This window comes from Aethalodelphis obliquidens, unplaced genomic scaffold (genome assembly GCF_003676395.1).
Source record: "Aethalodelphis obliquidens isolate GAN/ISIS:26980383/991018 unplaced genomic scaffold, ASM367639v1 scaffold18, whole genome shotgun sequence".
Lineage (NCBI taxonomy): Eukaryota > Metazoa > Chordata > Mammalia > Artiodactyla > Delphinidae > Aethalodelphis > Aethalodelphis obliquidens.
Window position 1 is genome coordinate 14,320,531 of NW_020837962.1, and position 71,272 is coordinate 14,391,802.

General features: G+C 51.2%; 1 protein-coding gene across 1 annotated transcript; it reads left to right on the plus strand.

Moving 5' to 3' along the window:
- Positions 1–16,369: 16,369 nt before the first annotated feature.
- On the plus strand, positions 16,370–59,633 carry BANF2 (BANF family member 2). Its single transcript, XM_027118377.1, has 3 exons — positions 16,370–16,495; positions 24,536–24,626; positions 59,554–59,633. The coding sequence occupies exons 1-3, from the start codon at positions 16,370–16,372 to the stop codon at positions 59,631–59,633; spliced, it is 297 nt and encodes a 98-aa protein (XP_026974178.1).
- Positions 59,634–71,272: the final 11,639 nt, after the last annotated feature.

Below are 71,272 nucleotides of genomic sequence, written 5' to 3' on the forward strand. Positions count from 1 at the left end.
TGAGCAGAGTGGGGTGTGTGTACCTAACCCTTGAGAGCAGAGTCAGCGCCAAGCGTGGCTTGGTGGACTTTGGCCATCAGCACTCAAGGCCACCCAGAGGGAAGGGACTGGAGTCCACACCTTGGCATTTTGGGCCGGGTTTGCACACACAGGAAGTCAAGCCTTCACCAGTAGGTGCTTTGACAGTTGAAAGTCCCAGTGGGGACTGAAGAGGAGATGCTGGGACTGTCTGGCCACTGAGTGGGAGATGGGAGCAGAGGCGGGAACAGTGGTTACCTGCTTCTAGATACACTTCGTGGGGAAGGTCAAACCACATCCCCAGGAAACCCTGTCTGAGGTTGAAGATGAGAACCACTCTCGTAAGAGTTGAGAGTGGCAGCAGAGGTTCCTAATCTGGGGCGCTGGTCCACAACCCCCAAAAACAGATGTCAAATTTTATTTATATGTGCAGGTGGGGCGTTTTTCTGGAAGGAGAGTCTATAGCAGGAGAGGCAAACTGGTGGCGTGGCTTGGTTTTGTTGGGTCCACACTGTGTTTCAGGTATTTGAATTTTTGCCCAACATTTAAAAATTGGGAACTTGCATATAAAACTCAAAACTTTTGTGGGGCTTCCCTGGTGGTGCAGTGGTTAAGACTCTGCGCTCCCAATGCAGGAGAGCCCAGGTTCGATCCCTGGTCAGGGAACTAGATCCCACATGCACACCACAACTAAGAGTTCGCATGCCACAACTAAGGAGCACATGTGCCACAACTAAGGAGCTGGTGAACTGCAACTAAGGAGCCCACCTGCCGCAACTAAGGAGCCCACCTGCTGCAACTAAGGAGCCCACCTGCTGCAACTAACACCTGGCACGACCAAAGGAATAAATTAATTTTTTAAAAAAGTTAAAAAATAAAAAATGTTGGTGTCTCTCGAAATAACTCACAAGATCTGGCCACCTGGGACCCACACCCCTGAGAGGGGCTACCTCATTAAGGTGGGGTGTGGGCCCCCAGACGGCCACATCCGCACCACCTGTGGCTTCCTTGATGAATCCCAAATGCTAGTCCACACTAACCATTGCCCTTGCACTGTTTTTCCTCATGGATTTATTTTGTTCACTTGCCTGAATCCTCTGGCTTTTGCGTTTGTAACCCCTAATCTGAACTTTGAACAGAGGCTCAAAATGGTGTGTTCTCAACAAAGGCCATTGAAACTGAGATCCCTTCCAGCCTAAACTCTTCCCTAACAATCCAGGGTGGAGACTGATGCTCAGTAGGGGCAGATCACAGCCCTGCCAACGCCAGGGAATGCAGAATCTCTTCCCCGGAAGGAATGTAGTTATGCTCTGGGTCCAGAAGCGTGTTTACAAAGGGGCAGGCTTATCTCATGATGGCTACAGAACACCCAAAGGTCTCCAGAAATAACTGAAACTCCTTTGTATAGTCTCTGCAAGGGGCCTCTTTACAAAACACATAGTTCGTGTTCTGCTCAGATGATAATGTAATGAGTGAAAACAACGGCAATCTTTGGGGAAACCTTTCTTTATGGCCTCGAGAACCTGGCTTTTGAAAGCGGACAAATCAGAAAGAGAACAGAACTCTGGGTGAGACCTCCTCTCTGAAGCCAGAGCTAACAAGACTCTGAGTCTTAAGTAGGACTTTGCATTTGGGAAGATGGGGCAAGTCACTCAGAGCTGCTTTCTGAGCTGAGACTCACAGGTGCATAGACGCCTACTCTCACAACCCTTAGAAGGTACTGGACCTGCTGTGCTGAGGACCCAGACGAGGGCAGGCACACAAGTGTGAGAGCAAAGGGATAAAGGAAAGTGGAGTCTTGGCCTAGAACTTGGACTAGAATCTTGGAATCTTGCCAAAGAGCAAGTAGAAGACACATACGTACGGGCCTTGCATGTCTTAGAATGGACTGAATATATGGCTTAAAATGTGGCACGATGGCAAGTTTCCTCCTGTACAATGGCCGCCAGCTGCAGCCCTTGCTCGTATCTGCACCAGAGCAGAGGAATTCAGTCCAGAGCTGGAAAGAGAGAACGTGATTGTCCAGAAATCCAGCAGAAGACTTTCTTGATGACTCAGTGTTTGGGAACCAGATGTTAGTCTGAGCACAGTCGGATTTGAGGCCTGGTGATGCCCCAGGCCAGTTAATGTGTCATATCTGTAAAGGGGGCCATCGTAGACCCCGCTCCCTCGCACTGCCGGGGAGATTAAATGAGATGATACACAAGAAGAGCTTCCCATGACCCTGGAAGCTGGACCAGCGCTAACTGCTCTCTCGGGCTGGATTTCCCAGTCACCGACCCTGAGAAACTGATTTGAGCACAAGAAGTAATTTGCAAGGGGATCCGGGTCACACCAGAGGGGCGGGGGGAAGGGCGGCAAGGAAGGGACGGCGGCAGTGCTCAGAGCAGGTCGCCGCCTGGGGCCATCCACCTGCGGGTCCCCACCGGAGCTGTGCAGGGACTGGGTGTTTATCCACCTGCAGGTGTTTATCCACCTGCAGGTCCTTGCGGTGGGAACTGCGAGCCCCGCCCGAGGGAACGTGGGCGGGCAGGGACAGCCTCTGAGAAACCTGCCCTCGTTGTTCTGATTTTTCGAATTCTGACCTGGGAGAGGCAGGAGCCACGCAGACCTCAGCTCACATCCATCCCTGCCCTCTACTGGCTGCGTGACCCTCTCCGCCTCTCTGGGCCTCGGTTTCCCCATCACTCAGAATGGGAACAATTCCCCACTGCTGCCTAGTTAATTCTGAGAATTAAGTGTGACCACAGCCACGGACAGGGAGAGGCGGTCGGTGTCCTGCAAACGTGAGGCCCTTGATTGCGTTTCCCTCACTTCCCCGCAGTGGAAGTTCTGTTCTTGCCCCCGGGTGAGCCCAGCCGGCAAAGACGGTCCATCCAGAGGAGCAGGACACGCTGAATCCAAACTAGTGTTGGCCTCCGAGGCGACTTGTGAGTGATGCGCTGTCCTTCAGCAATTATCTCCCCGGCCGTGTATTATCAGGCTGTTTCCCCTCTCTAGCTCCGTGGGTCTGTAGCTTTCATATCCAGAGAGGGAGGCAGAGGAGCTGGCCTGAAAGGGGCCAAGCCAGGAGAGAAATCTCAACAGGAAGAATTTCTGGCCCTGCAGCTCACCGGGCAGCCCAGGGTCCACAGTGTGGGCGGACCTAGGGGCTTCTGCTGAGTCAGAGGTGGGGAGAGAGCTGCCGGGAGAAATGCAGGATGCCCAGCAGAAATTGAATTTCAGATAAACTACAAATAACTTCTTTAGAATAAGTATGCCTTGTGAAAATATTTGGGTCAGACTTACATTAACTAGTTATTTATCTGAAATACAAATTTAACTGGGCATCTTGTATTTTCATTTCGTAAACCTGGCCACCCTAGTCTGGAAGAACAAACCCTCACAGGAGGTTTGGGTTAGAAATCAGCCCAGCGACCATCCAGCCGGCCCTACAGGCCAAGAGGAGCGGAGAAGGGTCACCCGACCCCGGACTGGGCCTCCGGGAGCTTCACCCCAGGGCCTGTAACCGCCCCCTCAATTGAATCGCTGTTACCGTAAAGCATCGTTAACCGTGCAGTGGAGTCGGTCACAAATGCACTCGAGCTGCACCCACATGTGCAAAGAAAATGCACTTCTTTGTTCTTACGCAGTGGGGTCCAGGCAAACATAGGCTAGCCGGTCAGTTCCGGGAAGCAGACCTGAGACCAGGATGCAGGTGCACGTGGCCCGGAGAGGGGGAGGGGAGCAGGAGGGGGAGGAGCGAGCAAAGCTGTTGCCGCTGGGGGCCCCTCCCGCTGGATCTCACAGGATCCCGGGAGCAGCAACGGTGCCAGAAAGCGGGTCCCGCCCCAGATGAGGGGACCGGGCTTTGTACTCGGTGTCAGGGTCACAGGCGTCTCCAGGAGTGGCCGCTTCCATTGCAGGGTCGGGAGAGCCGCCGCTGAGTGTGGGAGTGTGGGTGGCCGCACTTTTAGTAGCTGGGCCATAGGTGCTCCGGCTGGTCCAGGGGATCTGGGCGTGCGCCAACCGCACCTAGTACGCGCTCTGTCTTCAGTTTCACGCTGTGTCCTTTCAGTGTGAGCAGTCAGCTATCCAGGCCGATTTAAAGAGTGTCTTTTGGGAGATGGTCTCCTTAGCAACTGCTCTCCCCCTCCCCAGCCTCCCTAAGGAGTTCTGTGGCTGTGGGGCTGGGCAGCGATGCTTATGCGTCTTTAAGGAGGGGGCGGGGGGCAGGGCTTTGAGAACTCGTGGTGCCTGCAGGATGATGGCCTGGCCCCTGAGGCAGTGGCTGCTCTGGGGGTCATCAGCCCCTTTTGGTCCTGTAGGGGTATTTTGGCACCCGATGCTGGAGTCTATGGCTCGGCCATTGCCCTGGTTGTAAGGTCCCCATTCCTGGGACCGCTTCATCCGGATGCCAGACTCTGGCTCATCCATCAGCCCTCAAAGCATCTTCTGCCTGGTGCTCAGGCTCATGTATCCAGCAGTCGCTCACGGCCGCTGCACCACTGACCCAAACACCTTGGAAGCAGCCTGTTCTTGTCATCTCTTGATAAGCCCAGTGAAGCAGGCCACTGGGTCTCATGCACCATTCCCAGGGCCTGGCCAGGGTGCCAGAACTTTCCCTCTGGAATCGCACATGTCTGCCCACTATGGGATTTTTGTCCCAGAGAGGAGCTCCCTGCCCCTATTACCTGCTTCCCAAACAACCTGTTCTCTCTTGTGGGTAATGGGGTGAGCTTTCTCCTTCCTCTTTCTAGAATCTGCGGCAGAAAAGGTAGATTCTCTCTTCTTCTTTCTTTCTCCTGGAGAAGCTCCTTCTCCTTGTCTCTGGGGCTATAATGGCAGAGAGAGGAGGAATCTAAAGCTCTACCCAAAGGCGGTGTAAATCAAGAGGTTAATAAAATTGATCTGTTACAGCACACCCGTGTGCATAGCAGAATTAGCCACAACAGCTAAAAGGTGGAAGCAGGGCTTCCCTGGTGGCGCAGTGGTTGAGAATCTGCCTGCTAATGCAGGGGACACGGGTTCGAGCCCTGGTCTGGGAGGATCCCACATGCCGCGGAGCAACTAGGCCCGTGAGCCACAACTACTGAGCCTGCGCGTCTGGAGCCTGTGCTCCGCAACAAGAGAGGCTGCGATAGTGAGAGGCCCGCGCACCGCGATGAAGAGTGGCCCCCGCTTGCCACAACTAGAGAAAGCCCTCTCACAGAAACGAAGACCCAACACAGCCAAAAATAAATAAATAAACAAACGTGGGGTTTAAAGAAAAAAGAATATTATTAAAAAAAAAAAAAGGTGGAAGCAACCCAAATGTCCATTGATGGGTGAATAAGGATAAAATGTGGTCTGTGCATAAAATGCGATATTATTATTCAGCCTTAAAATTCTAACACATGATGCAATATAGATGAACCTTAAGGACAGTATGCTAAGTGAAATAAGCCAGTCGCAAATAGACAAATACTGTACGATTCCACTTATATGAGGTCCCTAGAGGAGTCACATTCGTAGAGACAGAAAGTAGCATGGTGGTTGCCAGGGGCCAGGGGAGCTGTTGTTTAACTCCAGTATGAAAAAGTTCTGGGAATGGGTCACACAGCAATGTGAATATACTTAACACTACTGAACTGTACACTTTTAAAATGGCTAAGATGGTAAATTTTATATTATATATATTTTTACCACAATTGAAAATAAAAAGTGAGGGAAAAAATATCTGTTACAAAAGCAGATGTCCATGGAGGGTAGCTAATACACTCATCCGTTCCTTAGATGACGTATTTTATTAGATCAGCCCTGGATCCTTTGCAGAGAACAGGGCCCCAAAGAAGAGGAAATACTTTCATGAAAGAAAAATGCAGCCAGGAACAGTCCCAGCTAGAACCACCTCCCAGACAAAGGCTATCCAGCAGAGACAGGATTTTAGAGACAGGGCAATTATATTTAGGGAAAGGGGGTTAGGAGACTGAGAATCATGAGACAGGAGAGGTGACAGCTGGAGAAGCTGCGGCTTCTTCAGGGGACCGTTGCAGGTGGCTCAGGTCTATAAAGCCTTACTCAGAACCGCGGGGGCCACAAGTTTTGGGGGACTCAGATTTTTTTGGATTTTAGAAAAGCAGTGTGGTGCCTATTCTGTGCATCCGAGACCGTTCCCAGGAGAGTCTGGCTCGGCACCCTGTAAACAAAGCCATTAATATGCCTGTGGTAAAATGTATAAATATTCACACTAAGTGGGATAATAAAGACTAGAAATAGCCTCATGTCAGTTCAGACTAGGTTTTGCTGCCAAAGAAGTTTCAAAAAAAAAAAATCTGGTTTCCAGAGCTTTTTGGATTTTGGATTTGAAAATGGCAGAATAGGGATTGGGGATGTGTGTGAAGTCTCCACCATCTACAGATTATAAATTAACAAAGGCACATGACATTGGGAGGGACCAGAATGATGAGTTCCCGTGAACCTAACGTTCTGATTTTATAAATATGAAACAAAAGCTTCTCGCCCAAGGTCACACTCCTGGTCGTGGGCAGAGCTGGGATCAGACTCAGGTCTCCTGCGCCCAACCAGCACACCCAGTAGGGGCCTAGCCGAGGCCTTCACACCCAGATTGCGCTTTGAGTGGAGTCTGGAATCCGTGACGCCAACCCTCCCTCTCCTTTCTAGTTCCCTGAAGAGGGGACCCCTTGACTCTAGGCACGTCCTCCCGCAAAGCTGAGTTCACCTTGTTAAGTTTTCTCTGGGCAGGGCACCCACAGAAGGACTTGTCCTACAGGTTCATAGACGACTCAATGCCTTGCCTATAGATGGTGGTCAGTAAAGATCTGCAGAATCATTTAATTTATTTGGGTTTTCATCACTTGTAGACCCATCTAGAGAAAGAGCTATCATTAAAAGGCCACGTGTAAGACAGCCACCAAAGATCTTGTTTGCCATTGTAGAACTGGAACTAAGGGCAAGGAAGGCAAATATTACCTTTATTTTTGAATGATGAACATTAATGGTCATTGAAAATTGATTTTTCCATCCCTGATGCCTAAGCCATGGGACTGATCCTGCCCCGGGTCTCTGGGCAGAGTGAAGATGCTTTTGTGCCTAGAACAGTACCCAGCATATAGTAGGTGCACCACCTCAAATGTTGAATGAGTGAGTGAAGGAATGAACATTGCGGGTGTATTAGTTAGGACTCTTCGTTACAAATAGCACAATCTCAACTTAAACTGATTAAACAGAAGTAGAAAATATTGCCTGACGTAATTGAAAAGTCTAGGGGTAGATGCCTTCAGGCGTGGCTAGATCCAGGCCTGCAAATGATTACTGGGGAACCTCTCTCTTTCCTTATCTCAGATCTGACTTTCTTATATGTTGTTTTCCTTCTTAGGCAGGCTCTTGGGAGCAGGTGATGGCAAACATGGTTACAGCAGTTCTGGTCTCACATTCTACCAAGCTGAGTAATCCTCGCAGAGAAAGACATCCTAGACTTGGCCTGGGCTAGGGAATGCACCCATTTCTGAACCAATCACTGAGACCAAAGTGATCCGCTAGTTTCATTGGCCAGGCCTGCGTACGGTTGCCCCGTGGAGCCAGGGTGTTGGGATGACAAAGACTGAGGTTTGGGGAAGAGAGGTCAGTAAAGGAAGTAGAGGTGATGGTCCCAGAAGCAGAAGGAGCAGGCACTGAGCAGGGGTAGACAGCTGACGTCTCTTACAGAGCTGGATGCCAAAGCGTCTTCCCGTGGCATGTGAAGGATGCAGCAAGCTCACGTTCTAGAAGATGATAGTGCTTAGAAACAACAGACACCAACTTGGTCCGATACCCACAGAGAGTCGGCTTGAAGAAGAATAATTAAACACAACCCCAATGAGTCAGCTCACTGGAGTGGGGCTTACTCTATTCCCGACTGCGCACTAGGAGTCGACATTCTTGTTTGATCTCAACAGTCATCCCGGTGACACTCATTATGCCCACTTTACAGATGAGGAGACTAAGTCTTCGGTTCAGGAATCCTCTTGAGCTCTCCTAGCTAGTAAGCGAAGGGGCAGATAATCCCACCCTCTTATTTCTGACTCCCTAGCTTGGGCACTTCTTGGGCCCATCTGTGTTGCTGGGTCTGCCATCTCTCAGACCTGCTTTTCCCCGTGATGTTTGCCCCTCGCCCCGGGAGTAGCACGGATGGCTGGGTCCCCCCAGCCGAGCACTCCTCACAGAGAGGCATTCATGGGTGCGCCAGGATGTGGCCTGAGAAAGTGAGGGGGAGGTCCCACGCCAGCCAGCCCCAGGCCATTGTGGTGAGTATGGTGTGGCCTGAAGAGTAATTCTTGAATTGACTGAACAAAATGGAGCCCTGGTCTTCAGCCCGTGAACTTCCATCCTAAAAGGGAGGCGAACTTACAGTGGCTCCTTGGACCCTCCACGGATTAAAGGGGAAGGAGTCAGACCTCAACACCACAGGAACATCACCACCCTTCCGAGGCGGGAGGGCCAGACCCGGTCATCTGAAGGGAGAAGACTTGCTCTGAGGAGTGGGGCAGAGTTACCAAGAACCTGGGGTGGTATTTGACAGACAAGGTATCCTTGGATCCTGATGGGTGAGAAGTGGGTAGTATCCTCACTCCCTCCTGGTCCAAGTCCGTCAGAACTGAGTTGAGTGCACTTGAGTGCAAACGTCCATCCATCCTCTCACTGGAGGCCCAGGGCCTCTGCGGAGGCCGTCCTGAGGTCACTCTCACCCTCCCTCTCTTGCTGCTACACAGCTGCCGTGTTTTGAGGACACAGGGAAGGATCCTGAATTTTCCCATAAATCTGCTTAGTTTAGGAGCTATTTATGTTCTCCAGAGCTTTCAGGCATTGGGCAACTTTTTAATCGAGGGTGTGAGGACTTTGAACACATGAATTTAAGTTTTAAAATAAAGGGAGAAAAAGAAAATGAAGACATTGAGATAAAGAAGCAAACATGGTAACTAGGAAGGGAGGGAGGTTTTAATCCACGCTAGTTTCTCTATACGGTTGTCAAATTGAGCTCAAAGATTCCTAGTAAAAAGGGAAATAGGATGTTTGCAAGTCCTTTCTGTCATAAAGGTAGAAATATGCCAATTTTGGAAGGTATACTTTTTTCTTCACATTAAATTCCAAAAGATGTATCTTGTGGGACATTTTATAGAACAAGATGTAAGCAGCAGAATGCTCCCCTTTACCCCGTTACTACCCCAATAAAGGGTGAGGGAAAAACACAAAGTCTAATATTAAATATACCATAGTTCCTGGGGAAGGCGATACCGTAAATGCCTGAATAGAAAGCAAACACGAAAATAAGATAATCTTTCATTTGCTCAAAATGTTTTTTGGCTCTTTGAATATATAAACTCTCAGAGATATAGATGAAATAGTCTACATAGACTATTTGATCTTATAATTTAATTACACACATTTAAAGTCACATATTATATAAAATGGTATATTTAGAAATATATTACGTTTCTGTTTCCATTTCAGGAAAACAATAGTATTCTAATTATATTCCTGTACGGTCCACTTTGGTGTCTTCCTCACTGGGGTTACATTTCGTGTCATCTCCCACGGTTTTCAGAGAATAATGACTTTGCTTCCCGCTAATGGGTGTTGAACGGCATCACCTTTCGAATTCACATATTATGTCCCCGCTGGAAACGGCATCCCAAGCCCCACATGCCCATTTGTCTGGTATCAGAGTCCTGCACCCTCACCCCATTTATCTAACGGGGCAGATAAATTTGTTAGCACTTCCTCACAAAGACCGATTGTGTCGATTTTTTAAATGATCTTTAAATGTCGTCAAACATTTGCAACTAGAAGGTCATTCCTTTGAGAATCGTGATCAAATTCCCTTGACTTGTATTCTTTATTTAAACAGGTGACTCCTCTAAGCATCTAAACCCAGACTTGACCGAGGTCATTTCCTGCCATGTGTCTTCCCCAAACACTACTTTGAGGTTGAAAACGATGTAATTGAGAAGAACACCCTGTAACACAGGAGTCTTTGGTGGGACGACACTACGTTAAAGCATTTGCAGTCGTTTTGTCATATGGCCCTCGAGCAAGCGCTTAATCTGACCCTACTGCAGCCCCCCCATCCTGAAGCCACCCCGCACTGGGAAATGTCACTGACTCAGAAGGGGGTGCCCTTCTGCATGGTTGCTAGCTGCATGGTCTTGAGCAGGTCACATAAACTTTGGGGCTTCCGTGTTCTCATGTGTGACATGAGGGGTTTAGGCTGCATCAGAGAGGGGCCGGGGAAGCACCGGGGACCACCCGACAGCTCCGTGTTTGGGGCAGGGGTTGGTGTTCTCACCTCGTTCCCAAGTCAACAGAGTAATTCTGCTTTGATCTACCTTATATAAAGGGATTCCAGGTAAAATTTCCTTTGAAGTAAAGATCTCTTTTTTTATAATTTTAAAAACAGGGGGATAGACCATTATTGAGGTCTGCCTGCTCTGAAGTTGTCTGAACTCAAAGCCGTCAGGGTCATAGTTAAATCTTCCTGTTGATGTCTAATGAGGGTATGATGTGCCCGGTGATCGGGGTGGGAGTGTAGACAGTGCCTGAGGGTTGGTGAGCTTATGCCATCTGGCAACACAGACGGTGGAGACTCCACTGTAAAGTCCCACTTAGCTGGAACCCCATCATCCTAGAAAACCAGCTCATAATTTTATGAGAAAGAAGCAAATGACAAGGCAGCAATGGTTCTCAAACTTTGCAGCATATTGGAATCACCTGGGGAGTTTTTTTAAAATTCCAGTGTTCAGGGCATACTCCACATTAATTAAAGCAAACTCTGGAGGAGGGACCTGAACATCAGTAATTTGTAAATTTCCCCACGTGAGTCTAAGGTGCTGTCAAGTTTAAGAATAAGTGGCATTGGTACAGCCACTATGGGACACAGTATGGTGGTTCTTCAAAAGAGTAGACATAGAATTACCATGTGATCCAGCAATCCCACTTCTGGGTACATACCCAAAAGAACTAAAAGCATGGTCTCGAAGAGATGTTTTTACACCCATATTCATAGCAGCATTATTCACAATAGCCAGAAGATGGAAACAACCCAAGTGCCCATCAATGGATGAACGGATTAACAAGATGTGATATATATGTACAAGGTGAGCTTCCTTAAAAAGGAAGAAATTCTAACCCATGATACAGCATGGTTGAACCTGAAGGACATTACCCTAAGTGAAAAAAGCCAGTCGCAAAAGGACAAATACTGTATGATTCCACTTATATGAGGTCCCTAGAGCAGTCACGTTCATAGAGAAAGCAGAATGGTGGTTGCCAGGAGCGGAGGGTGGAGCAGGGTGAGGTGTGGAATGAGGACTTGTTTAATGGATTTAAGAGTTTCAGTTTTGCAAGATGAGAGACTTCTGGAAATCGGTTGCACAATAATGTGAATATACTTAACACTACTGTACACTTAAAAATGGTTAAGGTGGTAAATTTTACGCTACATGTATTTTACCACGATGAAATATAAAATAACATGAAAAGAACAAGTGGCATCACGTAATGCCTTGCTACTCAAAGTGCGATCCACAGGCTGGGAACATCAACATCTTCCAGGAACTCGTTAGAAATGCAGCGTCTCAGGTCCACTCCAGACCTGCTGCATTTGAACCTGCATTTTTCTTTTTCTTTCTTTCCTTGTTTTTTATTTTTTAGAAAGACAGTTCCGCTATCACAGTGGGAATTTTATTTATTTTTTAAATTTTATTTATTTAATTATTTTTCGTTATGTTGAATCTTCGTTGCTACGCGAGTGGGGGCTTCTCTCGTTGTGGAGCACGGGCTCTAGGCGCGCGGGCTTCAGTACTTGGGGCACATGGGCTCAGTAGTTGTGGCTCGCAGGCTCTAGAGTGCAGGCTCAGTAGTTGTGGCGCACGGGCTTAGCTGCTCTGCGGCATGTGGGATCTTCCCAGACCAGGGCTCGAACCTGTGTCCCTTGCATTGGCAGGCGGATTCTTAACCACTGCACCACCAGGGAAGTCCCTGAACCAGCATTTTTCAACAAGACCCCCTGTGTGGTTGGTGCGTACATTAATCTTTGAGAAGTGCTAGTTGCAACAGACCGAATATTAGTCCAGGGTTTAGAAGATGGAGCAGACAAGGTCATTCGTCCACCCGGCACCCACCTCCTCCCTTCCTACTTCCTGGAGACCCCAGCATTCTCCAAGCAGCCATGTGCTCGGGAGGATGACTTCATACACTCCCCCCACCCCCCACCCCGTGGTCTTACTCCCCTGGCCAGTGACTTGTGTAGGGCTGGGCATGTGGCCTGGTTTTGGCCAGTAGAAGGAAGGGAAGTTCTGCTGTAGAGGTTCTGCTGCCAAAGCAGAAATGACCTCTCCTTCCCTGTGAAGTTCTCATGTCAGGATGTGACCCGAGCAAATTCCATAGGCATCTCGGGACCTTGGGGGCAGCTAGACCGGTACTTGAAAAATAGAGCCACTGACTGACAAAATCCTGGGTCCACCTCACCAATGATTGCTGATTATGTGAGATTAGAAATGTATTTATTGTTTAAGAGCGTCTGAGTCAGGGTTCTCCATTCCTTGGAACCCAGGGTTCCTCAGCCTTGACTCTCTGGATGTGTCGGACAGGATAATTCTTTGCTGTGGAAGGGCTGCTGTGTGCATTACAGGATGCGTGGCAGCAACCCTGACCTCTGCCCATCAGACGCCGGTGGCACTCCCGCCCCCCCAGTTGTGACATCGTGTCTCCAGACACATGGCCCCATATTTGGAGGGGGTGACAATTGGCCCCCAGTTGAGGACCACTGTTGCAAAGGCACCCTAACGAATGCAAAGACCTTTCCTCGGTGGTCCGTGAGGAGGGTAAACATCGCTGTCTATGCTCCAGAATGTCTCAAGGATCCAGCTGTGTGAGAAAAGCAAACACACAAGGTGTTGCTAACGACTGGCTGTCTTTGATGCTGCTGGTGCTTTGATAACAATGTTGTGCTTTCCATTTATTCTTTGAATAGGCAGAGATGTTTAACTTAACAGATGGCCAGTGCGGATAGGGAGTGGAATTTTCCCTGGGCAAAGTTGGTGACCCGGCCAGCACTCTCTCGGCCTCTTCCTCCCACTCAGAAATCCTGATCTCTTACCGCCAGGCCCCGAGCTGGGCCACCAACCCCGACTCACCGCCCCACGAGGCGATGGGTGCTGCAGATTCACGCAGTATCACGTTTTCACAGATTGAGAGATGTTCATATTGAACTGCTGAAGAGAGAGATCTGTGTTCTCCACGTAATGTTGTATTCGCAGCTCACACATCCATGGATTTGAGACTCGCAGAGTCGGTGGCTTCTGGACAAGAATCAGTTGACACACCGAGACCACTTTCCTTAGGAGCCCCCTGGCCCCGAAAATCAGTGCATTTGGATTCATCACTCCTTGGAGAGTTTAGTTTCATCCAAAATGTTCCCTGGGGCAGGAAGGCTTACAAGGGGAGCTAGGCTTTACAGGAAGGTCTGGAGGAGAGTTGGGAGCATGGGGACGGGTTGGGGGACCAGTGCTGTGAAAGCCACAGATGTTTCTGTGGTTGAGGTCAAGTGTTTCCCGTGTGCCAGTGCAGTACTCAGCACTGGGGCTGGGGTGCGGAGCAAAGGCCGTTTGGGAGGCGCTGCGGCCCTTGGGGGCCTCACAACCTACTGGGGAGTATGTGGAGGGTGCTGGGTTGCTCTCCTACCCTCAGCCCGTATGGTGGCCATTTCCCCAGGTAAGTGCCCCCAGGAACACGGCGACTACCCTGATTTTGTGTCCCATCCCCGCCCCTGCAGCCTGTGTGCTTTGCAGGTCACTAACCTGCTTTCTGAACCAGAGGGAAGACACATGTGTCAGGCCGTAGTCAATGTCTTAGGCCTGGCGTACGAGGATTCGACTGGAGAAGGCACACATTCACAGCTTCTGGAGGAAAAGCAGTGTTTTCCTTTGGGGGAGGGGGCGTGGCTTGCAGGCCCTGCTGCAGCCCGATTATTTCCAAATAGGAGTGGAGCTGAGGGTTGAGCCAATGAACAAAGGGAGGCAGAGTCGAGAGTCACAGGGAAATCAAGCGGGAGCCTTGATCGACCACGTGTGACGCACCTCGGGACATTTAGGTGGCACATGCTAGTAAACCTCCGTTAAGTGTAAGCCAGCTGGAACCGGATTTCCTGTTGCTTGCATCATAAACTAAGGAGCAAACCTCCAGCGCGGACAGGCAGAGAGGAGTGAGGGTGTCTTCACACAAACGACGAGGACAGTGACCCTCGTGTAGGGAAATGGCTGGTTCTGGTGGGCCCGCTTCACCCGGGGACACAGACCTTATGTGTATGGAGACTCGACATCTGGAGATCTGACGGGATATTCAGGACACTGTGCACCTCTGCGTCCTCATTAAGGCCCTAGGAGACTCACATCCAGGGGGAAGGTGGCCCATTGGCGGGGTGAGAGGGGTGAAAAGACAGCTTTGCTAAGAGACAGCGTTTCTGCCTGTGGCTTGAGCAAGTCCTGCTGGGTTGGAAAAGCTGGCTTTTCGGGCTGAATTTAGAACACAGGCGACCAGTCAGGTGACTTAACAAGAGAAAGGATTAGGGCCCCGGAAGAACATTGCCCCAGTTCCCAGGTGTCTCCCGAGCCTCTTGTCTGAAGGACGTCACGCTTGATAAAGGGGACAATTGCCTTACTGTGAAGATGCAGCTGGGATGAGGTGGGGCAAGGGGCAGACCTGGGGCACCTCCCCACCTCGGAGATGTAGTTAGATGTCCCCAGTCCGAGGAGCAGGGCAGCAGGCAGGGCACAGATCAAGGATACAGACCTGTGAAGATCTCCACTCAACCACCAGCCCATGGACTTGAACAGAAGAAACCCAGTAAATTCTGAAGGGGGCTGAGATGCCAAGGAAACTGGCCAAGTAGTGGTCTGAGATTGCCCATCCCTCAGGGAGATCCCTGAGCTTGTGCCCACAGGAAGTGGGGTGCTACAACAGTGAATCTTCTTGGGAGGCATCAACACCAAGCCCCTCAGATGTTAACAAGGCGGTGGATGGGGACCCACCCAAACCCAGAACTGGGGGCAGCACCTTGTCTGCTGGAGGAGCTGGCTTCACCACAAGGGCAAGGAATCCCCAATATTTCCTCAATACCGTATGTGCTATCGACCAATGGCAACTGAGTGTGTTTCCCACCTTCTCCTTCTCCAAATGGAGAATTTCCCTTCTGGAAATTCTTACTGCAGATATCCTGGTTTTTCCCATCGTTGCTGGCTATGTTGATGATGATGAACTGCAGAATTTAGTTCATAGGTTACCATCCCTTGAGTAGCTACTTCCAGACATGATGGGGAGTATGATGCGTCTCACAGAAAATATGAACTCGAGTCTGAATCCAGTAACTGGATGAATCATAGAGCTCCGCCCTTTGGGGGAGGGGTGAGTCCATTTCAGCCACCTGTGGGTATTTCTGATGGCTACATAAGGGAAGGAGATTGTACCAGTGTTAGTTCATCAAAGGGGTAGACCATAGTGGGACGTTATGGTTACTGCCTTCACACCCACCTGCCCTTCTCTGGATAATCATCCTGATTTTGTGCAGGTAGCTGTACTTGAACTCACAGCTTGTACAGCTTAGAGAAAGCCGACTCCACTCCCAGATCCAGGACTGGACATGCGGCTGGACGAGGCTCTGCTTGGAACTCCTCTGAAACAGTTTCTCTCTCTTTAGAAACTTCTTTTGGGGTTGAGATTTGGGGGGGGGCGCGGCATGAGTGCTGGAGCAGCCATTTCATCACCATGAGGGGAACCAGCCCCCACCGAAACCAACACAGGGAAGAAAAGTTGAAAGAATCAGAGAAAAGGATCTGCAACCCTGATGGTACCAGACCCACCCTCGCTCTTGGGCTCCTGACTTATATCATGTCTTCTTTAATATTTGAGCCAGTTAGAGTTTTCTGTTCTTGCAACCAAACAACCAGCTATTACAGAATGAGATGAAAGCTAAAATAAAAATATGAAAAAAACGCTGGAGAAGGTAGATTCACTGGCTAAGAGAAGCAGGCTGTTTCTTTAAGCATTTAGGGTGGGAAGGTTGGCAAGGAACCCATCAGAGCTCTTAGCATCAATCCCACCCTTTTCATGGGGATTTTTTGGGCTTATCTGAGACCATCACTAACGTCCCCACCTAACCCGTGCAGGTGGGGATGCATATGTAAAGGTTTCAGAGCAGGGCGTTGCACCTGGCATCTAAAAGTCCCCAATAAACGTTGGGCAGTGGCAGGATACTCACTGTCTGCTGGCCCCAGCCCCCTGCGCCGGGAAGGCCGAGGGAGTTCCCTAACCACCTCCCTCCCCATGGCTGTTGCAGAACATGGACCACATGTCTCCCAGGCTGAGAACCTTCCTTTCTGAAACCATTGGAGAAAAGAATGTTGCCTGGGTAGATGGGGTCAGCCGTGAGCTTGCAATCAATCTGTGCGCCAAAGGTTTCAACAAGGTAATTCCTCCTTTCTCGTTTCTCCAACTTCTCTTTCAACCTGTATTCCCCTAATCCTGCCAGATGGCAGCCAGTGCCACGTGTCCCTGCCAGTGGCTGTCGGAGAGCAAAGCTGCCACTTGGCCGGGCGCCACATGCTTGGCTGGAGGCTACTGACCCCGCATGCTTGGACAGCCGCCAGGGTCCACAGATAATGGGCAAATCGAATCACTGTGGCTCAGAGCAGCTGGGCTGTGCGTGACTCACTTGGTGTTCAAACACCCAGGGGTCGACAGCAGTGAGCCAGCCGCCCGAGTCTGGGGCCGAGCTGTCAGGATGGATGATTTGGGTGCACTCCCCACCCCTATGAAGAGACATGAGGGTCTCTTGTCCTATCAGGCCATGGCAGGTGGAGTCATGGCAGCCTGGTGTCTACACCAGAGTACGAGGAAGTGAGTTATTCTAAGATGTCACTAGCAGTCCGAGAACAGCCTCAATGATGGCCAATGGAATCGGAACGATCTCTTCTAGGCAACTGTTTCTATGGTGCTATTATATAAGGCTGCATGAACCTTAGGAGAGGATGGGAGATATTCCCAAAGAGAACCCGGAGAAAGTGAGCGGGTGGGAATTCACAGGAGCATTGCACACTCGGTCGAGAGAGGCACCTCCGGCAGAGGTACAGTAGCTCGTTCCCTTTGGCTTTAAAGTCAGCCCTCACCGCTGGGCGGGAAGAGGCTGCAGAGACGCCCAGGGAGGCGGGGAACCGCTGAGTGCGCAGCTGACGGTGAGATTGGTTTGCACCGGCCCAGCGCATGGCTGTGTCCAGGGGGCAGCTGGACGACTGGGCCTGTGGTTTTCTCATTGACACGCTGCCCTGCACCACTTGTTAAACATTCTGAATATCACCTGAATCTACCACAATCTGATACCCAATAGGTGGGATTGTCAGGAAGACAGATTGAGGTAGATTTGCTTCTTTCCTCCCAGATAAAGCACAGAGGACCATTCCCAAGCAGAGAGTAGAGCAGGCAAGTCTGATTAGGGAAGACATTTTAAATTAAAAATTATTTTTTAGAAGAAATGATCGTCCCTTTTACTTTTCTATTGTGGTGTAACATACCCACACGGATGTGATGGGTTCAACTCAGTGAGTTTTTACACAGATATACATGCACAGACCCACCACCCGGATCTGGTGATCAGGATCCTCGAGAATTCCAGAAGCTTCCCCTGTGTCTCTTGCCAGTCAACTCTACCCCCCACTCCCAGAAGTCACCGCCATTCTGGCTTCTACCACCATTGGTTTAATGTCTCCATAGTTCTGAGGTGTTGTTGTTGTTCAGCCATACTCATCGTTCAAAAAATATTTTAATCTACATACAGTAAATTTCACCTTTTTTTAGTACACAGTTCTGCAAGTTTTGACAAATGCACGTAGTCATGTAGCCACTGCCACAATCAAGGCCTAGAACAACCCCATCGTGCCAAAATGTTCCCCTGACCCGTCACATTTCCCACCTTCAGCCCCTGGCAACTACTGATTTGTTTTCTGTCCCTATAGTTTTGCTTTTTCCAACTTGTTTCAAGTGATTCTAGGAGGATGAGAGGCATATTAAAGATAAAGGAATGAATGAATAATGGGAAATTTTCAGGCATCCAAGAACTTGCTACACAGAGTCAGGGCTATAGGGAAGGAGGAACTGGCCAGGTCCCTGGAGATCTGCTCCTCTGTGTTTCCCACCTCCTGGCTAGCTGTGACCAGCCCTCTCCTTTTAGGCTCTACTCATTCCAAGGGCCACTAATTCCAGGCACTGATGCCAGGGGTTCACCTTCTTCCTCTGCTTTGAGCCCCTCACCCACCTGCGAATGAGATGAGAGGTCGCTGTCTCCACTTGACAAACGAGGAGACAGAGGCTCTGGAAAGTGAGGGCCTTGATCAGGGTCCTGAGTGAGGACAAGAACAGCCATGGATTATATGGTCACAAACCACCCAAGAATATCAGGGCCAGGAGGCCACCCTGGCGGCGCGGGGGGGGGCTTTACACTGAGATTTGGTGATGAGCTCCTGAATCGAGTGCTGGAGCCTGGCTGGGCCTATACGAGGATCCAGGAGGAGACCCCAGTGTCGCACCGACAAGATGAGCAGGCGCTTCGGGGGGGGCGGGGCCGTGGGCGGGGCCAGCAGTAAGAGGCAGGTAGATCCCGGCAGGGCGGCCGGCTCAGATGTAGCAAAAGAAACGCAGGTTCCTGTAGTGCTTCCCATAGGCTTTATTTTTTAGAGCAGTTTTAGGTTTACAGCCAAACTGAGAAGAAAGTGCTGAGAGGTTCCCTATGCCCCTGCCCCGTACACAGCCTCCGCGTTACCAGCACAATGGTAGGTTTCTTACGGGAGAACCTACACTGACACCTTATCTCCCCGGGGCCCAAAGTTGACATTAGGGCTCACACTTGGTGTAGCGCATCCTGTGGGTTTGGACAAACGAGTGATGACAGGTATCCACCATGGTGATGTCCTACAGATCACTTCTCTGCCCCACAATCCTCTGAGCTCCTGGGTTTTCACACCCTGCCTGCAGGAGGCCTGGGCATGGCAGGCCCCTCCCCAGGCTGGGGGTCCCTGGAGTTTCTTGGCTGTGAGTAGAGATCCCCTCAGGCTCCACCCCTGCTCATGGTGGCTTCCTTGGCCTGTCCCATGGGTGCTGGGCCTTTCCGAGGACCTGCTGGGATGCAGATGTGTGAGGCTGCCCTCAGCCCTGCCTGCCTGGGCCCCTCACACTGCTCCCGAGACACCAGATGCTGGAACCAGGAGATGGGACGCCAGCCCCACCCTGGGAGCCCAGGGTGCATCTGGGTGTGTCGATCATCCCTCTAGGACTGTGGCCCTGGACAGGGGCAGGCATGGAGACACCTTCTCCAGCTCCCACCAGCCTCTAAATTGAGTAATTTCTCCTCGATGCCTGCCCCACCCAAGCCAGACTTGCATTTCTTCTTCTACAGAGGCATGACGTGCTTGGCGGGGTTGCCCCTATCTCTCTCTGCACTTTCCCAGAGCTTTGTCTGTGGCTTGAACAGTTCTCTGACTCAGTTGCAGTCCTGACTTTCAAAACTATGGATTCACCCAAGTCTCAAAAGTCAAGAATGTGGCTGCGTTTTCTCTGGGTTTTTTCGTGCCTGCCCTCCCCCGGGGCTGACAGCTTCGGCCTGACGATCTACATCTTGGCCGTCCAGCACGGCGGCCGTGGGCCACTTGTACCTGTTGCGTACCGTCTGAATTGAGTTGTGCTATAACTATAAAATACACATGGCCGCGTTAAAGACTCAGTGCCAAACAAACAAAAAATGGAAAGCATCTCATCAATAATTTTTTAATTGATTACATGTTGGAATGATAATAATTTAGAAATATGGGAAAAAATTAAAATTATTAGAATTCATTTCACCTGTTCTTTCCCCCTTTTGCCGTGGCTTCTAGACAATTAAAAATTACACGTGTGCTGGCCCACATTAGATTTCTACTGGACAGCAGTCGTCTAGATTTAACGGCGAAATGGCTGCAAAGGTGAAAGGAATGACCAGAAGAGGGAAGATACATCATGCTCAAGGTGTCCGTGCCAGGTCTAGCTCCGCCTTATATTATTCTGTCCCCCCACCCTCACCCCCATGCTCCACCAGACTGTTCATGAACCACAGGCACGTGGGGACCACCCTCCCGCGGACCCAAGGTCCCTCTTAAAATGAACTTTTGTCTCCTTCATGGGCCCACTCATGGCCCACCCCCTCCGGAAGCAAGCCCTCCTTCTGCCCACCCACCCTGGCCGGACACGCCGCTGTTTCTAAACGCTGAGTACCCAGCGGACCCCTTGCTGTCACATCCAAACTATTGATTGTTTTTTCCACGCGTTCTGTTAGAGGCACAGCTCCCTTTGGTGTCCTCCCGTATCTTCTCTGAAGAAAGGATTGTTCTGGGTTTCTTGTACTCCTCCTCTCCCTAGGAAAACCCAATGGAGGGGGGTGAATTTCCAGGCGCTCAGTACATTCAGAGTCATGGGCAGTGCCCTATGGGGTGACTCCAACAGCGTGGAAGTAAGTTTCACATCCCACAGAATCTGGTTTGCCTCAGTACCCTTTGAACACCCTACGAAGTCATAACCATGCCTAAATCTTCCTTCTGAAACATACTTGGAAGATGAGGGAGCAGCAAATGTCCGGGATGCCCACCTGCTCCCCAAGCCTCTGTCACCTAATAGAACCAGCACCTGATGCTTGCTCCATGTCAGGCACTGATCCGAGTGCACTACATACAGTTATTTCATTTAATTACCAAAAGATCCCATAAAGTATACTATTTCGTCTCTATTTCACCGATGAGAAAACAGGCACGACGCAGCCAAGTGCGTCACTCAAAGTCACTCAAGGTGAGAGAGACAAAATCTGAATCTGGCAGACAGGCTCTGGGGTGGGCAGCAGGGCAAGGGACCCCCCCCCACCCCCAGCCCTGCCTGATGCCCGGACCCTACAAGGAGTCAGTCACAGAAGCTTGGGGTTATCCTATGCAGGGTTGCCAGGTAAAATACAGCACCCTCAAATTAAATTCGAGTTTCAGTTAAACAATGTTTTTGTGTAAGTGTGTCCTAGGGAGACGGGCAGGGGGAAGAAAGCACAGTGGGTTGAACATTCATGCTTCAGACAAGGAGTTTTACACTGGAAACACTGACAGAGGTTGCATTTGCAAGGTTGTCTTTGGCACTCAGTGGCCCTGAAGACTAAGGAGTCAGCATCCAGTTAGAGAAAAAGAAAGTTGTTCATCACACAACAAAGCCTGGTGGTGCTGTAAAGTCCATTCGCCACGGGCGCTGAGGGGCTGGGAACTGGCAGGGGGGGAGCTTGACAGTGAGGGGCCCAGACTACGTGTCTCTGTTTGAAAGGCCAGGTGTCATAGTGGAGATGAAAAAATTTTTTTTTGGCCGCTCCATGGGGGATCTTAGTTCCCTGACCAGGGATCAAACCTGCGCAGCCTGCAGTGGAAGCACGAAGTCGTAACCACTGGACCGCCAGGGAAGTCCCTGAAATTTTTAATGAGCGTGGACCAGGACCTAATCTGCGGGCCCAGTGCAAGATGAAGGTGGGCGGCCCCTTGTTGAAATTAATCAGGAATTTCAAGATGGTGGCAGCACACCAGCAAACCAAGTGGGGCTCTGAGCTCAGGGCCTGTGTGACGGCATAGGTCACTCACCAGGGACCTCAGACTCAAACATCGCTACTGTTTCGCAAGGAACAGGCACGGCACACTGGAGGCTGGTCCAGACCTGCTCACGATTGGGATGTGGCGTTGACGGAAGTCTTCCCTCGAGCTGCCATCCTGCCACACAGGCAAAGGCTGCCTCGGGAAGGAATGAGCATCCCTGGCCTGGGTGGCGGGAGGTGGGGACGTCTGTCAGGGTATCTGCATCACTCTCCCTGCAGCCAGGTTTTTCTGAGCTTTGGTCCAAGGAGGCAGGGGGTGGCTCCTCTTCCCCCAGGTTAGGGGCTCGCTCTCTAGAGCCTGCAGAGAAACCCAGAGGGCTTCCTTCCATCAGGGCCATGATGGGAGCCTACGACTCCTGCTTCCCTGGGGTGCAGGGAGAAGCAGGTCGACTTCCAAAGAGAAAGGGCAGAAGGGAGCATCAAGTTGCCACTTGGGTCTGGAGGCCAAAAGATGAGGCCCTCTTGCCTGTGGCTTTCCTGGAAAGTTTGCCTCTGGTCCTGCGAGCCACGAGGTCCCTGGCATCCTGGCTGCTGGGCGTGGAGGGACATGGAAGCTCTGGTTACCAGAGCAGCCGACGCCAGCCCTCAGGATGGTGGAGGTGCCAGGCCAGGCCACAGATGGGTGGGGTGTGCTGGAATGGGGCCGAGGACAGGAGTCTTACCTCCAGGGTTCTCCATGACCCATCTAGAGAATGGACGGGGCGCATGTCAGGATCCAAAGCAGGAAAACGTATCAGGGGTCTGAGCCTGCCCATGGTGCTCAAAAGCATCACTTACGACTATTATCATCCATGTTCTCTCTCCTGGGACAAAGCTCTGCACCTCCCATACCTACTGCAGCAACGGGCTCAATCAACATTCAGTAAATGTTCACTTTTTAAAACGTTGAATTAAAAAACATCTCAGGGACTTCCCTGGTGGCGCAGTGGTTAAGAATCTGCCTGCCAATGCAGGAGAGATGGGTTCGAGCCCTGGTCCGGGATGATCCCACATGTCGCGGAGCAAATGCGCCCAAATGCCACAACTACTGAGCCCGCACTCTAGAGCCCGCGAGCCACAACTACTGAGCCCACATTCCACAACTACTGAAGCTTGCGTGCCTACAGCCCATGCTCCACAACAAGATAAGCCACTGCAATGAGAAGCCCGTGCACTGCAACGAAGAGTAGCCCCAACTCGCTACAACTAGAGAAAGCCCGCGTGCAGCAACGAAGACCCAGCGCAGCCAAAAATAAACAAATTAATTAATTAAAAAAAAAAACTCAGTAAAATCACCCCTGAAAAGACGAGGATGCTGACAAAAGTAAAATGAGCTCATTCTAACCAATTACACCGCTTTTTCAAAAAGATGATTAAAGTAGCAATTTAAAATGACCATGAAATCCTAGCTTTTGTCTCTTTTCAACAACTGGATCTGGACTAAAATTTTTTTTAAAACCCCAAACTCCAATGCTTGGGTATATTTTATGACTGGAATTCAGCTTTTATTTAATTTGTCTTTTTAAAAATGCGTTCATTTTGGTTAAGATGAAGTTTGCTTGGTTTTATGTAAGTGAAATACATAGACGCCAGTGGGTTTTCCTGGAGGGGGCCCAGGACTCAAGGCCTGGACACTGGTTCCCATTCATTCCAGGCCAGAGAGCCGGGCACTGAACGTGGCCTTCCCCGTTCATGTCCCGGCCAGTCTGTGGCCTTGGATGTCTCTTTCTCCTTGTGGCCCTTGCCCCTCATGACTGTCAGTGATGAAACAGCACGAGAGGAATGAAAAGCTGTGGGACCAGGACTCAGAAAACCAGAGAACACCATACAACTTTGACTTGTGGGCACTTAATCTTTACATGTGTTTTTCATCCACAGAGACCCTTCAGAAGGGGAAAAGGGGCAAGGTTCAGTGTGCTTGATACCTTGTCTGCTCCTCCCACAGGGCTGCAGTCTTCCAGGACAAAAAAGGAATTTGCATTTCTCCACTGGTCTCACACTGAATTCACTTAATCCAATTTGCAGGGTGGGGCGGGGCAGATGAAGGGCCTTCAGAAGATGCAGAAACTGAACCCCAGGCTCTGCAGGTTCTCACTTCAGGTTAAGTGAGTTGCCTGGAGTCACAAGGTGGGTTTGCAAAAACAAACTGATACTAAGGTGCCCTTCACATGCCAGTCCCAGGTGCAGTGGTTCTCAGTTGTGGGAGATTCTGTCCCCTGGGGGACACCTGGCTATGTCTGGAGATGGTCATTATTGTCACAATTCAAGGTAGGGGGTATACTGCTGGCATCTAGTGGGTACAGGCCAGGGATGCTGCTAAACTCCCAGCAATGCACCTGAACACAGAATTATCCCAAATGCAGCAGTGTCAAGGGTTAGAAACCCTGTGCTTGAACCATTGAGAAAGTGGCAGGGTGGGGGGCACCTCTAATTCCTGTGTGTGTTTCAAAGAGAGAAATATTAGATCCGAGGCCTGAAGGGAGCATCAGAGGTACACGAGGCTCTCGCTACTCCAAATATTGTTCCGGGAGCAGCATTAGAAATGCAGAGTTTCAGGCCTCACCCCAGACTTACTGAGTCAGATCCTGCCTTTTTAACAAGATCTCAAAGACATGTCCAGGTTCCTTCCAGGCTACACGGCCCCCAAAGCCACCTGTAGAGATAGACATTTAACTTGACCTCACATCTCACCCAGGCCAGTGTCCGAATCTGCTTCGCCAGGGTCAGGGTTTCAGGGACAGCCCTTCTCCCTTGAATCTGACCTGTGCTCCCTCCATTGATTTGCCAGGGGAAGAGAAGCACAGCTGAGTACGTTTCCCGTGTTCCTCCACGCAGGCCTACATCCTGCTGGGACAGTTCCTTCTGATGCACAAGAACGAAGCCGAGTTTCAGAAGTGGCTCATTTGCTGCTGTGGTGCCACTGAGTGTGAGGTGCTCCAGCTTCCTGTAGACCCTCCCCCCGCACTGCCGCTAGGAAATGATACCTCTGCACTGACTCTGGGCTCCAAGTCGTTATTTTTCTTTTCCACTTTATTGACACACATTTGTTATAAAAAGTAGTTCAAGAATGTAAAGAAGGACAAACACAAGAAAAATGACCCCCAGATTCTACCACCCAGAAACGTCCATCATTCACCTTATTCACCAATATCATGCCAACTGTCTCTTTAGCATAAATTTATCTAAAGGAATGGATAATTTTATTTAAAAATGGGAATTAAATTTTAAGTCAGCGTAGCAGTTATCTATTGCATAACAAATGAACCCAAAACGTAGCTGCTTCACGCACACAATCATTTTGTCTCACTCAGTTTCTGAGGGACAGGAACTGAGAGATGCTTAGCTGGGTGGGTCTGTCTCAGGGTCCCCTGTGAGGTTACAAACTGTGGGCCGGGGAGCAGGTTGGTGGGGGCTAGGGGACCCACTTCCAAGAAGGCTCCTCACGTGGCTGGTGGCCCAAGGCCACAGCTGGTCTCTGAGTGGGCCTCCCTCGGGCTGTAAGGACCTGGCATCTAGCTTCCCCCAGAGCGGGTGACCCAGGAGGGAATAAGAGAGCAGGAAGCTGCAGTCTTTCATGACCTAGACTCTGATTCACACAACATCACTTCTGCCTTGTTCTAGTTTTAGAACCAAGTGCCTACATCCTCAAGGGAGAATTAAACTTTCTTGAAATAGCAAATAGTATGCAAACATTCTTAAGAGCATCACAGACAGATTTTTGAGGTATAATTTACATATGGTAAAACTTGCCCTTTTTAGGTGCATAGTTCTATGAACTTGACAAATGCATTGTCCTGTAACCGCCACCATCATGGAGATAAACAGCATCTTTGTCACCCCAGCGAGTTCCCTGGAGCCCCCCTGTAGTCATCCCTCACTCCTCCCCAGCCCTTGGCAACCAAGGGTCTGTCTTCTGTCCTTAGACTTTGGACTTTTCCAGAAAACTGTATAAATGGAATCACACAACATGTCGCTCTCTGAGGTACATTGTCTTCTTTTACTTGGTATAATTCAGTTGGGATGAATCCATGATACAGGCTTCTTAAACTTAAGAAACGTAGCAGGTGTTGTTGGTGTCCAGCCCATATCCTGGCGGCATTCACTGTTCTAGGAGAGTCCGTTACTTCACTCAAAAGCGGCTGAATCCCCTCGGCCTGAGGGGTTCCCTGGCTGCAGGAGTGGGGTCAGCCCACGCACAGGGCAGGGAAGAAATGCCTGGGAGTTAACACCCAGGGGAGCCGTTAATCATGGGTGGAAGTTGATGGCCAAATGCCCCGGGTCCTCTGCCTGTGGGTGGGACAGCTCTGAGGCAGTCTTCCCCACTCTCCACTGGAGCTAAGCTGAGCTCCCCATAAAGGGTGGCCCCGGCTCTCTAACACCCGGCCTTGCTTCCTTCCCCTCCCTGCCTTGATTTCCCACTCCCCTACCAGGGCTTCCTGGGACCACCCTCTATACACAATGAAATACTCAAATTTTAGAGTCTGCTTCCAGAAGAACCTAACCTAAGACAATAGTGTGAATATTTATTTTAACAGAAGAAAAAAGTGGAACTGAACTGAAAGAATTGCTGAACTTCACTGAATTTTTTTCTTCATCACTAGATATAGTAATTTCTAAATCAATTTCTTCTGAGTTTAAAGAATAATATGGAGAAAAGAGTAAGAGTGAAGTTAGTATCATTAGGTTTATTTTAAACTTTGTTTTTCAATATTAGATGGTATAAACTCCTACCAAAGAAAGAAATAAAAGTAAAAAGAAATTAACACTTTTACTTCTTCCCTCTCATTTTTTAGTTGGTTTTATTGTTACTTTTAATTTGTGAAGGTTTAGATAGCGTATGTGTTCTTCCCATAAGCATACCCCCTGCAGTTACTTAGTTTTATATTTAAGAGCTTATCATTAATTTTTGTATCATTATTTTAAAAATCATAGCTTTGTCATTCCTGAATTCTTTATTTTGATACATGTCTTTGTTCGTCGAGTTGGATCACTGTATCAGTCAGAATAGGCCACAGAATGCTGCTATAACAAGCAAACCCCCAAATCTCAGTGATTTAGCCAAACAAGGTTGATTTCTCTCTCATGGTACATGTCCAGTATATGTCATCAGGAGAGCTCAGGAGCTGAAACGTCTGTGAGGAAGAGGGGTCCACACTGACTCTTGGCCCAATATCTGTAGTTTGGGGGCATCCATGACTCAATACATGATTTCAATGAGTATTTATGGAGTGTCTAAGGTTCTGAGCATGGTTAGACACTGTGGGAAAAGCAAGGGAAATAAATATGAGTTTCTGTGGTTTCAAGGAGCTTACAGCCCAGAAGTGATGGGAGAGGGGAGGGCAGAACAGCCCAGAGGTGGTGGGGGAGGTGCAGGTGGGGATAGGGGGTGTGGCCAGGGGGCAAACAGCCAGTAAAGGGGTCTCTGTGTCAGGTGCGGGTCACGCTTCATCACTGTGGGCCTCAACCCTGCTGGGGACTCAGGAGTCAGTGTAGACACGTGTTAATTCACCCCACCCTGGGGTGTCCATCACACCTTCTCTGTCCTTTGTTGAGGACTACTCCCCCGGGGAGTTAATCACTCAGCACCCAAGCCAGCCGCGTGGTGAAAATGAACCCCGCTGAGAAGGTGTTCAGGCCCCGAAGGGCAGGCACGGACAGCCAGGTGTCGGCCAGCCGCGTGCACCCAGGCAGTGACAGCGGGGCACACGGCAGGGCAGGACACTGACAGCTCTGCTGCAGGCGGGGTCTGGAGTAGCCCTGGCTTTGAGAACAGAATCCACCCCTCACCACTAGTTCTAAGACCTTTGGAATGTCAACCTCTCAGCCCAGCTTCCCAGCTGTAAAATGGTGATAATAACAGTATCTACTCAAGCGTCCAGAAGATTAAAATTCCTGCACCTGGTAAGAGCTTCATGTGTGGTAGCTCTAAAAACCTAAGTTTTAAAATGTGCAGCACTGACTGGGTATCGTTATTGAAAGAAAGGGGAGGTGGGTATGGATGAGTGTGGCCAGGGAAGGCTGCTAGGAGGAGGTGTTAAAAGGGGAGGTCAGGGTTGAGTGAGTTGAGGATGGAGAAGAGGGAGGGGAGGAAGCAGGGGAGAGAAGGAGCTATGAGGGGAAAGACAAGCCCAACTGGCCCAGAGAGAGTGAGCTGAGGACCCTGCAGGAGAGGTAAGGGGTGGGGCTGTGGGCTGCCGAGTGCGAGGCTCCCCCGCCTCTACCGTTTCCCCCAGACAGAGGCTGAATGTGAGCAGCTAGGTGGCCCCATTTCAGAAGGCTCTGTCTTGAGGAAGCCTAGTGCTCTCAGCAGTTGGCAGGACCGGGACACATCTGGGCCGATAATCCAGGATAGTGGGCCCTGCTCGCACCCCTAAGAAAGACGCTGTAGCAAGTGATGTGAAAAATACCCACAACCCTCCTCTCCTGCTGGTACCCACACCCTTCACAAAGACTCTGCAGCTCCGCCTGTCAAGAGTCCATCTCCCTTCCTGCTGCAACTGGACTGCCCCTGTGACTTGCTTTGGCCAAAGGCACATGGCAGAGGTGACACCGTGACAGGTGTGAACCCCCTGTGACCACCACGCAAACGAGCCTGGGTTTGCTCACTGGAGGACAAGAGACACGTGGCCACTGCCCCGGCCCACGGCCAGCCAACCCCCAGATGTGCAGGTGAGGCCTTCCTGGACCAGCCCGCCCATCAGCTGACCTCAGACCCATGAGTGAGTCCAGCTGAGGTCAGAAGTGCTTGGCCCAGATGAGAAAAACCCAACTAACCCACAGACGCGTACAAATACATCTCACTGTTTTAAGCCACTGTTTTGGGGGTAGTTTGTAGGGCAGCTGTAGCTAACATAAATCCCCACGTGAGGCCTGGGAGTGTGGAGTATCTCCAGGTATTAACTGAGAATCTCCTACTTGACCTCTATTTTAGAAAGCCTCCTGATGGCCTCCTGGTGGGCGGTGGTAAGGAGAGGGGTCACCACGGGTCACACACAGAAGCCAAGCGACTGTGATGGGGGTGGAGAAGGAGAACAAAATATTTTTTTAAAAGTGTGTCTTGGGGTGGGAGGAGGTGGGACAAAGCTGTGACAATCTCAGGGCGAGACCGGAGTGTCCATTGTGTGACCAGCTGTGGGTGGTCTGGGGTGACTGATTCCTGGAAAGGTCTGAAAGGAAGCTGGAGACAAACCTTTAAGCAAGTGTTTCTGGAAATATATATAAATTTTAACCGATAGCTGCTCTAAATCTTTACAAGCAGGAATACAAGGGGTTGATTCAGCACACACTACACCAGCACTTCACTCGCATTCCCCAAATCCTCCCGGGGTGAGAAGGCGGCATTTTCCCTGTCTTACAGGTGGGGACTCTGAACAGCAAAGAAGTTAAGTAAGCCGGTCACACTGACTGACTGGTGGTTTCAATCCGGGTCTGTCTGCTGCCTGCAGAGCCGCCTCGGGGGTGGGAGAGGGAGTGTATCTGGTGATTTCAAAGTGCTCTCAGGGACTCAAAGGTGGCATCTACCAGGTACAGACAGGCATTGGAAGGAGCGAGGGAGACCTGTTCGAACGGCCATGCAAAGATGACCGTGAGATAGTGGGGCAAACAGGTCACTGAGAAAGAATCATTCAACAGATGTTTGCTGGGCACCTACTCTGTGCCAGGTGGTTCTTGGTACAGGAGAAAACACAGCAGATGAGACTATCTTCCCTCAGAAGCTGGCATTCTAATGGGAGAAGGCGGGAAACAAAGGTGAATGAGTAAAATACATATTAATCTGAGTGGTATGAAATTGACATGGTAGGGGTCAAAAGTGGTTGAACATGGACAATTTTATGTGGTTCAGCCTTATAAATTAGTTTCAGGATGAGTGAAGAAAAGAAAGCAAGGGGGACTTCCCTGGCGGTCCAGTGGTTAAGACTTTGCCTTCCAACGCAGGGGGTGCAGGTTCAATCCCTGGTCAGGGAGCTAAGGTCCCACATGCCTCATGGCCAATAAAACCAAAACATAAAACAGAAGCAATATTGTAACAAATTCAATAAAGACTTTAGAAATGGTCCACATCAAAAAAATCTTAAAAATAAAATACAGAAAGAAAAGAAAGCAGAGGAAGGGGGTCAAGACTGTTAGGGAGATGGGAGATTTTAAATAGGGAAGCCAGGCCAGGTAAAGGCCTGGAAGGGATGAGCTGAGAGCTGTGGGAAGCCTGGGAGGAGATACTCCAGGCAGAGGGAAGAGCCGGTGCAAAGGCCCTGAGGTGGGGTGCGCCTGCTGACTTCAGGGAGAGGAGCGAGCCAGGTCGGGGGCAGCAGAAAATGAGGTCAGATCGTGTGGGCCTTGTGGGTTATCAACAGGACTTTGGCTTTAACTAGGACAGAGATGGGACCCCACTGGAGAACCACGTGATCAGACACACGATTGAGAAGATCACCCTGCTGTGTTTGGAAGAGTCTCAAGGGGCCAGTTAGGAAGCTATGCGGGAACCCAGGTGGGAGGTGATGGGGGGTCACCAGATCTATCCTGAAGGTAGAGCCGACGGGGGTGAGCGTCGATAGAGAACGGGAGTGGATCAAGGGCTGAGAAGGCAGAGGGATGAGAGAGAGCTACTAAGAGATGGGGCGGGATCACCCCAGAGGTTGGAGGTTCCTGATGCTGCAGGAAGGCGGTGTTTCCGAGAATGGGGGTGGGGGCACCTGTGTCAGATGCTGCCGACAGGTCAGGTGGGTAAGGACTGGGAATCAGGGCCGGAGAGAATTTTTGCACGCTGTGCGGAAGACCCCAGAGACGGGAGCCCTGGGGATGCGGGAGAGAGAGGGAGGCGTTGCTGCGTCCTCGAGCAGGTGCCCGGTGGAATCCAGGACACGGGAGGAAGGACTGGCCTTGGCTGGGAGCACACAGGCTCCTCCGCAGAGGACCACAGGAGGGGAGGAAGAGCAGGGGCCTGACGCGGGGAGGTAGGAGATATGGAATCTCTCTTCCCACAGCCTCTCTTTTCCCAGTGCAATAGGAACAAGGTGGCAGGCTGCGGACAGATGCAGACGGGGTGGAGTTAGTTGTCTAGGACAGTGGAAGGATGGGTGGGTTTTATAGAGGGATTCATTTGTGTACATAATATAGATAGATAGATGGATAGGAGATCAGATAGATAATCACTTGAGCTTTTTATCAGTAAGTATTACTTCTGTGATCAGAAAAAAAAAAACAATAGAAGACATTCCATTTTGGAACACGAAGAACAAGAGCTCTAGAGACAGGTGGACGAGGCCCTTGGGACAGCCATCCTGTGCATCCAACACCCCGTCCTTCCCCTGGATTCTCCCATACGGCTGGTCTCACATCCCAAACTCTGTCCTTCTAGGCAGAGAGAAAGCTCCACTTAGAATTCTCCAACTTGGAGACTTTGGGACCTTCTTTTCCACTCACTCCCCCTACTCTCTAGTTCCCACTTAACTTCCTAAGGTCAAGGTTACCTTGGAGAACGGGAAGAGGGTAGTTGTCTTTCTGGATCCATTTCTACCAGATTCTCCATAACTATGCATTGTGTTCCCGTCTGGTTTATTTTAAGGACAAACCTTCCTGCACAAACTATGCTCTTGGATTGCTCGGCCTGGTCCAGTGACTGGATCTTCTTGGACCAGACTGAGGGTCTGCTGTGGCCAGGACACTGGGCAGAGATTCAGAAGACCTGGATGACGCCACTAGCGGGTCTGAGACCACAGCCAAACCCCTTGACTTGTCTGTGAAATGAGGGAAATATCTGATTCTCCTATCTCTCAGCTTTGCTTTAAAGAGAATGCAAAAATAGACAGAAAGCCATCTGAAGTGGAAGGGAGCTGGGGTGCCCTCCAGCAGTGCAGCGTGTAGCCACGGCATTATTTTATCGTGGCGGCAGCTGCAGGCTGGTGGCAGCGACAGCTCAGCCCTCCTTGTTTACGCACATTGGTCAGTACCTGCTATGTTGTGCTGTGACAACAGCAACAACGAACAAGAGCTCAGTGGCTGGAAACAATCAAGCCTTGTATCTCAGCAACATCACAGGCCCGTTTCAGGTCTGCTGGGGACGGTTCTGGACGGCCCTCCCTCCAGGACCCGGGCTGACGGAGCAGCTCCTTGTAGAACATTTGAAGGCTGCTGCAGCAGAAAGAGAGCCCTGGGGGTGTCTCACACCAGCAATTACATGGGCTGGCTCAGAGCTGACGGGTCACTTTCACGAACAAATCATTGGCCAGAACACGTCATATAGTTTCACCCAATGCCCAAGGGGACCAGGCAGTGCTGTCTGCTGGCAGAGGCGAGCGTGGAAAATTGGGGCAAACATCTCAATTCACTGCTACGGAGTCCTTCTTGGGAGGGGGTGAGATTCACAGAAAGTCCCCGCGAAGGCTCTGTCCCATGCCATATATGTCCTTTTTCTTTGTTTTTTTGAAAATTTCCCACCATTACTCAAATATAGGAGAATGTATAGAAGAAAATTCATAACTCTCCCCCAAAGACGATCAATACCATCCAATACTTCATTGAATTCCTTTCCACTCTTTCTTCGCTTGCATAGGTGTACACGTGTTAATAACAGCTTTATTGAAATATATTTCATACATCGTAAAAGTCACCTTCCCAGAGTGTGCAGTTCAGTGGGCTTTTAGTGTATTCACAGAGTTGTGCAGCCACCACTGCTGTTTAATTTCAGGATATGTTCATCACCCCCAAAAGAATCCCCATTAGCAGTTCCATTAGCGGTCACCCCCCACCCCCCAGTCCAGCCCCTGGAAACCACTAATCTACCTTCTGTCTCTATGGATTTGTCCATTCTGGACATTTCATCAAAATAGAATTGTACACCCTGCGGGCTTTTCTGACTGGCTCCTTCCACTGAGCAAAACGTTTTCCAGGATCATCATGGGAGAGTAAGTGCATGTGTCCATTTAAATCAACAGATGGAGATTCTATCAAACATCAGTTATCCTGTTTCCTTCATTTATATGTTTTAAACATTTTCCCTCATTATGAAATCTTTGAAAAATAGTATTTCCTGGTTATACAACAATTCATCCAATTTATGTGCAATCATGTATTGAAGAGTGCCCCTAGTTGGGGACTTTTAGGTGGTTTCTGTGAGCAGGTAACCATGTTTTATTGAATGAATGAATGAATGAATGGAGGCTTAAATATAAATCTTTGCCGCATTCCCCATCTTTCCTTTAGGAAGATGCCTAGAAATGGATCGACAGTGGGAAACAGACATCTTCAAAGCTTTCGATTCTCACTGCAACGGCTTTTCTGCAAAGGTCGACCCAATCTGCTGAACGTGGCTTTGAGTGGGTCTGACCACATCTCACTCCGTTTCACTCAAGGCAAAACCAGATTCCTTATGTGGCCCAGAATGCCCTACAGTCTGGCCTGTCCCTCCCTCATCCCTCTGTCTCTGCCTCACTGGCTCTCACCGCCCGGCCAGGCCAGCCTCCCTGTTGGTCCTGAAACACATCACACCCTCTTGCTGGCAGGGACCTCTGCACGGCTGTTCCCTGAGCCCGGAGCCCCTTCCCCAGTCCCCGCCCAGCTCACTGCTACCCTTCAAGGCTCTGCTTTCGAGACCCTTTCTAAGCAAGGCCCTCCTGTTAGAAACGTCACCCCCAGCATCTCCTCTTCCAGCTTTATTTTTATGTTTCCCCAGAGCATTTATCACCTTGTAATATACTGTGTAATTTGCTTATTTTGTTTATTGTTTCAACCCCCTGAAATGAACACTTAGGGCCTGGCCCAGGGCCTGGCATGGGGGAGGCGCTCAATAACCGCGTGTTGAATTGAGCTGGCGGCCAGCACGGAGGGTCTCCCTATAAAATTGGGGACCCCGACCTCCTCCTCTGGATGGGAGTGCAGGCTCTGGTCTTCCCTCAAGTCCTAGTCAGTGTTCTTTCTTGATTCAGCTCGGGAGCCAGGTGGACAGGCGGCTGGCTTGAGGGCTGTTGGGTCTGCCCTGTAGTGAAACTGGAAGGGGTGGCCCCCGACAGACTAGCCCCCGTGACTGGACAGCACAAAGGCATGATTGGGGAAGGAGCGCAAATCTTGGGGCCCACACAGAGCAAGCCCACCAGGGACCCACCCAGCCCCCAGCCCTGGAGCTTGGGCCTCACCAGGCCTCCAGGGACCAGGCTCCCAGCCTGGACACAGACGGCAGCCCCTGGTCTCTGCAGAGCAGGCGGTCTCCGGCACAGGCACCGGGACAGCACAGTGAGCGGGGAGAGGAAGCTCCCGCGGGAAGCTGGGACTCCCCTCTCCGCCAGGCTGTCAAAGCAGCAGGGCGTCCCTAGGAGCCTCCCATTTTGGGCTACTTCTGGCCAGGCTCCTGGGGCTTCCAGGGTGGGCGGAGGATCAGAAATGGCCCCAATCCCGGAGCTGCCCCCAGGTCACCTCCACCAGCAGGCTGGGCCACCTCAAGGGCCAAAGGGCTTCCCTCCTGATCTGCCCCATGAATCCCTTGCCCACTCAGACCCCTGGGATCCAGCCACTATGGGGGGAGACACCCAATCCTAGCCAGGAACGTTTCTGGAATTCTGCCTTCAGAATGACTATTAACACTTAAAATGTTCTCTTAAATATTCTCAATATGTCAAATCTGTCTTGTGAAGGTCCATTTGAATTTGGGGAAAAGTAAAGTTACTTAAAGTCTTATGAATTTGATGGGTGATCGAGTTATGGAACATGGTCTTTTAAAAATTTTTTATTGACGTGTAATATACACGCAGAAAGGCGCACAAATCATAAATAAGCATCTTGGTGAGTTTTCAGGAACGGAATACCGGCCCAGGTGGAGAACAGGGCACTACCAGCAGCCAGGAGGCCCCGAAAGCCCCTTCAGACAGGTCCACCTCCCCAAGGCTATCCTGACATCTAGCAGCAGAGGTAGCGTATCCTGTTCCTGAACTTGATATAACGGGAGCATGCAATGTGCACACTTCTGTGTCTGGCTCTTTCCATTATGTGTGTAGGATTCATGCCTATTGCAGGCACAGTTCTTTCTTTTTCGTGACTGTATACTATTCTGTTAAACAATTGGACTAATTTGTTTATTGACAAATAGTGCTGCAGAGAACATTCCTGTACTTGTCTTTTGGTGAATGTATTATCATTTATCTTGGGCATATACCTCAGAGCAGAATTGCTGGCTCATAGGTATACGTATATTTAGCTTTCTCAGATACTACAAAACATTTTGATGTGGGATAAAGTAATTTAAGTGTTTCTCAAGGGGCTGGGACCTTGGGAGGAGCATGAGTACTTCTCATGCTGGCATTTCAGGATTCCTACAAATGGTTTCAAACTCCCTCTCCCTCCCTAAACCCCGAGATTCCTGAGAGCCCATCCAGGGAACCCTGACCCCTGGTTAAGAAAGTCTGTCTGATGGTGGGGGGTGAGGGGTGGGGGTGCATCCTTCCTCCAGAGGGTGTGAGCTGCTGTCCTAACATCCCAGGCAGGCTGGAGAGGGTGACAAGGGACAGCCCCTTTTAGGGGCATTGCCAACGGCTCAGCCCGGATGCGATCACCACAGCTGGACCCCAAAGGAGTGGTCTCCCCTTCCTCACATCCCTGTCCAGTTCATCACTTGGTGCTGTCAACCCCAACTTCAAAATGCACGCATGACCTGCCCAGTTCCTTAGCTCCGCGCCACCCGGTACTGCTCTTCTCTGGAAGATGACAATCCCTTCCCCCCTGAGCCTCCTGCTTCCATGTCTGCCCCCTGTGGCTCATTCTCTGCCCAGGAAGATCATTTAAAAACAAGTTTAAAGACCTAAATGTAAGACCAGACACTATAAAACTCTTAGAGGAAAATATAGGCAAAACATTTTATGACATAAATCACAGCAAGATCCTTTTTGACCCACCTCCTAGAGTAATGAAAATAAAAACAAAAATAAACAAATGAGACCTAATTAAACTTAAAAGCTTTTGCACAGCAAAAGAAACCATAAACAAGAAGAAAAGACAGCGCTCAGATGGGAGAAAATATTTGCAAGTGAAACAACGGACAAAGGATTAATCTCCAAAATATACAAACAGCTCATGGAACTCAATATCAAAAAAACAAATAACCCAATTAAAAAATGGGTGGAAGACCTAAATAGACATTTCACCAAAGAAAACATACAGATGGCCAAGAGGCACATGAAAAGATGCTCAACATCACTAATTACTAGAGAAATGCAAATCAAAACTACAATGAGTCACATCGGTCAGAAAGGCCATTATCAAAAAATCTAGAAACAATAAATTCTGAAGAGGGTGTGGTGAAAAGGGAACCCTCCTGCACTGTTGGTGGGAATGTAAATTGATACAGCCATTATGGAGAACAGTATGGAGGTTCCTTAAAAAACTAAAATTAGAACTACCCTAGGACCCAGCAATCCCACTGCTGGGCATATACCCTGAGAAAACCATAATTCTAAAGGAGACATGTACCACAATGTTTATTGCAGCTCTATTTACAATAGCCAGGACATGGAAGCAACCTAAATGTCCATTGACAGACGAATGGATAAAGAAGATGTGGCACATATATACAATGGAATATTACTCAGCCATACAAAGAAACAAAATCGAGTTATTTGTAGTGAGGTGGTTGGACCTAGAGTCTGTCATACAGAGTGAAGTAAGTCAGAAAGAGAAAAACAAATACCGTATGCTAATGCATATATATGGAATCTAAAAAAAAAATGGTACTGATGAACCTAGTTGCAGGGCAGGAATAAAGATGCAGATGTAGAGAATGGACGTGAGGACACAGGGGTGGTGGGGGAAAGCTGGGAAGAAGTGAGAGTAGCATCGACATAGATACACTACCAAATGTAAAATAGAGAGCTGGTGGGAAGCAGCTGCATAGCAGAGGGAGATCAGCTCGGTGCTTTGCTACGACTTAGAGGGGTGGGATAGGGAGGGTGGGAGGGAGGCTCAAGAGGGAGGGGATATGGGGACATATGTATGCATATGGCTGATTCACTTTGTTGTACAATAGAAACTAACACAGCGCTGTGAAGCAATTATACTCCAATAAAGATGTATTAAAAAAAAAAACTAGTTATGGCCACACTTCCTTAAAGTTGCAGTGCCCTTTCACTGCACTTAAAAACCATCCAGACACCCCCAGACTGCCCCCCCCCACCCCATGTGACCTGCTCCCGTTTCCCTCTGGGACTTTGTACTTCTCTCCCTGTGTCCTCATCAAAACTTTTCTGTTCCTTAAGTTAGACCAGTAAGCTCCTGCCTCAGGGTCTTTGCACATTCTGTTCCCACCTCCTGCTATGCCTTTCCCGCTGATATTTGCATTGAGCTCAAAGTCACCTCTTCAAAAAGGCCTTCCCTGATCATTTACCCTAAAGTCCTCTCCTCTCCGTTACTCCCTGTCACATCACCCTGTTTATTTTCTTCCTAGTTCTTGTTTCCTCTAGAGAGATGGTCCTTTACCCTGAATGCCTGGCTCCCAGCACCAACATGTCAAGTGGTGCATCCCGGCACTTCCACGCATATCTGCTGAGTGAAGTGGAACACAATTCCAGTGCAGTAGGCGTGGTCCTCTGGGTTCCCTCACTCACGGGCTCACAAAACCCGTGGTGGCATCCCCACCACTGCTCGCAGGCTGCCTCACTCAGGGGCCCATAAGGGCACACGGGTGCATTGGTCTTTCCCCCTGGGCCTTGGCAACCCCTGGGAGGTGAGCTGTCCCTGCTCACGTGTTTGGGCGGCAAGTCTGTGACTCTGGGGCACCACTCCCCTCCTGCGGACAGTGCCTCGTCTGTCACAGACCTGGAACTGCCCCCTCTGATAACTGGGAAGCCGAAGCAACAGGCAACGTTTAATGAGACATCTCTGAGTACCTGTGTGCCAGGTGCAGAGCTGGGCACTGGAGTCAGGAGCTAAAGTTCACAGGCCCTGTCCTCGGGAAGCTTACAATTCAGGTGGGGAAGAGAGGGAACCAGACAAGTGCAATGCTATTGGTTCAGAGGTTGCAAACAGCTCACAGTGCAAAGATGCTGTGAGATGCCTTGCCTGGATGCCCTCGGCCTGCCTCGGGGTCACGGCAGATGCAGTGGACCACCCACCCCCTCAGGCACGCCGCGGGCCACTGCTTCTGTCAGCACTTGTGTTGCTTGAGCGCTTGCAAGCTGAGGGTGGCCTGCAACTGGGGAGCACAACAGTTGGTAGGTAAATACCCCGGCTTCCCCACCCTTGAGGGACCACCCTGAGGCAGGTTCTACAGTGTTTCCCGGAGCAGCCCAGTGGGACAGAGCCCATTTATCCACAGGCAACCCGGTCATCGACATACCTCTTATTGGCTTCCTTTTTCCCCACCTCACTCCTCCAGCCACTCCCTGTGCTGCTTGGATTCCCCTCCCAAATGAACTACCTGCATCCAAGTTCTCATCTCAGAGCCTGGTTTGGGAGGAACTAAGACAGTGAGAAGTAGCTGGGTGTCAAACAATAGGGAGCAGTGGGGAGTGTGGCAAACTGCAGTGTCCACGCCCCTGAAAGGGAGCAACTGACACTCAGCCATATTGCTAACTCCTTCAGGTATTCAAGAGTTACAGAAATCCAGGTTGTCATGTGAAGACTCCCAACTTTTTAATGTTATAACAAATGCCAGAAGTTTGAAAAATACAGTAAAGAGCAAAGCACTTCAGTGACTGTAATCTGCCTTCCAGCCAGCAGTTTGCTGGCCCTGGAGAGCTAAATGAAGATGTGTCCAGGCAGCCCAGGCACCCAGCCCAGAGGGTGCAGGAAGGGGAGAAAGCTTTCTGAACGTGGGATCCCTGAGTGGGGTCTTAAGGAGACAGCAAGGGGACGAAGGTGAGAAAGAAAAGGAAGAGGAGGTCAGGCAAAGGGAGAGGTGATGGGCTGGGCCACACGTGAATAAAAACGGAGCCTTGAAGCTTTGGGGGTGTGTGTGTCTGGAGAGCAGGGTACATGTGGGGATGGGGAGAGAGACCCTAGATTGTCCATAAAGGCGAGAGTCCACTATATGCCAGACCCAGTATTAAACACCTGTGTGCAGTTTTCATTGCATCTTCAAAAGTTGGAATTACTGTTTGCTTATTTATGGAGAAAACGAGGCACAGAGAGGTTAAGTTGTTTTCCTAAAGTCACACAGCCAGTGTGTAGAGAAGTCTGGACTCAATTGGAGCCTTGCTACTAGGTGGGTGGGGCCAGGTCTGTCAACACCTTGTGTGTGATTCTTGCATCTTTAAATTTTATCCCAACCACAATAAAATGATCCCAAAGTGCCCGTGAGCATTGGCAGCAGGATGCAGCCTTAGTGAGGACCCTGCAGTGGGGACAGAGCAGACTGGGGTGCGCTGGGGAGTGAACAGGAGGTAGGGGCTGGGGGACAGTGAGTGCAGAAATGATGCCTCACCCAGGGCCCCTGGGCGACCTCCGAAGCTGGAGGCCTCTCAGCTTTCAGGTCGGTGCCATGTGTGATGGGCTCACAGGCCCTGGGCAGCAAAGGCAGCAGTGATGACCTTTCACCTTTCAAGGGCTGCTCCAGGGGAGGGTGTGGTGAGGAAGAGTCAGGCTGGGGGAAGTGGCAACCGGATGAGCTGGAGCCAGAGGGAGAAGCAGGGAGACGGCCTCCCTTCCCTCTCTGTGCAGAGACTTCTTAGAACTCAGGACCACCCCGAGGGGTGTCTGGGAGGGTTTGCATGCCCTTGCCAGAGGGCCTAACCATCGCTCCATCAGATTTCAGGCTGGAGTTTTAAACGCTCCTGGGAGGGTGGATGGGCAGGGGCCAATCTCTGCCAGCTTTTCACTTCATGTGATGGAATCTAGAACAGCACATGCCCGCGGATAATCAATACCCACTTGCTGGGGTCAGAGGAGCCACTGGTTGTCCGTCCACCGTGGGCTGTGTTACCAAGATCGCTGGGACACCCCTCGCCTGGCCTGAGAAGGCCCCCACGCACTGCACCGCTCACAGGTGGTCCAGCATCTGCTGTCAGTGGCTTAAGCAGGAACCCAAGGTGTTAGAAAATTCAGTGTCTCCACTCACTGGATCGTGTCTGCAGCCAGGGGAGCAAGCAGCAGAGCAGACAGCAAGAAGGACCCTCCGGTCCAGCTGGCCTGGAGGAAAAGCACGTTTATCTAAGTGCCACCCTTTGGAGAGACTCTTCAGGATGAGCTTTGACTCCAGTAACTGATACCTGAGACCAATCACTTAAGAGACACCTTAATATAGATTCATCCATTCATCCATCCAACCAACAAATATTTACTGAGAACTCCTGCAGATTTTTTAATGGCCACAAATTATTTTAGATTCCTCTCATCAAGAATTGGGGTGTAGATTCCCTAGTAACTACTTTTCCAACAGAGTAGAGTGGAAGCTCTTCTTTGGAACTTCCGAGGCTGTGCAGCTCTGGTCTAGTTCACTGAAAGGCTAATCCGCCATATAAACAATCTGATGACCCCGAGGTGGCCAGGCTGAGTCCCGCCTCCAGCCATTCCAGCCTAGGCACCAGACCTGGGAGTGAGGAAGACCTGTTGGACATGGACCCGCCAGCCCCAGCCAGTGCTTTGAGTCACCCCCAACCACTCAGTCTTCCCAGCTGAGGCCCCAGACAGTGTGAGACAGAAACAAGCCACCCTGCTGGGCCCTGCCCAAACCTGTGGGCATAATCCAATGGTGGTTGTTCTATGTCTCTATGTTAGGGGAGGCCATTACGCACAATAGCTGAGATTATGCTACTGTGTATTAGAACCTGCTGTGTATTCGGTGCTATTCCAGGTACTGCAGATAAGCAATAAGCAAGATAGGCCAAGTCTTATCCTATGTGGGGCTAACGTTCCATCTGGGGAAGACGGATAGTGCAAACAAATGCTCCGGCAGTGACTCAATGATTCAGAAAAATAAAACCAGAGAATGTGATAGGGACTGTCAGGCTATCTGAGGTGGTGGTGGGGTCAGGGAATATCTATCTGAGGAGGTGATATTTGGGCTGAAACCTGAATGATAACAGGAGGATCAGGGGAACAACAAGCACAAAGGGGCTGAGGATGTTGGAGGAGCAGACCAGCCCGTGAGGGTGGAAAGTGGTGAGGAAGGGCAGGATTGGAGGAGACAAGACCAAAGTGGCAGGCCAGTCACGGCCATGTGGGCCATGGTGAGGAGGCTGGATTGTATCCTAAGAGCAATGGCAAGTGACATTAAAAAGATGGCTCTGGCTGCTATGCAGGGAGTCAATTGCAAGGAAAAAGGGAGGAAGCAGGGACTCCAGGGAGGAGCCTTGTGTATAATCCAGGCCTGAGCTGGTGCGGGGAACAAGGAGGTCATGGTGGAGATGACCAGAAGCAGATGGAGTGAGACTTTGTTTCTGAGTTGGGCTAACAGCTCTCATGAATGGATTCATTGTAGAAAGAAAGGGAGAGGGAAGACTCAAGGATAACTCCTAGGTTTCCCTATGTCAAATAATTTTGGATTGTATTCTAGGCATTGTCAATGCTATTTTACAGAGCCTCTGGATTCTGTTATATTCCTCTGAAGAGTATTGATGCTTGTTTGTCTGCTTGTTTACTTGTTTTATGAAGCAATAAACTTGGCTAGACTCAAACTGCAGATTCTGCCTTTTGGGCAGCAGTTCAAACCTCAATTCAGTTCTCTTAGCCTCAGCTGGGCCATTGGACATCTTCCCCACGTGTGCATGGTGCACAGTCAGCTGGAGATTTGGACAGAGTCAATACACAGGATAGGGGGATTTCCTCCTCTAGGCCTCACCTTTCTGAGGTTCTCTCACTTTCCAATAGCTGTGGTTGCCCAGACTCTTATCTTCCAGTTCTACAAGCCAAGAAGACTGCAGGTTTTCTATTGGAGTTTTAGCTGCTCTGCATAGTTTAGTCTGGGAACTGCCCTTGGGCTAAATAAAAGCCAGAAAAATACAGAATGGGAAACTCTTCCTGTGCCACTCCTTTGTGGCCAAGTGCAGAGCCCTTCCGGTTTCTGTCTGCTTTTGTTCACTCTCCAGTGCATTCAGGCAGTTTTTTAGTTTGTAAGTTAAACTTTTAATTTTGAGATAATTCATTGGTAAGAAATAATACAGACCCTTTTACTCTCAATGTTTCCCCCAATGGTAACATCTTGCAAAACTGCAGTACAATATCACAATCAGGATGTCGACACTGATATAATCAAGATACAGAACATTTCACCACCTCAAGGATCCCCCTCGCTGTCCTTGGATAGCCACACCCACTGCCCTCCCATCTTCACCCCTTCCTTAACTCCATCACCACTGTTGTCCATTTCTAAACTTTTGTCATTTCAAAAATATTAATATACATGGAATCGTACAGTGTGTAACTTTTAGAGGATTGTTTTTTTGTTTTGTTTTGTTTCGGTTTTGCTTAACATAATATCCTCGAGATTCGTCCAAGTTGCACGTATCCATAGTTCATTCTTTAACTCCATGGCATTCCTTACTCCAGGGTTTTTTAACCAGTCACCTGTTGAAGAACAGCTGGGCTGATTCCAGCTTTTGTCTATTACAAACAAAGCTGTTATGAACATTTGTATACAGATTTTTGTGTGGACACAGCCTTCATTTTCTGGAATAAATGCTTAGGCATACAGTTTCTGATTTGTATGGTAGTTGCATGTTTAGTTTTTTAAAGAAACTGCCTAACTCTTTTCCAGCACGGCTGTACCACTTCACATCCCATTGGCCATGCATGAGTGATCCAGTTTCTCTGCCTCCCCACCAGTATTTGGTGTTGTCACTATTTCTCATTTTAGCCATTCTGATAGGTGTATAATGATACCTCATTGTGGTCTTAATTTGAATTTCCCCACTGGCTAAAAATACTGAGTATCTTTTCATGTGTTTATATTTGCCATCGCCAAAAATATTTGGGTTTAGTGGATTGGGTTTCGTTGGAATCCTTGGTGTGCACATGGCAGAAACCCACTTAGAGCTTGCAGGGCCCAGAGCAGGAGTTTGGTGGAAGGAGCCGTTTCTGAGATACCGCCAGTGAGTGGGGGAAGGGCAGGAGCCAGCCTGGGTCTCAGGTGGCTGGAATCCTTAATCCAACCTTGTCGCTACCCTCTCTCTGCCTCTCTCTCTGCCTGGCTGCTTTATTCTCTTCAACCACAGACTGCAACTTCCCAAGGCAGAGCACACAGTCACCACCAGCCCTGGGGTCTCACGTCCACAGCACCCAGCAACAGGGGGCCTAGCCCTCGGTTGCAGGTTTTAAAGTTCTGGGGGAGGGCAATGATCCACATCATGGTGGCCAGGGCCACAGGGATTGGCAGTCAGAGGGGACAGTTCCTCATGGTGGGCAGCCTTGCAGACCCAACCACAGGTGTCCCTGCCAAGTTTACCGCTAGCTTCAGAGGTCCGGACGAGACAGCTGGAAGGCTGTCTTCTCACACTTGTTCTTCTCACACTCAGTCTGGAAGTTCTGCTCCGCTCCAGCCCAAACCCCATCCAAGCATGACAGACCATTCAGGCCAGCCTTCCTGGGGTTTCTCTAACTCCTGATGACTTCCTCTGTGAGTCAGAGCAAAGCTAGCTGCTATAACAATAAGCCCCTGCGTCACAGTGGGCCACACAGTACAAGTTTTCTTCTGGCTCACTTAAGAAGCCCGTGTGTGTGTGTTTGAAGTTGAGGTGGCCTTCCACATGTGGGGATCTAAGTTCTCCTTTCATCCCCAGCCTCAGAGTCCTCTGCGTTCAGTCAGGAAGATGGGGAGAGGTGGGATGGGGAAGACACACCCATCACTTCTATTCGCATTCCCATTGGTGGGAACTGGTCATGTGACCCTTCTGGGATGCATGGGCTGATGGGAAATGTAGTTACTGGCTGGACAGCTCCTTCCCAGCCACCAGTTTATACTAGGGAAGGAGGAGCACGCATTTTTTGTGGTCTGCTGGCCATCCTGCCATCCCTCCGCCTGCCCGTGTGCCAGCCACCCACAGATGAGTTCCCTCATTGTCCTCTGTTTCCTGCCTGCCAATCCCAATGTCCATAACACCTGGAACCCTTGTCTCTGCTGCTCCCAGGGACCCAGCAGGCTTCATGAAAGATGGTGAGCCTCCCCCAGTAGTTATAGATGCCAGCTCGCCCAGCTCCAGTCTGCAGACCAGCTGCCTGCTTCTATGAATTAGGTTTTATGGGCACCAGGGCCGTGAGCAGAGTGAGGAAACGCAGGGTCAGGCAAGGGCAGTACTGGATCCTGCCTTCAGTTAAACTTTTGACACTTTGTTCACCTTGGATTTTTTTGTATTACTTTTGAATTTTTTTTAAATCATGTTAAGGTGTTATTTATCCTGATTCCTGAGTCTCTTGGTGGCCCCTTAAACGTGGCGCCCCAGGCAAGCGCCTCCTTGCTTCACTGTAGCCCCAGCCCTGGCCTCGCCTTCCAGTCAAGGTCCCTCCCTCCAAGAGCCTGGCCCAGAGGAGGCACCCCACCCTGAGTGAGGCTGGGGCAGAGAGGAGAGGAGGGGAGGGGTCTTATCATTGTGTCCCAGAGAAGAACTCCAGTCTCTTCCCTCTGCCCCCACCAGGCCCACAGGACGGGGAGGCCGGCTGTCCGAGGAACGGGGCCAAGGGCAGGTGGCGGGAGGGCCCCCGTTCGTCCCCAGGAGGCCGCCCGCCTCCGGCCAAGGCTCCTGCCGCCTCTGAAGTCGGCCCAGGGACCTGGCTTATCTCACTCCCCTGGAATCATTCTGAGTTGAGTCCTATGAACCTTCCAAACTGAAGCCACATTTCACAACAGTTTGGTAGAAAAACACAATCGTCACCTGTTTGAAGCTACAGAGTTTTCCCCAGAGCTGTTGGGTTTCACTTCACAGTCCCCAGGTTTCATTCCTTTTTGCTTTGCAGCTGGTGGTCTCTCTGTCTCTGCCTCTGTCTCTCTCTCTCTCTGGGCAGGTATTGCGCTGGGGGCTCAGTTAGGAGGGGCTCTGGCAGTTTCTCTGGAGGTCAAGGTGTCGGGGCAGGCAGCAGCTTCCTTTAAAATGAAAATCAGTATATTTCCCAGCCAAGCAGGGCACCTTGCATCCTCGTGAGAAGGACCAAATGCCTCAGAAAACCGTAGGCTGCTCCTGGCCCCAAGAAAACAAGCCCTGTTCTATGAATTCACGGAGGCTGACCTACCCCTTCACCCCCTCACCCCACATCCCACAGTTCCCTCCCAGATGCACGCTGAAGGGAAAAGCAAACGAAGGTTCACAGCAGCATGAATCACAGTCCCCCAAACTGGAAACCACCCAAATGTCCATCAACGGTGAAATGGATAAACTGAATCAATGATAACCAGTAATCATCATAACGAATAAATAAATGGATAAATGAATGCCATCCAGTGGAACAGCCTGCGGCGACGAGATAAACAATCTATAACTATATACACAGAACATCACATCGAACAAAAGCAGCTGGACACGGCGCACATGCTGGGTGATTCCATGCGCGTAAGGCTCTGCTGTCCACCCCCAGCAGCTGCCTCACAGGGTACAGGCTGGAGGGAGCGTGGGGCTCTGGGGCTGGTGTTATAGTGGTTCTTGATCTGGGCCTTTTCCATCTGTAAAAACATGGCAAGCTGTACACTTATGCCCGTGCACATTTTATTTATTTTTTTGGTCGCGCCGCACGGCTTGTGGGATCTCAGTTCCCTGACCAGGGATTGAACCCAGGTCCTCGGCAGTGAAAGCCGAGAATCCTAACCACTAGGCCACCAGGGAATTCCCACACACGCACGTTTCTATGTATCTGTTACATTTAAATGAGTCAAGAGCAAAAAGCAGCTGTCCCCCCTCCTGACTGTCCTCTTGGACTTGACGAGCCATGAGGAGGCGTGGGGAGTGGAGAGGGTGCACCTAGGCCCCTGAACGCTCCCCTTTGAGGGGAGAGCCCTCCAAGCTGCCCCACCTCCCCGATCTGTCCCACCCCAGAGTAGCTAAGCGAGGCCAGCCACATGGACTGGGACGCCCTTCTTGCTCCTGGGACTCCAGTCTAGCCGGAGCCCAGTGTAGGCCAGTAGATGCTGGGGGGCGGGGGCAAGCCCGCCTCTCCAGGGAGGAGGGCCTGAGTCCTTTGAAGCAGAGCTGAGAGGCAGGGCCGCTGTCACCTGCCTACAGGGCTGTTGGGCTCCAAGGCCAATGGCACTCTTCAGCCGGGTCAGCTCAGCCCCCTGTGGCCACCCGTGTTCCTCACAGAGGCCAGAGGCCAGAGGGTCAGGGGCAGCTTTCCTTGATACAGGCAGCACGTGTGCCTTGAGAACCTCTTGTTGGCCAGACACTGTGCTAGATGCTGGCAATCCACCCCTGTCTGCACAGCACCAGCACATGAAGAGCAAACAAGAGAGTAAACAAGACGATCAATTCAACAGGACAGTGGACAGCAGACTGTCTCCTAACATCTGTGAGCCCCAGACAAGAGCTCACATGGAGGTCACTGGCCTAGAGCCCACCCTGCTTCTCTCCCTACACTGTGCTCTTCCTGCTGCTGAAGGGCCCGCATAGGTGTGAGCAGCCCCAGTGCACACCCCCCTTCCGCCCTACCTCTGCACAGGTGCACACACCTGTGAGAGACGAGGGAAGCAGGGCGAACAGCATTGCCGGAAGAGGGAAACAGTATCACAGGAGGAGGGAACAGCATCACAGGAGGAGGGAACAGCATCACGGGAGGAGGGAACAGCCGCGCCAAAGCCCTGATGGATGGAGTTCACAAAAAGAGGGCCAGCATGGCTGGAGCAGAGGGACTGGGAAGGGCAGACCACACATTTCTTAGAGAGACAAGTGTTTTACTCTCAGGGCTGTGGGGACCCAGTGGAGGGGTTTTTCTTTCTTTTGTGTCGTATCTGTGTAACTGACACACAGTAAATTGCACCAATTTTAAGTGTAGGGGTTGATAAATTTTACATACGCATACACCCGGAAACTACCACCAGTGCAGGACAGAGAACATTCTAGAGCCCTACAGGTCTCCCTCATGCCCCTCCCCTTTATATCACCAAAGATTTGCTCTGCCTGGTTTTGACCTTCACGTGAACGGAACCGTATGGCCACGTACTCATTGATGTCTGGTTTCTCCCACTCAACGTTCCATCTGGGAGATTCACCCGTTTCGCCACATGTAGAAGCAGGTCATACTTTTTCACTGCTGTGTAGTATTTATGCTTTGGTGTAAATTTACCATAAAATGTTTATCTCTTCTCCCATGGTTGGACACTTGGGCTATTATGAAGGAAGCGGCTGTGAATGTTCTTGGCTAAGTCTTCAGGGGTCGTGGGTGCCCCTCTCTGTTGGGTGGAGATTCAGGCGTGGAACTGCTGGGTCTAAATTCTGCCAACGGGTTTTCCAAAGTGATCTGAGAGTTTGCTGAGGGCCTGGCATGACCTGATCTCTGTGGATGAAAGACCAAGTCTGCTGCTTTGTGGAAGAGAGCTGTGAGGGTCTGAGTGGAGGCGAGGAGACCAGTTGAGTAGGTGATGGAGAGGTCCAGGTGAGCAGGGACAGAGCCGCAGGTAAGGCTGGTAGCAGCGGGAATGAAGCAACGTCATCCCACTTCAATGAGAAGGACGCAGTGAGCCGACTCGCCTAAGCCCCGCGATGGAGCACAGAACCATCCCTGCCGCCCGGGGTTCACTTAGCCCAGCAGTCTACCTCCGGGGCCTCTCCTGGGCTCAGGGGCCCATCCCCTCTCCAAAGCCCGTTGAACTGTGGTTCTGCAGCCCCGAGGGCTAACAAAGCTGGCACAGGAAGCCTCAGAGAGAAAACAGGCCTGCTGGGGACAAGCAAACAACTGTCCTCCCTCCCAGCCGGGAAGTCACTTGAAATCTAGTTGTTTTGCACATTTGTTTATGGCCCCTGCTCAGCTCCCCAAACACCCCATCTCCTGGGCTGCTCCCTAGGTTTTCTCTAGGGTTGGGACCCCAGTAGCAAACGCCCAGCAGTTTCTCAAGCCTTGTTCACGCTCCACCCCAAGCTGCCCGCTGCAGTGGGGGACAGGGGGCACAGGCGTCCCCAGCTCACCCACCTGGCACCTTTGGGCAGAGTTGGTGGTCGCCGCATCCATGCCTCCCAGCATGGAGTGTGGAGCATAGCAAGCCTCCTCCACCCCTAAAAAACATATCTGGAAACCCAGCCACATATGTGTTTCCTGTAGGGAGCAGTCAAAATTGGCCAACCACCTAGTCAGCAGTCTAACTGGAAATGAGCCACCTTTAGTACTTCACTAGGTGGGCATATCACCAGGACTATTTGCGGTGGGAACATAAATCCAATTCCAACTGGGTTGAACAGCAACACAACAAATTCACTGGATTAGGCACCTGAGAGTTCTTGGGGTTTGGCTTCAGGAATAGCAGGCTCCAGGTGCTCAAAAATATCTTAGGCTCAGAATCCTCAACACAGCACTCCAGACGAAACTACTCATCATCCTTTTCCAATACACCACCTCACCCCAGAACCTGCCCGCTTCCCCAGTACTGCTCAGCAGACGTGTGTTGACATGGACTAGGTATCTCCCATGGGCTACCCCTGCACTGGGCACATTTGAATAATCAGGTTTTAATGAAGGCCATCTGCTGCTGTTCCCCTTCCCTCTGCCTAAGCTCTGAGAAGTGTTGAGAGCAATCTGTTTCCAGAGTGCATCCACAGACATTTAAGATGGAAGGTCCATGTTCTTGAGGCCATCCCAAGACAGAGACCCTACAGCAGTGGCCCAAATTCACCACCCCAAAATGTGTCTCTCTGGTATATTATTTTTAGCTGGTTATTTTCTAAGAAACAGCAGGCATAGGAAAAACTGAAAACCAAGTAGGAGTTACCCTTTTGTAAGAAACAAAAATCTCCATTTGTAAGGGTATCTCCCTAACTGTACCAGGCGTAGGAGGATGACCAAACGTCTAGAAACTCTTATCAATGGAGGAGACACTGACTTAAATCCACGTAACGCCCATACCCCTGTTCACTGCGCCTCTCCTGGGAACCTCTCCGAACTGACTCGCCCCACCTTCAACATCCTCTTTTGCCTTTAGCTGAGGATGGTATTCAAGGTGAGCGCTTTGGCCATTTTGGTGAGTTACTCAGTTTTCCCAAGTCTCTCTCATGTATACACATCATTAAACTTTTTTTTTTTTTTTTGGCAGTACGCGGGCCTCTCACTGTTGTGGCCTCTCCCGCTGTGGAGCACAGGCTCCAGACGCACAGGCTCAGCGGCCATGGCTCACGGGCCCAGCCACTCCGCGGCATGTGGGATCTTCCCGGACCGGGGCACGAACCCATGTCCCCTGCATCGGCAGGCGGACTCTCAACCACTGCGCCACCAGGGAAGCCCCGTCATTAAACTTTTGCTTGATTTTTCTCCTGTTAATTTGTCTCAAGTTAATTTGATTCGTAGTCCAGCCAGAATGACCTAGAAGGGTAGAGGAAAAGTCCCAGTCGGTAGCATTTGCCAACTTCCATGTTGTAAATCCTCCCACTGTAGCCGATTTCAAGCTTCCAGCCTGATGTTGCTGAAAACAGAGTTGGGAAAAGAGGCACACGATCCGCCCTCCAGAGCTGACGAGAGCGGCTCCAGCACCCCAGTCTCGGAGTACATCATGCTTCCCATGCGATTCTAGAAACATATCAGATTTTTCTCTGAGGCTAAGATTCACCAACAGTCACTCAAGAACACTTGCTTACAATCCAGGACAGACACCTAAGTTCTCTTCTGCAACTTAGAGCTACTTCCAAAACGGCAGCTAATGCTACTTTAGGTTCTAGAATGAAACACGCAGGGAGAGGCCTTAGCTGACCGTCTGTCTGCAGAGCCTCCTCTGGCACTGGGTCCTTCAGTCACTGGGCTCTGCTCTCGTCTGGGATGGTCACATTTAATTCCCTAGTTCACTGACAAAAGTAATACCTTTGTAAATTTTCCCACAAAATGTCACTATGGAAAATGCGCAAAAATCGTACATGAGCATCGTGACCCAACTTGAATTGTGATGAATTTGTGACCGATCTTGTTGCATCTCCCCCGACCCATTCTCCACCTCCTGTGTTACTTTGAAACAAATCCCAAACAACCTATCATTTCACCTAAAAGAGTTCAGTCAAAAGCAATACCGTTTTAACCTGGAAAACTCATTTAAAAGGGGGTGTAAGTAACTGAGAGGTCTAAATTGTCAGCCTTCACTTAGTGGAATTTTTAACTAGGTCAAAGGTGAAGAATGATGCAGGGATGGTGGCGCCCAGAGCATCATTTCCCCAGCGGGGAGGTGGGGGAGGGGAGGCCTCAGAGGGGGCTGCTATTGGTGGGCTGTGAACCTCCACCTGTACACAGCCAGTCCCCCTCATGCCCGCACGGCTCTCAAGGCCATTCTTGTTACTACCCTGCATCAGATTCTCGCGCAAAAGGGTATTTGAGTTCAATTCAAAGAATGCTCCAATTTTTTTCCATTCCCCTAAGTTTCAAGTGTATAGATCTGGATGAGATGGATTCATTAGGATTTTTTATCTGTGGGTGGAGCCAGGCAGAAGCACCGGCTGCTGCTCTGAGCTCTCCGGCTCTGCAGACCCCTCGTGCTGTTGGGAGGCCTCCCCTCCTGGACACCTGGGAGGCAGCCCCTTGGAGGGAGGGCAGCCGGGTCTCGCCCTCCCCTCAGCGATCTGGAGTCCGCACGCTGCTTGTTCTGATTGGCTCTTGTTGCATTTAGAAAATGTGGGGGTCATTTGCAGACACTAATCAATTAGGAGGTTTTGCGTAAAAATCCCTTGGGGACCACCCAGCAGCTTCTCTACCCAGCCTCCAGCAGTGAAGGTGGGGCCTCACTTCCTCCCAAGGAGTCTTCAACCAGTGACAGGATGTTGGAATAAAGCCCCAGCATCCTTGCCCTGGGGTGGGCAACTCTGAAGTATGGTCCAGGCAGCCCCAGCACTGCCTATTTACACTCTGCCCACCTCCTTCCCATCCTACTCCTTCCCACTCCCCTATTTGTGCTTCCAGGAATCTCCTCCAAATCCTCAAATCCTCTGCTGGCAGGCAGTACCGTCTGCATCTGGGAGATTTCATCCCAACCCTCAGCCCAGTCTTCCCAGTGACGGCTTCTGGGCCCGGCTGGGCAGATTCCTGCGGAGCCGGCTGTGACCCATCCTTGCGCAAGAGGCGCCGCACAGACCTCCAAAAGGCCTCTGCATGTGGGAAAATATTGGGCCAACAGCCTGTCATTTCAGAGAAGCTCGAGTACAGCCTTCCCCAGCTCTGCAAGTCCAGCCTCTCTGTACACTCGCTTTAAAGGCCCTGCAAGCAGCTGTTTACTCTCCAGCCTGGGCAGCACTGAAGGGCTCACTCTAAATATATCTGACAAACTCACAACCCTCCGCGGCCCAGATGTGTGTTTGTCAGTCACCCCTGAGCCTGTGGTCAAGTGGCGCCTAGAATGCCGCCGGGCAGAGGCTGCGGTTCAAAGCTCTGCACCCTCCTCTGCGCCCACCCTCCCTGGGAGGAATTTCTCGGGGAAGAAAAATGGCAGGATGTTGAGATTCATTGTGAGGCTGGCTCCAAGGGCTTTGTAGAGTTTAACAAGAGGCCTGGCACTTAAAATATGCACCAATAGGGCTTCCCTGGTGGCGCAGTGGTTGAGAGTCCTCCTGCCGATGCAGCGGACACAGGTTCGTGCCCCGGTCCGGGAAGATCCCACATGCCGCGGAGTGGCTGGGCCCGTGAGCTATGGCCGCTGAGCCTGCACGTCCGGAGCCTGTGCTCCGCAACGGGAGAGGCCACAACAGTGAGAGGCCGCGTACCGCAAAAAAAAAAAAAAAAAAAAAAAAGAAATATGTACCAATAAATATTTGTTAAATAAATTCTAAAGCCATATGGGTGGCTTTCTCTCTCTCTCTCCCTCAGCCCGAAGTCCACACATGATGTCATTGCTTGTAACAGGTAACAACTAAAACCGACCTTTGCATCCAGGGAGTGGGAGGATTAATTCCTATGCTCTCTCCACCTAATGGAATATTCGATGCCTTGTCATGGGGAGAATGTCAAGCTCTGAGCTGGAAGTACCTCCACGATGCCGAACTGTTAAGTAGAAGCGGAGCAGGCCAAAGACTGCTTGTGAGAAACGGGAAAAAATGCTCTTCCCTGCGTGAAACACCTCTGGAAAGATAAACACTGAAATCAGCGGGTGCTGGTGGGGAGAAGTGGAATACAGCGGGTCGAGGTGAGAAAGAAACTTCACTTTGTATATTTTATAATGTATATATTATAAAACATACACACACACACACACACATATATATTAAAGCAACAGCACTAAAAACAAAAAGAAGGCTGTTTTCTAGTCTGAATACACTAAGCACGGCGTGTGTCCCAAGATGGGTTTCAGGATCCCGGATCTGCCCGCCCAGCACTGACTCAGAGCAAACAGTCCCCAGTCTGTCTTGATACGGCCAGTGTGGCCCGTGTGTGGCCCCCTCGGAATCAGACCTGCCACCTTCGCCTCCTCCAGGCAGAAACAACAACCAGAAGAAAGGGTTCTAACAAGGACAAGGCAGACGCTGCTTTATTCATTCTGGACAGATTTGCTGAGCACCTGCCGGGTGCCAGGCAGTGTCCCAGGCTCTGGAGACACAGCAGAACAAGACATAAAAACCCCTGCCCTCCCAGGGCTGGCACTCTAGCCAGGAAGGAGGGGGGACAGATGACGGAGAAGTTAAATAGTGACAGAGGCAGTGTGGTAACTAGTGGCGAGGGCTAAGCGGGGGGAACATCAGGAAAGTGGACCAGAAGTGGGGGGTTGCTATTTTAGGGGGGTGGGGGAGTCCCCACTGAGAGGCCAAGGCCTGAGAAGGTGGGGGCTGGACTCTGAGACACGGGCTGGGGGAAGCCAGTGGGACCAGCGGGTGCAAAGACTCCACAGAGCTCCACAGGGGACCAAGCCCCTTCCCCATTTGGGTAAGGGTCTGTGTGCCCTGGAGCTCCTGGAACGCCCGGGAGACCTGGCTCCATCCCCACTGCTTTGTACAGGGGTGGGGGCGGGGAGAAGGAGAGGGAGAGGGAGAGGTGGGGCCCAATTTGGAGAAAACAGGCCCCAGTGCCCAAAACAAAAATAAATATTCTAAGGATACTTCTCCTAAATCTTCCTCTACACAGACTTTCCCAGCATGGGTTCTTCAGACCACTTGTCCTGCAAAACGATCCCCTGAGAGTAAGAGGGCCTAGGGGTCCCTTGGAGATTCACAGGGTAAGAAAACCTGTCTCACTTTGTCCAACTGGGGGAGCATCTGGGCTCACCAGACAGGCAAGCACCCTGGTATCGGGGCGACCACCCATCTGTGGGAGCACATGCAGCGTAAGGGAGTCCCACCTCCTGCTGCCCCAAAACCTTCCCTTTCGGGATGGGGATGAAGGGAGGTGGAAGAGGACTTCCTGAAAGTGCAGCCTGGAGGCCCTGCTGGTGGGGCGGCGCCCATGTTGCTGCATGTGAGCACCCGTGCATGCGCGGGGACAGTCAGGCAGCACTGTTCACGGTGGCCCCAGACTGGAACCAGCCCAGCCCCCCATCAGCAGGATGCATGGAAGATGCACGTGTGTTCACAGGATGGAACACGACACAGCAAGAAAAAGAATCAACTACACGACACACAGCAACAGGGACGAACGTCAGACGTCTCACTGAGCAAAGGAAGCACGTCCTGTACTATTCCATTTACGTGAAGGTCAAGGATGGCGACAGACAGGTCAGAGTGTGGCTAATGTGGGGGTGACTGACTTGAAGGGGGAGTGAGGGATGCTGCTGGGAGCCAGGGCTGCCCCGCCTCTCGATCTGGGCCGTACAGCCGGGCACACCTGGAATGTCTGCCCACTTACAATTCCTGCATTTCACCCTCTATGAGTTATATGCAGATAAAGAAGTAAACAAAGTGAAAAGTAAAAACATAAAAATAAGGGCTGGAAAAGGGGGAAGAGGTAGCCTAGAGCTATCCACTTTTCTAGTCCTATTAGGGATTCCCTGGGTGCAAAACTCCAGACACAGCCAAGAAAGAACCTCTACATGCGCCACTTGCTAGAGCAGAAGGACCAGCTCCTGTCTGAAAGCCAGGTGCCAGAGTGGTGCCTGGAAGATAGTAGCTGCTCAATAAATATACAGCAGATAAAGGAATAGATTCCAGGCCCGTTCTAGGAGCTGGCCTCACAGTGAGCACATGGACACTGCTCTTTGGGAGGAGATCACAAGATGATTTTAGACACTAAGTGCATTGAAGAAAATGAGAGGGGCTGTGTGTCGGCGGGGACGGGCTGTTGTGTGGGGGTCAGGAAGCCCCTCTGCACTGAGACCTGAAGGATGAAAACATGCCAGCTTTGGGCAGGTGAGGAGCTGTGTCCCTGACAGAGGGGATGGCCAACACACACACACACACACACACACACACACACACACACACACAACAAGCCTCGCTTACTCCAGGGTAAGGCAAATAAAACAAATAATGAGTGACAGCACGGAATAAACGGTAGAGCACATGGTTAGGAGTCCAGCTTTGCCACTAACTTCCCGTGTGACCCTGATGGTCATTCCTCTCTGGGCCTCCGTCCTTCTTGCTGTGAAACGAGGGACTTGGCTGGAATGGGGAGTGGTGTTTGCTAGCGCCGCTCACACCCGCCTGTGACAACAGACCATGCATATCTCCCCCACCCACCCCGGCTCCATGGGCAGTGATGTCACATGGGTGGGATGAAATGGGCCATCGAGGGACCATGTACACCATGGATGCTGGCAAACTGCTGCAAATCAGGCTTTTTTTTTGAGAGCTGGTTGTTAAATATTTACCAGCACACACTGGACTAGATGGGTGTTTCTTACACTTCTGCTAAAGTCTCCTGGTGCAGAGGAGAGCTTGTCATACCCCAGAGGCCTGGGAGCTCAGCATCTTAGGAGAGCTTTCCTTAAAATCTCCTCTTGTCATTTTTAAGTTCACAATTTTACATTCTATGCCTTAATGTAGCTCTGCTTCTTGTTTCCTCACACGCTCGAAAGTATAAAATGTTATTTTCCTAACCTCGGGGAGACACTTTTCTCTATTCCTTCCAAACCCCAGGCCCCGGACTTGAACTTGGGCCCTGGAGGGCTGGGGGGCTAGCGAGCCAGCCCTGTCAGCCCACTGGCGAGTGCACGCGCGGCCTGCGACTCAGGACACAGGCTGGCAGGGTCCGCCCTGGACGGTGGCCCGGGTTGGCCGGCAGACGCCCGCACCTCTCGTGAAGGAGCAGCTGCCCTGCTCCTTGCAGGTGGCCCCACAGACGCTGCCAGCACCACGGGCATTTCCCCGCGGACGGAAAGGAACGAGGACTCCCTTTTCCTCCCCTGACCCTCTGCAAGTGTGTGGGCTCAGCTTCTCAGGCTGCGGCTGGGCCAGGAGATCTGGTTTCTGCGTCCCAGACCCGAGGCTGCCGCCGGCTTCCTGGCTGACCTTGGACAGATGGCTGTGTTTTGTCTGTGACTCTTTTTCCACCGTCAGCTGCCCTTAGCTCACTGCTAGGGACACTGGGGGCGTATCAGCAGCGGCCTCGAGAAGAAGACAATAGTTCCACACACAGAGCTGGGCACGTGAACTGAGGGTCCGTATCACAGAGAGAGGGGCCCAGACCCCCTCCAGGGATGCAGCCCCTGGGGTGCTAGAACGTTCATCATGGAAAATTCCAGAAAAACTGTTCCAAAGCAATGCCATCCCCCAAAGGGTACCAGAGACCTCCATGGAGGGGGGCAGAGTGCAGTAGGAAGTGGGGGGGACACAGTGAAGGCACCCTGTCCTCCCTCCTTCTCTAAGCTTCTCAGAGCCACCGCCTCCCGCCTGCGTTCTCCTCCCCCTACCCCGGACCTCGGGAACCCCTGCCCCCACTCCGCCTAACTGGTGCCCAGGAGGTCACCTCGTCATTGCAGATCCAAGGGCCACTCCCCAGAACGCAGCTCACCACCCTCATCCCGCCGCTTGGACAACCTTGACCTGTTTCACTTAAACGCTCTACCCACTGGGGTAGCCAAGGCAGAGCCCGGGACCGGAACTGGGGGCAGGTAGTTCACGCGGGAGGAGGCCCAGGAGGCAGAAGGGAGATGGTGGGGACAAGGAAAGAGCACGTGTTCTCGGGCACCTGGGGCTCCACTCCCCCTTGCTCCCCTCTGAACAACGTGCAGCATGTGCCCTGGGGTGACCGCTGCAAAGGACAAAAGCTGGGGCGTGAGCTGTGCCCCCACTGTCACTTCTCCAGGGCAGGAGGACGGAGAGCCGCAGCGTGTGCTTGCGGGGGGAACCCACCTGCGTGCATGGGAAGCGTCCACGCCGCAGCCACGGTCAGTGGTGGACCAAGGGATGACTCGGGGGACACCAGGGTGTCCCCTGGCCTTGGCCTCCCTGACAGCTCGCCCCCTGTGGCCCTCCTCCTGCCCTGCGACACGCCTCTCCACCTGTTTCCAGGGCCTCTGAGCCCCGCCCCTCACAGGCTCCCCGACCCACCCTGCTCCCCGCGGACTCCCGCCCTCTTGACTGTCCATCCAATGCCCTCGGCTTGTTTCCTTGGCTGCACTAAGCACATTGTGTGAACACTCTTCTGTTTGAGCTTCTTCCTCCCCCAAGAAACTTCTTAAAAGCTGGGACAGGCCTTCCTCTGGTGGCCTGTTACCTAACACAGTGCTGGGCACACAGCAGGAGCAGCTCCAGGCAGCATCGACTGAGGGCACCAGGCAGCGTGTGCAGAAAGCTGGGCAGGTCTGTAGCTCAAGGCGCTCGCTGACACATCTAGCATTTTGACGGGGCCTCAGCTGAGGCCGTCAACCAGAGCGTCCACAGGGAGCCCCTCTAGCATGGTGGTCTCGGGGCAGCTGGACTTGCCATACAGAGGCTCAGAGGTCCAGCCAACCAGGAGGAGGCTGCGGGAAGTCACAGAGCATCCCTTCCGTCACACTCCACGGGTAGAAGCAGACACGAGCCCACGCAGATTCAGGGAGAAGGACATAGACCCCGCCCCTTCATGGGAGGAATGTCAGAGTTTGTGGTCATGTTTTTAAACCTCTCCCGTTCTGTGTGGTGGGGAAGCAATACAGGAATAGGGAATTGCGGCTAAAATAAAATAAATAAGAAATTCTATGTTGAATGGCGGCTCCATTCAACATGACTAATCCCAGGAACCTATGACCATCACCTTATTTGGCAAAAAAAAATCTTTGCAGAGGAAATTAACTTAAGGCTCTTAACACGAGATCATCCTGGATTAACCGGGTGGGTCCTAAATCCAACGGCAGGTGACCCCATAAGAGTGAGGCAGAGGGAGATTAGACAGAAGAGGACGACACACAGGAAGGGCCACACAAGGATGAGGCAAGGATGGAGTCATGCAGCCACCAGTCAAGGAGCGCAGGGAGCTGCCCAAAGCCGTATGAAGCAGGGGGGCTTCTCCCCAGAGCCTCCAGAGGGAGCGAGGCCCGGCAACACCTTGGTTTTGGGCTTCTAGTCTGAGCATCTGTGAGATGATAAACTTCCGATTTTTAAAAATTATATTTTATTCAAGTATAGTTGATTTACAGTGTTGTGTAAATTTCTGCTGTTCAACAAAGTGACTCAGTTATACATATATATGGTCTCTGTCATATTGTTTTCCATTATGGTTTATCCCAGGATATTGAATATTGTTCCCTGTGCTCTACAGCAGGACCTTGTTGTTTATCCATCTTATATATAATAGTTTGCATCTGCTAATCCCAAACTACTAATCCTTCCCTTCCCCACTCCCTCTCCCCGTTTGCAACCACAAGCCTGTTTTCTCTGGCTGTGAGTCTGTTTTGTAGATAAGTTCATTTGTGTCATTTTTAGATTCCACATGTAAGTGATATCATATGGTATTTGTCTTTCTCTGCCTGACTTACTTCACTTAGTATGATAATCTCTAGGCCCATCCATGTTGCTGCAAATAGCATTATTTCATTCTTTTTCATGGCTGAGTAGTATTCCATTGTGTGTGTGTGTGTGTGTGTGTGTGTGTGTGTGTGTGTGTATTTATTTATTTATTTATCTCACATCTCCTTCATCCATTCATCTGTTGATGGACAGTTAGGCTGCTTCCATGTCTTGGCTATTGTGAATAGTGCTGCTGAGAACACAGGGGTGCAGGTATCTTTTTGAATCAGAGCTTTGTCTGGATCTATGCCCAGCAGTGGGATTGCTGGATCATACGGCAACTCTATTTTTAAGCTTCCAATGTTTGAAGTCACTGGTTTGTGGTAGTTTGTCATGGCAGCCCCAGGAGACTAATACAAACTGAAACATAATAATGTAACAGGATTTTTTTAAAGGGACTCTTTCCATCTTCGTTTTGACTGAGGCCCAAAAGCCAAGGCCGACCAAATAGGTGGTAAGATGCCAGCACAGCAAGGGGCCCCGGACCAGATGCACAGACACCAGGTGCACGATCCTCTGTCTCCCAACCACCGCAAGGTCACGAAGGGCTGAATCTCAAGAGGCCAGAAGGGCGGAGAGTCCTCTGAAGAAAGTGGCCGGTGTGGGGGAGGCCTGCCCCCCTGGGAATGAGTGGGGATGCAGCCGCCTCGCCTCATGCCTGGGAATCTGAAGGCAGGAGGCTGTGGCCATTGGCCCACCGTGAGGGTGAGAGAGGCTGGGACCAGAGCCACTTCAGCTCCCGTCGGGACCCAGCCCTTCCCTGGCCTTCACCTCTCCCCTCTGGACTTTCCACGTGGAAGCTCCGGGAACAGCCAGGTGAGTGGTGAGGAGGGTGGGAGCTCAGGTCTGAGAAATAGCGAAAGAGCTGCCCCTACCCGCTCGCCCACTGCTGGCAGTGCCCACCTGAGCTGGGCGGGACCGCCACATGCAGAGTTTGGGTGATTACACTGCACTGGGCATATCAGGTGTTAAAATGAGTCAATTCTTCCATCTGAAAAGGGGCCAGAGGACATTTTGTCACCTAAGACTGAGCAGATGAGCAGACACCAGCTAGAGGTTTCTTCCTGGGGCCCCACAGGGCACATGGGAATGGTCCCAGGGCCAAGAACAAGGCGTGGGGACCACGACGGCTCCAGTTACGGGGACGGGAATATTGACAGCTCCCGGGCACGTCACACCACACCTGGCTGGCATGCTCCCTGGCTGGGGTACTAGCATCTACCTGTGTGTTCTCTCTTTTTTAAATTTTTTTTTTAATTGAGGCAAAATTCACATAACACAAAATTAACCATTTTAAAGCAAACAATTCAGGAGCATTTAGTATTTTCACAATGTTGTGTAACCACCACCTCTGATTCCAAAACATTTTCATCACCCCAAATAGAAACCCCGTACCCATTAAGCATTTGTCCCCTATTCACCCTGCCCCCAGCCCCTGGATGTTTCATATAAACGGAATCATACGCTGAGTGACCTTCTGTGTATGGGATCCAGATAAGCCACCTGCGCCAAGTCCAAGCTCAGCTCCGCTTTCGAGGAACCCAGCAAAGGCTCCCATCACCATCCACAGCAGGGGCCTCGGTTCAGGCACTCCCCGCCCAGGCCACCACCCCGCTGACACGATATCCGACCTGGAGGCCAGGAGGGGCCTCTTACCTCTGCTCCGAGCACATCACAAGAAAAAGCAAACCACCCAGTTCATCCTGATGTTGCCAAAACCCAAGACAAGAATTCCACCTCAAGGCGCTTCCTTTCCCAAGAACACACGGGCAGCTGGGCTTCCGTGAAATCACAGTCTCCAGTTCCGGACACCCAAGGCTTTCTGCCACCCCCCCCCCCCCACCACCCGGCACCTTCCCTGTGCACAGACATCACTGGAGGAGGAACCCGGGCTGCACTCTGCCTGCTCCAGGGTTCCGTTTACTCACGTTTGTCCAGATGTGCATGACTCAGACCAAGGGACTGCCCTGTACTCCGCCTCCAGAAACCCCGAGGGTCCCGACAGCCGGGACATGTGAGCGGCTACAGCCTAAAACCCCCGCAGGCCCCAGCTGGCTGTCGGCCCCGCCCCTCCCTCTGCCTCCTCCCCCACAGGATCCTGACTGCCTCCCAGCCCTGCCCCCACCCGCTTTCCAGGTCCCCAAGCTGCAAGGGTCCAGGGCAGTGTGATTGTGTCACGTCTGGCTTCGCGGTTTGGGGTCTTCCAGGCATTTACTGGGCCCACCGCCCATCCCGGGGCCAGGCTGATAGAGGGCCCGGGCCTGAGGGTGCTGACCTCACAAAAGTGGTCACTCCCCACTTCTTTAAGGAACCTGTCCTGGTCTCCTTTTCCTACCCACCCCATCCCTTCTCGCCTCCACTTGCAAGGGAACACACCCCCGCAAGCCCTCCCTTTACCTGCTGTCACCCCTGCTAGACACCAGCTCTCCATCCCCGGTGACCACCTAACACCGGCGGGGCTCAGCGAATGTCTGTTGACTGAATTGCACACGCGCCATACACACAACACACACGCAAGCTTACACACACATGCACGCACACAGCACAACACACACGGCCCACATCACACACAGCAGCCCTCTGTCTCGGCTACATGGTGGAAGCGCCTGAGTTGCTTAACAAGGCACTGAAGCCGGGTCATCCCCGGGGATCCTGATTCGGTGGGTCTGGGCTGGCTGGGCTTTCCGAATCCCCCAGGTGAGCCCAGTGTGCGGCCCCAGTGGTTCTCAAGCATCAGGATCACCTGGCAGACTTGTTAGAGCACAGGCTTCTGGGCCCCCGGCAGGCCTGCAGTGGGGCCCTAGGACCTGCACTTCTCACGGCAGGGGCAGGGGGTGGGGGACCCTCAGGACACGGAGTAAGTGTCTTCTCGGGGCAGAGCTGGGAGCAAAGGGGCAGGGACCAGGGACATGGAGGGGCCTGGGGAGGCGAGGGGCCGGTGGAAGGCAGAGGACAGGGGAGGGGGCTGGCGGGGCAGTAAGCGCAGACCCCACGGGATTTGAGAAGACAGATTAGAGGAGGCGGCCGACTTTGCTGCCATGAGGCAGTGAGTGAGCCCAGGTGTCCTCCGCCCTCGCTCCCGGGTGTCCCTGGGGCCTGGAGTGGGCTGAGTCAGCCACCAGCATCTTCCCCAGACAAGGCACAGCCTCCCCGCCGACCTCCCCGCCGGCCTCCCTGCCTCCTCTCTGCCCCACCACCATCCCTTCTCCACTTGGCAGCTCCAGGGATTGTCCCATAAATGTCAGCCAGACTGTGTCACTCCCCTTGCTTAAAATCCTCCCAAGAGGTCCCCCAGGACACCTGAACTAAGTTCAAACCCTACGTCCATTGGCCATGCCCTTCTGCAGAGGCCTCGAGACCTCCGCACAACTGAGGGGGCCCCAGATGTGGGCTCTGAAGCCACCGCCACTCGTGCAGAGTCACTGCCTCCCGAGGGCTGCCCCCAGCCCATTCCTGGGGCACATGGGGCCCTCTTGCGGGCCATGTTAGCACCAGGGCTCGCTGAAGGCCTTGCTGAACCTTCCGGAGATGCACGGCATCTAGGACACACCCACCCTGCCTTCCCTCTCTTGGGGTTGGACTTACATAAACCCTGGGGAACTTCAGCCTTTGCCTTCATTAACTGATCTTAATATAAGGGGATCCCCTAGTTATAATGCTACACAGGAGCAAAAGGACACCAGTTCTGTGACCCTGCTAAGTACTCCTTTCCACCCACGGAGAGACCCGCTGTCTGAGGGCAGCTTCCCCTGTGCCAAAGATGTGGGACAAGTGATTTAATAGGGAAGCATTCCCAGGGAAAACTGGCCAGGCGCGAGGAGTAGGACGGGGAAGGGGAGGAACTGGCAGGGATGGACGTCAGCTCGACGTCATCTGGGTGTGTGGGATCTTCCTTGAGGCACCCTGACGACCTCGCACGTATCCAAGCACCATGGAGGCAGAGGCTTGAACCACAGCTGATCTGAACGTGGTGGGAAGGCAGGATAACGCCCCCAGAGATGTCCACACCCCAATCCGTGGAACCTGTGGACACGCCACCTTCTACAGCAAAAAGCACTTCTCAGGTGGGATTGGATGAAGATTCTGAGATGGGAAGACATCCTGGATTATCCGGGTGGCCCAACGTGATACAGGGGTCCTTGTGAGAAGGAGAAAGATTCCACTATGAAGACAGGTTGCAGTGGCCCGATTGCCACGGGGCCGCGGGCCGGGGGAACGCAGGTGGCCTCCAGATGTGGGAAAAGGCCAGGAGAAGGATCCTCCCCCTGAGACTTTAGAGGGAGTGTGGCCCTGCAACACCTCGATTTTAGCCCAGAGGAACGCACGGCAAGCTTCTGGCCTCCGGAGCTGTGCGGTAATAAATTTGTGCTAAGCCCCCAAGCCTGCGATAATTTGTGAGAGCAGCAGCAGGAATCTAACCCTGAGCCTAGGGAACACCTTGATCCTCAGAGCAGGAGAGGGCGGGGGCAGGGAGGAGGCTGTCCTGAGGCCAGTCCTCCTGGGGTCCTGGCTCTGCAGCTCAGCAAGGCGCATCCCGGTCAGCCGGCCTCTGGTGTTGATGTCCTCCTTTTCTGGTGTGTGGGACAAGGGCCTGGGAGGCTGACACCTTTGGCTTCTCTTCTCACTGTCTATGTGTGTAATAAACTGTGGAATCTAAAAGTGGGTGGTTGTGTATTCATTAACCCAGTCCCTGAGGGCTTGGTGCTGGCCTGGCCTGTGTGTTTGAGAGCGTGACCCAGGCCCAGCCTCAGCAGACCCGCAGGGGGCTGGGCAGGAATTACACCCAAAGGGAGGGGAGCTGCCCAGCACGGAGACTTAGACCCCCAGGCCCTCCAGGCTCTAAGCAGTGCCCAAGGGCAGGCGCCTGAAGCCGCAGGTATGCACATTAGCAGCAAAGCACACAGGTGCTGGCAAAGGGATCCCAACAGCCCGGGGTGGGGGGCGGTGGGGGGCAGGAAGAGATGAGGCTGTAGAGTTTACTTCACCCACCGAGAATTAGGAAGACTTGCCTCGGTGATGGACTCAGACCCCACGGACTGAAAGTGGACATTCAGCCCGTCCTGTGTAGCTGTAGGAGCACCAGCGAGGTCCCTGCTCCCCGGCGGCCATCAGGGACGCCATTAATACTCCTGCCAACGGCCAGGGAGGCGACGGGGGCTGTCCACAGACCAGGAAAGGTGGTTGTTTCCTTCAAGAAATACAAGGGCCCAAGCTGCACTTTTCATGCCAAACTACTCATGGAAGCCAGTGGGCAGCCGGCCACCCCAGGATTCTCAGAGCCCAGCGCCTCAGAAGGTGACTCCACCTGGACGCCGGCCAAGCTGACAAGGGTGGCCCTTCAGCGACAGCACAAAGGGGACACCTCTGCTCTCCTGTCTGGATGCACCTTTATCTTTTCTTTCACTAAACCCAGCTCCCCCCCACCTCCATGCACCACCCGCCCCAACCCCCTGCCCCCTGGGAGGTTTCCATCCCCTGTATCTTCCCTCTGGCTTCTCTCCTTCTCTCCTTCCAATTTAGCCATGCCGAAGCCCCCAGGCACCTGGAGCACGCTCAGCCACAAACACCCTCAGGGACAATGACGAGTTTCACTCACGATCTGGAAGAAAAGACTGGAGGGAAGGAGGTGGGTTTAAATCGGAAGGTGGCGAACCTTTTTTTGCAAAGGACCGATGGGAACTCTTTTAGACTTCACAGGCCCTAGAGTCTATCACAACCAGCCAACTTTGTAGCTCCTCTGTAGCACAAAAGCAGCCACAGACAATATGTAAATAAGTGGGCCTGGCTGGGTTCTAGAAAACTAATTATGCAAACAGCCAACAGGCTGATTTGGCCTGCGGGCAGTTTGCCAGCTCGTGGTTTACATGTTCACAGAATCCAACAAGTTAAAATTAGAAGGAACTTAGCCATTCAGTCCAGGGATGGCAGATGGGCTTCAGCCCACCTACTGACTCTGATTCTCAGTAGTGGCTCCTGGCACACTTGTGTTGAGAAGGATTCTGAGGCCAACGCTCAGCTCAGAGGTAAAGGGTCATAATTGAATAGCATCCTATGCCATGGGCAGGGAGGGGGCGGTGGCAGCCCCAGTGCCTTGTATTGACCACTTGATTAACTAAACTCCTGCATTTTATATGTGAATAGCTAGACCCAGAGAGGTCAAGTGACTTTCTCAAGACTGCACAGCTAAACCCAAGGGAGTTGCTTATTTTTTTTTAATTAATTAATTTATTTGGCTGTGTTGGGTCTTTGTTGCTGCATGCAGGCTTTCTCTAGTTGCGGCGAGCGGGGGCTCCTCTTCATTGTGGTGCACGGGCTTCTCATTGCAGTGGCTTCTTTTGTTGCAGAACACGGGCTCTAGGCGCGTGGGCTTCAGTAGCTGTGGCAGGTGGGCTCAGTAGTTGTGGCTCGTGGGCTCTAGAGTGTAAGTTCAGTAGTTGTGGTGCACAGGCTTAGTTGCTCCACAGCATGTGGGATCTTGCTGGACCAGGGCTCAAACTCGTGTCCCCTGCATTGGCAGGCGGATTCTTAACCACTGCGCCACCAGGGAAGTCCAAGGGAGCTGCTTATCAGCCAGTTTCTTCATTTTACTCTGCAGCAGAATGGCAAGTTACGTTTATCCCGTTGTCTCATCTTCACGTCTAAACCAAAGAATTCCCCGAGGCCCTTTCTACCAAGTTTCCTAGCCTGGCCTCTTGAGAGCTAAGTGACAGAGCCCAGGCCCCAGCTAGTCCTTGATTGGTGAGAATCGACGTTCTGGGGGCTTTCACACCCATCAAAACATCAAATTCGTGATGTTTGAAGCATTGAAAGCCACTCCCATGGAGCGCTGCCTGCCGGGTCCTTGTTCATAGTGGGGCATGAAGTGGCCCCATGATAAGCGGTGGTTTCCCTCCTTGGCAGGAAATGTTTTGCAAGCGTTGTGGACCACTATCTTGTGGTCCCTGCTGGGCTGAGGCTGATCTCGAGCCCACATCAACATTCTGAAACATCAAGCTCTGGTATTTCTCACCCGTGGGTCTATTTCCTGAGATTCTAAACGGTTATGAGTATCAGATAATAACAGACAGGGTCTTTATTAATGCCAACTAGTAAGCAACTGCAGTAACAAACTCGAAACAGGATGCAGGTCGAACTTTTGGAAGAAACTTGTACAACCCCGAACTCTGTCAACGAGGTTATTTTATTTAAAAAGCGGATTGGGGGCTTCCCTGGTGGCGCAGTGGTTGAGAGTCCGCCTGCCGATGCGGGGGACACGGGTTCGTGCCCCGGTCCGGGAAGATCCCACATGCTGCGGAGCAGCTGGGCCCGTGAGCCACGGCCGCTGAGCCTACGCGTCCGGAGCCTGTGCTCCGCAACGGGAGAGGCCCGCGTACAGAACAACAACAACAAAAAAAAGCAGATTGGCCACTGTTACTGCACATCTGGTATCAAAACTTTGAAATTGTTTGGGCCTCAGTGGACTTGGCTGGTAAATGGAGTAATACCAGCCCCGTGGCCGTTACAGTGGTCAAAGATGTAACAGACTGTGGCATCAGCCCACACCCCCGGGCCGTCAGAGAGTCACTCATGGCCTTGGTGGACAAGGCTTCCTCCCTCCAGCACCCACGGCTCCCCCTGCCCTGCCCCAGCACGTGCAGCCAGAAGAGGCGGGGAGAGACCGCCCGCAGGTGCAGCCCCCAAGCAACGAGGAATGACGGAAAGGACCACGGCGTCTTCACCCCTCAGTGGACACCTCTGTGGAATCGTTTGGTGTGTGAAATTTTATACAGTCTCTCAGAAGGTCCCCAAGGGTGCTTGAGCCCTATTTCCTTCTGTCATGAACACACCCTTCATTTGTTCTCTTCTCTTCTGTCCCATTAATTCCCTTCCTCCCCATGTGTCCTGGGGTCATCTCTCAAATTAACTACCTATACCCAAATCCTTGTGTCAGGGACACACTTATCCTTAGGCTGGCATGAGAATGTGTGTGCCCCCGACCCCACCCTGACACCAGGAAGGGGATGAGAGGATTAAGCCCTGTGGGCAGCCATGGGGAGCACCTGGTAAATCCCATGTTGCACTGTCAGAGTCAGTGAGGATCAGGAAGCTGAAGTGGCCAGTAGCAGTCATCGCAGTTGCTGTCCAGCATGCTCGCCTAGCCCCCATCTGATGGTTACTCTGGGAGCTCCCATCACATGGTCCTGGTGGGGCTGCTAATCCCTTCACCCCACCCCCTCCTCAGCCACTGCAGTGGGCATGTGACCCAGGGTAGCCAATCAGAATATTTCATCCTCCTGGACATTCTGATTAGCTCAGGCCAGTCCAATCAGAATCCTCCCTGAGGTTAATATGGGACCCTAGGAGAGACTGGATAGGAGGCTTGCCAATCAGAATTGTAAACTGAGAAGGTAGCCCTGGAGGTAGCCCTGGAGTTGGGGATGCCTGGGATTCCACCTGCCACCATGAGCTTGTGTGCAGAATGAGGATAAATAGAGTCAAGTTGAGATATGAGAGACGGCCCACATCACCAGAGCCACTGGATCCAGCTGTACCTGAAACCATATTGTCTTTGGACCGTGTGGTTACTAGAACAAACATAGTCCCTTTTTTGCTTAATTTGAGTTGGATTTCTGTCACTTACAACCAAAAGGTTTTGGACGAGAGGGAAACATTTTTTAGCTGTGCCTACTTGTGTTACCGAACCAGGTTCGTCTTGACCGACGCACAGCAAAGCCAAAACGCTGAAATGCTGAGGTTCGCAGCAAAGAGAATGTTTGTCCACAAGGCAGCCCAGCGAGGAGACAGGAGAACAAATCTCAACTCTGCCTTCCTGAAGGGAAGGGGCTTGGGGTATTTATGGGATAATGAATAAGGAAGCAGGGTGGGCTGAGGCATGGGGAGCATGGGGAAAGGCGATTGGGAAAAGGTGCAGTAATTGTCATTCTCCACGGGCGTAACTAAGCTACAGGCTTATGCACATTCTGAGGGTGGAGTTTTCAGCCGTTCAATGTCAAAAGGTCACTTAGCGGGACACTCATGCATGCCTGGTTGGACGGCGGTGGTCCTCTCCAGTCTTAACCAGCTCAGCTAGAACTAGACGCAGCTGACCCCAAGTTTCTAAAAAACAACTCTTGCAAACATCTTATTATTTAGGCTCCATGCCGTTTGGAGGACATGCAAGTTTTAAAAAGACCTTGCTTAGTGAAAGCAGGTGAAATGGATTTGACTCGTTACTCACAGTTTCACCTGGAAGGATTTCTTTTCCTGACAAAAGCCAAGCTGTTCTGCATTCCCCTGTGCCCCTTGCCCCAGCTTCTACTAATGGGCACTGGAGGAAAACAGTGTCCTTTAATTTCCAGGACTGCTCAGAGCTAAGTTGGAATTTATCAACTATCTAGTCAATTGGTCAATACTTTATTAGGGATCTTTAAACAATTGCAGAGCTGCAAACAGAAGATCTGAGAAGTCAACAATTAGTGCCAAGTAACCTTCTAATGTGCAATCAGAGGTCAAAAAGAGAGAATCCAGGAAAACCCCAAATAGATATCCATTAGCCACAAGGGATAGGGATGTCATCAATTACTTAACATGGAGAGACTGAAGTTACACCCATCTGTGTATCCATTCAGTCACCCATTCATCTGTTTATTAACAGACATTTATTTAAAGGTGTTATTTGGATTGTGTTTTATTTTGTGTCCCCTCAAAGCAAACCCTGAGACAAGGATTCGAATGCAAGAGGGTGGTTTCTGGTGACTTGCACAGGCCAGCTCTGCCTTTGAACTTCTCAACCATTCATTCCTTGGTGCTGTTCCAGGTGGAATTGTTTTAACCGCAGATATCAGGACACGCAAGTAATGGTGGCCTAAGAAATAGTGAAACAATTATTTCATAAAATAAGAATCCTGTGGATGTGACAGTTTTGGTGTAGCAGCCCACTGACATCAGGAAAGATCATAGATTTTCCCAGCATTCCTGCACCACCAACCTCAGAGTGTTGGTTTATCACCCTCTTGCTTATCACCTTATGGTCACAAGATGGCTGCTGCAGCTCCGGACATCATAACCACACACAAGTGGGGGAGGGACAACAGCAGATGGTATTCGAGTTGTTCCAGTCTCCCTCCACTTTAGTACTTTAGTGAACTCCAGGCAGTTTCCAACTGCCTTTACCTGAAGACTTTTTCCGAAAACCACAGAAGGCTACTATACCCATGAGCATCAGATCAGAAGTGACAAAAACTTCATATCCCCCAAAGCCACCCCCAACCAATGATTGAGAAGGAGTTGGTATATAAATACCCTAGTTCCCTGATCCCTCTGAGGGATGACTCCAAAGCAAACGGTTTACACCTTTTCCAAGACTTTCCCTACATGATCAAGCTCCGGTCACCCATAGTAGTGCCTATAATGCACCCTTTGTTAGACACCTTCCCTTCCCTGTCTCAATTCCCTGACCGCCTACCAGTGTTTCCTGTAAATATTGTACTCGCAAAACTGCTTTCCCTCCAGTTCTAATCTCAGGGAATGTTGGGGGTCCCCAAAGTGAGACAGATTTCCCCCTTTATCAGGGAGGGAAGATCTTTCCCCAAATCCCCTGGTAGACTTCCCCTTGGCCAGACTTGGGTCACACGCCTCCCCCACCTGCCTCCAGCTGCCCCAGGGGGAGTTGAAACAGAATCTGACAAAGGGAAGCAGGACAGTTATGCCTCCTGAAGTTGGGCTCACTGCCCCCACCAGCCCAGATCAGGGTTTTGTGAGCAAGATGAACAGAACAGGCAATGATTGTTGAGTGGGCAATTATGCAGCGTCGGGTTCTATTCAGTAGTTTTAAATCAGTGCCTGAGACGATAACACAGAAGCCACGCCTGGAATATTTACAGAAGACAGGACACCAGGAGGCGTAGCAAGTGTGCTACACAAGAGAATAAGGAACCTCCATGAACCTTACAGAACGATGGACTGTTTAGCGGGGTGAGTGAGGTTTAGTGGGAGTTAGCGCAACTGCCTGTAGCTGCGGCCAAAACCAAAACCAAACAAAAACTAAGAAAACAAAAGTAAGCACACAAGTGTTGGATGGAAAAGTGAGGACTTATCAAGAACACAGTGACGAAGGTGTAGGGATAATTCCGTGTGTCGGCTGCCGGTCTCCAACAGGATCACAGGTTCGCCCCACAAAGGAAGATGCTGAGACAGAGGGAAGTGAAAGTCCTGTGCGCCTTGTCCTGGACTGGCATAGCTGGGGATCGGGCACCACCTGTGACATCCCTTGATAAGCAGTAACCAAATGGAGTGTACTCAGAGGAGAGTGGCCAGGATGAAGACAGACCTGGATGCTGCATCACGGGAGAAGAGGCATCTGCTGGAGGGCGTGGTGAAGAGAAAACTGTATTAGTGCAAGTACTGGAACTATACAAAGATTTCTGCCTCTTCCCGGTGACAACAAATATTTGAGCTTGGCTATATTGTCCTCTTCCGATCTCAATACTCAGTGTCCAGACAGAGAATCAGGAACCTCTTTAGGTATTTCCAACAGGAGAGATTTAATACAGGGAATTTGTTACAAAGATATTGGAAGGCGCAAACAGGGAGAGATCAGGATACCCAGAGAATAATACCTGCGGGAAGCCATGATCACCTTTGGGGCTGGAACAACAGGGAGAATGGGATAACCCAGGGCCCCTGGAGCCGCCTGAGCAGGAACCTGCGTTATTGCTGCTTCTGCTGGAGGCTCAGTATGCAACAGAAAGAATAAGATTAGCCTCCTCTTTGGCCGCTTTTCAGTATCTGTCCACGCCTCCCCTTGGAGGAAGCTCAGCAGAAGCTGCTGGTAAGAGAGCCTGGGAAATGGCACTTGCAGAATTCCAGCCCCTTGGACGTGGGGCGTCAGGTGGTTCACAGAGCAGGGTGGAAGGTGGAGAGAGGATGTGTGGGTGGATGTAAGGAACGCTGTGTAATGGCAGAACTGGACGAGAGAGAGAGAGAGAGAGAGAGAGAGAGAGAGAGAGAGAAAGGACAACCCCCCTCTTCCGTGCTGTGTAACGGGCGTTCCAACATCTCACAGGTCATCGGACAAGATGTCCTATAAGGTCCCTTCAACGCATAAGAGTCTCGAATTCCAATTATGTATTGTCCACATTCAATTTCCATGGCTGTCTTCCATGGCAAGGTTTTATGCGTTTCACGGGGTGTGGGGGGTGATTATTTGGCTCCCAGTAGACACCGATCTCCCTGGGAACTGGGCTCACAGCGGACTTCTCATCCTACTGCCTACCTGTCTCCCGGCGCTGCCTTCACCAATGTCATCGCTAGGCTGACGGGCTTCTCTGTGCGGGGCTCATTTAAAACTCCACTCTGCTCTTGAAATGCACCCGGGGTCTTAAAGGAGAGATCCCTTCCAAAAACTGGACAGGCACCAAAATAAATTATGCAGAAAAATAAAACCTTTTTCTCCCGCACAAAAGAAATTTAAGAGCTCATTAGCCTTAGGAATAAATAGTATTTTCTAATGTGTGAGGCCAGTGGGCAGAACCATGAATATTCATGAGCAAGCTCCCTGCCCCTCCATCCTGAAATGAACGTGTTGGAATTCATTCATTTGAATGTGTTGGAATGAATGGTTAGGTACTGCCCATTTGGGGGAAAGATATTAACTATTGGTAGGCTGATTGACCAAAAATGCTCTATAAACAGGATTTCTGACATTTTCATTAGAACTTGCACCACTTTCTGACACAAGTTAACTCCTGGCAAATGCAGTGGAAAAAACTGGTCAAACTATTGATTTCAGATCAAAAATCTGGATCAAGGAGGCTTCCAGGTAGTTTTATAAACTCTACTGCCCACCCCACGCCCCTCCCCAGTAAATAACAACTCTTCCCACCGTGGCTTTCGTGCTGCTCCTCTGTCTCCCGCCATATGAGGAGAAAGTCTCATGGGAACCAAACCAGTGTGGCGAGCAGAGCCTCCTGAAGTCTGATTAGGAGCATGCCAGTCCTTGTGGACAAAGCCTTGGGGTCTTTGCCTCCCTGAGGGTCTTTTGGGTTTTTTTCAGGGTTGGATTAAGCCAATGGTTCTCAACATTGATTGCATATTAACATCATCTCGGGAGCTTTTCTGTATCGTGATACCCACACTGCAGACTCCCAGACCCAGCAGTGTCTGGGTGTGCACTCGGGTCGCAGCACTTTACCACCTGAGCAATTTCAACGTACAGCCAAGGTCTCTGTGGTGCCTGGTTTCTGAGACACTGCCATCAGTCCCCACCCTTCCTACCATACACACAGCTCCCCCACAGGGAGGGGCAGTGTGTTCCTCCGCCCCCTGAACCTGGCGGGAGTGATGCATGCCACTTCTGGTCTAGCTCACTGCTTTCTTCACCCAAGAATGTTTGCTCTTATGACGGTTCCCACTCAGAAGCCGGCTGCCATGCTGTGAGATGCCCAAGCCACACAGAGAAACCACGTGGTGCGGGGTGCTGTCAAGGAGACAGCTAATCGTCAGCTGCCACCCGCGTGGGGCAACCCTCTGGGGGGTCCAGCCCAGTCAAGCCTTCAGATGCCTGCAGTCCCTGTTGACATTGACAAGACGAAAGTGAAAGCGCCCTGCTGAGCCCGGTCCATCCGTAGAAGCATGAGAGGGAATGAGTCATTATTTGAAGCCAGTAGGTTTGGGGTTA

What these genes read in the sequence shown, in the direction of transcription:
- BANF2 (XM_027118377.1), top strand. Translation starts at nt 16,370, where the DNA reads ATGGACCACATGTCTCCCAGGCTGAGAACCTTCCTTTCTGAAACCATT. An exon ending in GCGCCAAAGGTTTCAACAAG is followed by an intron (nt 16,496 to 24,535) that starts GTAATTCCTCCT and finishes TCCTCCACGCAG; the next exon opens with GCCTACATCCTGCTGGGACA. An exon ending in CTGCTGTGGTGCCACTGAGT is followed by an intron (nt 24,627 to 59,553) that starts GTGAGGTGCTCC and finishes ACGTTTGTCCAG; the next exon opens with ATGTGCATGACTCAGACCAA.